This window comes from Dermacentor silvarum, chromosome 5 (assembly GCF_013339745.2).
Source record: "Dermacentor silvarum isolate Dsil-2018 chromosome 5, BIME_Dsil_1.4, whole genome shotgun sequence".
NCBI lineage: Eukaryota > Metazoa > Arthropoda > Arachnida > Ixodida > Ixodidae > Dermacentor > Dermacentor silvarum.
In genome coordinates this window covers 134,817,961-134,890,049 of record NC_051158.1, presented here as the reverse complement: position 1 = coordinate 134,890,049, position 72,089 = coordinate 134,817,961, and the positions used below count along the sequence as shown (strand labels likewise).

Genomic DNA, 72,089 nt, shown 5'->3' with positions numbered 1-72,089 from the left:
TGCGTAAAATCTATACGTAATAAGATTATGGCAATGACTAATGATGTGTACTATAGACATGAACAATACATTGCGAAAGAATGATATGACTTCCAAAATATTGTAGATGCAAGAATTAGCCAGAAGCACAAGTGCCTAAACAGAGCCCTTGAGACACAAGGGCCTGGAGGCATGTGCTATAAAAAACAATCACAGCAACATCCTCTGGAGAGAGGATGCGCTACGAACTTGTTGGGCTAATAACATGTAGCACGACATCATTCAGGAATGCGAGGACTGCTTTGGTGTTAAAGAGCGGTTCTTTACCGAGGAACATAGCGGGATGTAGAGGGACATAATAGCGATATGCTAGAGGAAAGTGTTTCTTTCTTTCTCTTTCGGCTTCCCGACACTCCAGGAGGACGTGGAGGACGGTGAGCCTCTCGCCACATCTACCACAGGTTGGAGGGTCGTTACCACTCAATAGAAAATTGTGGGTGCCGTACGTGTGTCTTATTCTTAGACGACAGAATAGGATATCAGTTCGCCGGGTTTTTGTTACGGAAGGCCAGTAACCTAATTGTGGCTTAATCAAGTGAAGCTTATTACTTGTTTCTGCATCCCACAAGCGTTGCCAGTGGCTTCGCAGTTTCCTTCGCAAGAAAGGTTTTAAATCTGTTGCAGGAACAGCAGCTGTAGGGTTGATAGCGGGTGATGTGACTGATGTGGCCATTTGGTCGGCAAGAACATTGCCCTCGATGCCTCTATGCCCTGGCACCCAGCATATAATGACATGCTGGTTAGTTGCGTATGCTCTACAAAGAACAGAATAGAGCTCAATGAGAACAGGGTTTTTCTGTTTACAGGGTGACTTCAAGGCTTTTACAACGCTTTGGGAGTCTGTAAATATAATAGTTTTTTGAAGTTTAGATTCCTTTATATGCTTTACAGCTGACCATATTGCGTAGGCCTCAGCCGTAAAGATGCTTGTTTCGGGGTGGAGTACGCCAGATTCCGAGAAGGACGGACCGACGGCTGCATAAGATACTCCGACATGCGATTTAGAAGTGTCTGTGTAGAATTCTGTGCACGAGTACTTGGATTGTAATTCTAGGAAATGCATTCGGATTTCGACCTCTGAAGCGTGCTTTGTAACTTCTACAAATGATATATCACATGCTACTACCTGCCACTCCCAAGGTGGTAACAGCTTGGCTGAGGGCATTAGGCGATGTTCGAAGAGTGGGATATCCATTTCTTCACTAAGCTCCCTGATACGCAGTGAGAAAGGTTGTCTTACAGAGGGACGATTACGAAAAAGTGTAGCGCACGTCATATCGTTAACGGTATTAAAACACGGATGCTGATGATTAGAGTGGACTTTAAGGAAATATGTGAGGCTGGTGTATGTTCTCTACAGATGGAGTGACCACTCATTTGATTCGACGTATAAACTTTCAATGGGGCTTGTTCTGAAAGCGCCAGTGGCCAGGCGGATACCTAGATGGTGGACGGGGTCCAGCATCTTCAGCGCACTAGGGGCAGCAGAGTGATATACCACGCTACCATAATCCAGTCGTGATGAAATTAGACTCTTGTAGAGATTCATTAAACACTTCCTGTCGCTACCCCAGGATGCGTGAGATAAAATTTTCAGTAAGTTCATTGTTTTTAGACATTTCATCTTGAGATATTTTATATGCGGAATGAAAGTAAGTTTAGAATCAAGTATGATGCCTAGGAACTTGTGCTCTTTGTTCACAGGTATTTGTTGTCCATACATTTTGATTGTGGGATCTGGAACAAGCCCTTTCTTCCTGGTGAAAAGAACACAAGAGCTTTTGTGGGGGTTCACTTTGAATCCGTTTTCATCTGCCCACTTGGACACCTTGTTCAAGCCCTGCTGTACCTGTCTCTCGCACACTGCGAGGTTACATGACTTGAAGCCTATTTGTATGTCGTCTACGTAGACGGAATAAAAAACAGCCGGTGGTAATGAGGCTCGGAGTGTGTTCATCTTAACGATGAAGAGTGTGCAGCTGAGCACTCCTCCTTGGGGTACACCAGTTTCTTGTATAAATGGACGTGACAGTGCATTGCCGATTCTGACACGGAAGGTACGCTTAGACAAATAGCTTTCTATTATGCTTAGCATATTGCCATGGATGCCCATTCGCGACAAGTCTCTCAGGATTCCGTAACGCCATGTTGTGTCGTACGCCTTCTCCATATCGAGGAATACCGATAAGAAAAACTGTTTATGTACAAATGCGTCTCGAATATTTCCTTCAATGCGCACAAGGTGATCAGTTGTGGATCGCCCTTCTCTAAAGCCACACTGATAGGGATCAAGCATTTTGTTCAGTTCAAGGAAATGTATGAGTCGTCGATTAACCATTTTTTCAAATAGCTTACATACACAACTTGTGAGAGCTATGGGACGGTAACTTGCCGCCGAGGTAGGGTCTTTACCTTGCTTCAATACAGGGACCACAATCGCTTCTTTCCATGCGGACGGAAGATGTCCGGCAGCCCAAATAGTGTTGAAAAGTGCGAGTAGTGTCAGTTGTGTATCAGGGTGTACGTTCTTAATCATGTCATACATGACTCTGTCGGGTCCCGGTGCAGAGCTCTTACATGCGATCAAGGCAGCTCTCAACTCGGCAATACTGAAAGGAAGGTTATGCGGTTCATTCTGTCGACATTTGCGAACGAATGGCTTACATTCTTCTCTCTGTTTAAATTTAAGAAAGGGTTGCGAATAGTGGATTGAGCTTGACACATGCTCAAAGTGCTCCCCAAGACAGTCTGCCTGGTCCTGCAAGGTATTGCCTTGGTCATTCACCAGAGGCAACGGATGGATTTGTTGCCCCTTTAGCTTCCTTACGCCGTTCCACACTTTTGCCTCCTGTGTGTATGAATTTATACCCGATAGAAACCTCACCCAGCATTCTCTCTTTGCCTGACGTCGTGTCCGCCTTCCCTGCGATTTAATGAGTTTAAATTGAATAAGATTTTCTGCATTTGGCGATCTACGCAATATGCCCCATGCCTTATTCTGTCTCTTTCGCGCCTCTCTGCAGTCTTTGTTCCACCAGGGAACACGTCTTTTAAGTGAACCACCGTTAGTTTGTGGGATAAACTTTTCAGCAGCATTAATAATAAAAGCGGTAAAATATGCAACGGCATCGTCGACACTAAAATTGTTTATAAAATCTCGTGGTAAAAAAGTTGATTCTTTAAAATGCTCCCAGTCAGCCGATGCTAATTTCCATCGAGGAATATTGGGAGGGTTATCGTGCTGCGTTATTAAGTTTAAAATTGCAGGGAAGTGGTCACTTCCAAAAGGATTGTTAATGACATTCCATTCAAGGTCAGGCATAAGAGATGCAGATCCAATTGCTAGATCTATTGATGAGTACGAATCGTGTTGGGCGTTATAGTAGGTCGGCTTATTCTTATTAAAAAGGCAGGAACCAGAGGTCAGAAGGAAATTTTCAATGAGTTGACCTCTCGCGTCGCATCGCGAGTCTCTCCACAACGTGTTGTGAGCATTAAAATCTCCCACGAGAATGTAAGGTTCGGGAAGCTGGTCAATGAGGTTATGAAATTCAGTTTTTCCGAGAATATAATTTGGGGGTATGTATATAGAACATACTGTGACCAATTTATTGAAAAGAATTGCCTGAATTGACACTGCCTCAAGGGCCGTCTGAAGGGATACATGTTGACAAGCTACGGACTTGTCTACAACTATTGCTACACCACCGGACGACGCAAGAGCGTCGTCTCGGTCTTTCCTGAAAATGGCGTATTGCCGGAGAAAGTTGGATTGTGTAGATTTAAGGTGTGTCTCTTGAACACACAGCACCTTAGGATTAAACCTGTGTAGGATTTCTTTAACGTCATCGAGGTTGTGTAGGAGTCCTCTGACGTTCCAATGTATTATTTGTGTATTCATGTTGAAAGTGTTTTTTGTGCTGTGTGTTTAAGAGACTAACTTAACTTACAGAGCCCTTGTCGGGCCCTGTGATGCGGGCTTTTTCTTTTTTGGAGCGATCGCGAGATTCTCGCGGCTCCTTAGGCGCAATTGGCGCCGTCTGGCTGGTTGTTGTGTCCATAGCCTCTTGCGAGGCGCTGGACACGCGCTCTTGCGAGCGGTTGGTTTGACGAGAAGGCCTCGCCTCGAGGGACGAGGCCCTGGAGGCCACCAGCGCGGAGGTCGATGGCCCCTTCTTGTGAGTTGGCGGAGCAGTGCGAGCTGCAGCCGCCGAGGGGGCGGACGGCGTCACTGCCGGCTCACTGTGTGTGGGCCGGACAGCCGCCGGAAGCCGTTGCGACGCTGCCCCCTGACGCGCCACTTCGGCAAAAGTGTTCTTTGATGATGATGATTATTGTGGTTTATTGGCGCAAGGGCCAGATGTGGCCAAAGAGCGCCAAGACGATGGTAATGACTTGTTTCTGGTATATGAATAGTCAATTACATGAACATTCGATGTGGCATGGCTGTAAAGGGGCCTAAAAACAGTCGCTGTAAAGAGCGTAAAATCTATACGTAATAAGATTATGGCAATGACTAATGATGTGTACTATAGACATGAATATACATTGCAAAAGAATGATATGACTTACAAACATATTACAGATGCAGGAATTGGCCAGAAGCACAAGTACCTAAACAGAGCCCTTGAGATACAAGAGCTTGTAGGCATGTGCTATAAAAAAAACAATCACAGCAACATCCTCTTGAGAGAGGATGTGCTACGAACTTACTTGGCTAATAACATGTAGCACAACATCTTTCAAGTATGCGAGGACTGCTTTGGTGTTAAAGAGCGGTTCTTTACCAAGAAACATGGCGGGATGCAGAGGAACACAAGAGCGATATGCTAGAGGAAAGTGTTTCTTTCTTTCTCTTTCGGCTTCCCGACACTCCAGGAGGACGTGGAGGACGGTGAGCCTGTCGCCACATCTACCACAGGTTGGAGGATCATCACCATTCAATAGAAAATTGTGGGTGCCGTAGGTGTGTCCTATTCTGAGACGACAGAATAGGACATCAGTTCGTCGTGTTTTTGTTACGGGGGGCCAGTAACCTAACTGTGGCTTAATCAAATGAAGCTTATTACTTGTTTCGGCGTCCCACAAGCGTTGCCAGTGGCTTCGCAGTTTCTTTCGCAAGAAAGGTTTCAAATCTGTTGCAGGAACAGCAGCTGTAGGGTTAATAGCGGGTGTTGTGACTGATGTGGCCATTTGGTCGGCAAGAACATTGCCCTCGATGCCTCGATGCCCAGGCACCCAGCATATAATGACATGTTGGTTAGTTGCGTATGCTCTACAAAGAACAGAATAGAGCTCAATGAAAATAGGGTTTTTCTGTTTACAGGGTGACTTCAAGGCTTTTACGACGCTTTGAGAGTCTGTAAATATAATAGTTTTTTGAAGTTTTGATTTCTTTATATGCTTTACAGCTGACAATATTGCGTAGGCCTCAGCCGTAAAGATACTTGTTTCTTGGTGAAGCACGCCGGATTCCGAGAAGGACGGGCCGACGGCTGCATAGGATACTCCGGCATGTGATTTAGAAGCGTCTGTGTAAAATTCTGTGCACGGGTACTTGGACTGTAATTCTAGGAAATGCATTCGGATTTCAACCTCTGAAGCGTGCTTTGTAACCTCTACAAAGGACATATCACATGCTACCACCTGCCACTCCCAAGGTGGTAACAGCTTGGCTGAAGGCATTAAGCGATGTTCGTGGAGTGGGATATCCATTTCTTCGCTAAGCTCCCTGACACGCAGTGAGAAAGGCTGTCTTATAGACGGACGATTACCAAAAAGTGTAGCACACGTCATATCGTTAACGGTATTAAAACATGGATGCTGATGATTAGAATGGACTTTAAGGAAATATGTGAGGCTGGTGTATGTTCTCTGCAGATGGAGTGACCACTCATTTGATTCGACGTATAAACTTTCAATGGGACTTGTTCTGAAAGCGCCAGTGGCCAGGCGGATACCTTGATGGTGGACGGGATCTAGCATCTTCAGCGCACTAGGGGCGGCAGAGTGATATACCGCGCTACCGTAGTCCAGTCGTGATGAAATGAGACTCTTGTAAAGATTCATTAAACACTTCCTGTCACTACCCCAGGATGTGTGAGATAAAACTTTTAGTAAGTTCATTGTTTTTAGACATTTCACCTTGAGATATTTTATATGTGGAATGAAAGTAAGTTTACAATCAAGTATGATGCCTAGGAACTTGTGCTCTTTGTTGACAGGTATTCGTTGTCCATACATTTCGGTAGTGGGATCTGCAACAAGCCCTTTCTTCCTGGTGAAAAGAACACAAGAGCTTTTGTCGGGGTTCACCTTAAATCCGTTTTCGTCTGCCCACTTGGACACTTTGTTCAAGCCCTGTTGTACTTGTCTCTCACAGACTGTGAGGTTGCAGGATTTGAAACCTATTTGTATGTCGTCTACGTAGACAGAATAAAAAATAGCTGGCGGTAGTGAGACGCGAAGCGTGTTCATCTTCACGATAAACAGTGTGCAGCTGAGCACACCTCCTTGGGGTACACCAGTTTCCTGTATAAATGGACGCGACAGTGCATTGCCTATTTTAACCCGGAATGTGCGGTTGTGTAGGTAGCTTTCAATAATAATTAACATATTACCGCGGATGCCCATTGCCGACAGATCGCGTAGGATTCCGTAACGCCAGGTCGTATCGTACGCCTTTTCCATATCGAGAAACACGGATAGGAAGTATTGTTTATGTATGAAGGCATCACGAATGTTTGCTTCGATGCGCACGAGATGGTCCGTTGTAGACCGTCCTTCTCTGAAGCCGCACTGATATGGATCAAGTATTTTGTTTGACTCAAGGAAGTGTAAAAGGCGACGATTGATCATTTTTTCAAAGAGTTTGCAGATACAACTTGTGAGGGCTATTGGGCGGTAACTTGTTACTAATTTGGGGTCTTTACCTTGTTTCAGAATCGGAACGACAAGGGATTCTTTCCATGCAGTAGGTAGGTACCCGGCAGCCCATATAGCATTGAAAAGTGCGAGTAACGTTATTTGGGTATCACTGTGAATGTGTTTGATCATGTCGTACATGATCCTGTCGGGTCCAGGTGCAGAGCTCCGACATGCAGCCAAGGAGGCTCTCAATTCGGCGATGTTAAAAGGCATGTTATAGGGTTCGTTCTGTCTGCATTTGCGGTCAATAGCCTTGCGTTCTGCGATTTGTTTGTGCTTACGGAATGCCTCGGAATAATTATTTGAACTAGACACGCGCTCAAAGTGTTCGCCAAGAGCGTCAGCTTGGTCTTCCAAGCTGTTCGCTTCGTCGTTCACTAGCGGCAACGGATGGATTTCTTTTCCCTTTAGCCTCATTAGCCTGTCCCATACTTTTGCCTCTTGAGTATACGAGTTGATACCTGAGAGAAACCTTTCCCAGCTTGCCCTCTTAGCCTGTCTTCGCGTCCTTCTTCCCTGGGATTTAACATGTTTAAATTCTATGAGGTTTTCAGCTGTAGGACATTCACGTAGTTTGCCCCAAGCTTGATTTTGTCTCCTTCGTGCCTGTCTACAATCGTTATTCCACCAGGGGACCCGTCTTTTAAATGAAGTGCCACATGTTTGAGGGATGAACTTCTCAGCGGCGTCAATGATAAAAGCAGTAAAATATGATATGGCATGATCTATAGTAAAATTATTTATAAAATCTCGTAATAAGTACGTGGATTCCCTAAAGCATTCCCAGTCAGCTGAGGCCAGTTTCCAGCGAGGGACATGGGGAAGAGAGTCATGTTCAGTTACTAAGTTTAGGGTTACTGGGAAATGATCACTTCCGAATGGGTTTTTAATTACATGCCATTCTAAGTCAGGGAAAAGTGAGGCAGAGCCAATTGACAGGTCTATTGATGAATATGAACTATGATGGATATTGTAATATGTTGGTTCCTTCTTATTGAAGAGGCACGCACCGGAGTTAACAAGGAAGTTTTCAATGAGTCGACCTCTCGCGTCGCATCGCGAATCTCCCCAAAGGGTATGATGAGCATTAAAATCACCAGTGATAATGTATGGTTCTGGGAGCTGCTCGATGAGGCTGTAAAATTCCGTTTTTGTGAGGTGATGGTTGGGTGTTATGTAAATGGAGCACATCGTTATAAGCTTGTTGAATAAAATTGCTCGCACAGATACAGCCTCGAGAGGCGTGTGAAGGGCAAACTGTTGGCAAGCAACAGACTTATTTACAACTATGGCTACACCTCCGGACAAGGCAGAAGCGTTGTCACGATCTTTACGGAAAATGGCATATTGCTTGAGAAAGTTGGACTGCGTAGGTTTTAAGTGTGTTTCTTGGACACACAGCACCTTCGGATTAAATTTATGTATGAGTTCTGTGATGTCGTCGAGGTTACGAAGTAGTCCTCTGACGTTCCACTGTAGTATCTGTGTGGCCATGTTGCAAACGAAGTTTGTGCTGTGTGTCTCGTGTAAAAACACTAACTTAACTTACAGAGCCCTTGTCGGGCCCTGTGATGCGGGCTTTTTCTTTTTTGGAGCGGTCGAGAGATTCTCGCCGCTCCTTTGGCGCTGGCTGCGCCGTCTGGCTGGAAAATGTGTCCATCGGCTCTTGCGGAGCGCTGGACACCCGCTCTTGAGAGCGGTTTGTTCGCAGTGAAGGCCTCGTCTCGAGAGACAAGACCTTGGAGGCCACCAGCCCAGAGGTGGATGGCCCCTTCTGCTGGGGTGGCGGAGCAGTGCTAGCTGCAGTCGCCGAGGGGGCAGATGGCTTCACCGCCGGCTCACTACGCATGGGCCGGACAGCAGCCGGAAGCCGCTGCGACGCTGCCCCCTGACGCGTCACATCGGCAAAGCTGGTTTTAGACAGGTAGGTAACCCGCCTTCGTGCCTCTTTGAAAGTTATGTTTTCTTTTACCTTAATTGTCACTATTTCCTTTTCTTTTTTCCAAGATGGGCACGACCGCGAGTATGCGGCGTGCTCCCCATCACAGTTAACACAATGTAGAGAACCTTCACAAGACACGGAGGAGTGTTCGTGAGCACTGCATTTCGCACAGGTTTGGCGGCCTCGGCAGTTCTGCGAACTATGGCCGAACCGCTGGCATTTGAAACATCGAAGGGGATTTGGCACGTATGGCCTAACACGAAGCTTGATGTACCCGGCCTCGATGGACTCGGGCAGGACACTTGAGTTGAAAGTAAGTATTAGGTGTTTGGTCAGGAGTTCTTTGCCATCTCGCCTCATTTTAATCCGTTTAACATTGACGACATTCTGATCACTGAAACCCTCAAGGAGTTCAGCCTCACTCAGCTGCAACAGGTCATCATCTGAGACAACGCCACGGGTGGTATTCATAGTACGGTGTGGGGTTACTGTTAATTGGGCATCTCCAAATGACACTAGATTGGGCAGTTTCTCGTATTGTTTGAGATCACGGAGTTCCAAGAGGAGATCCCCGCTTGCCATCCTGGATGCTTTGTAGCCTGTTCCAAAAATATCAGTCAAAGACTTTGAGACAAGGAAAGGTGAAATTGTACGTACTGATGTGTCTGACTTTTCAGAGTGAATTACATGAAATCGGGGGAAATTCGGTGTTTGGCGTCCAAAAAACTGGAACACATCTTCGGTGCGCCCTCTTTTCAGACGGCGATCAGGGAGTGGCGGGAATTGTTCAGCCATAGGTATAGAATTTTTCGGCAGCGACGCCAGCCACCCACCATGGAGCCCAACGAGGGGACGCTGCAGGACCTGGAAAAGACAGGTCCTACAAAACGCCAGCTGTACGCCACTACTATAACCAAATATGTACAGCCAAGGTTGGTTGCACCACACAAGGTTAACCCTCGCTGCCTGGAAAGTCGGAAGTAAATAGAAGAGAGGAGAAGACAGGAAAGATTGAAAGTGAGAGAGAAAGACGAAGATTGAAGAGAAGGATAGGAAAAGGCAACTACCGATTTCCCCCGCGTGGGCCAGTCCGGGGGTGCCGTCTACGTGAAGCCGAGGCCAAAGGGGTGTGTTGCCTCCGCCGGGGGGCCGTAAAGGTCCAAACACCCGGAATTGGCTCAACCCCCAGGATCCCCTTTTCCCCGGACACGGCTAAGCCGCGCACGGTTAGACGCGGGAGGGGCCAACCCTCGTGTGCTCGGGTCCGTGGTGTCGCAACACACCAAACGCCTGCTGACGCAGACGCCCCTGCGGGCAATAATAGTTATGAAGAGGCAGAATACATGTTACAAAAATACTATAAATACAATAAATACAAAGAAGCAGTCCAGTGTTTCCAATTATACAATAATTGCTATAAAGAGGTAAAATACAAGATGTTACAATGCATTCGTTAATGAAGTCACAAATTTTTCATGACCTGAGATTGTTACTACCAATTTGGGAAGGCAATTCCAATCATTTGATGTGCGTGGTATGTATGACTGTAGGAATGATTCTGTTTTACACAATGGAATACCAACTTTATGAGCATGATCCAGACGGTGCGAAACGTAATAGGGAGGAAGTATTAGTAAATCGCGTAGGTAAGGATGATGATACAATTTGTGAAAAAGGCTTAAGGGAAGCATCGCACGCCGAGAAGCAAGCGTAGGTACTTTAAGGTTAGCTTTCATTACCGTGATGCTCGAGATTCGATTGTAATTAGAGAGTATAAAACGGACCGAATTATTTTGCACCATTTCTAGCGAATGTACCAAATTATTATGATGCGGATCCCAAACCGAAGCGGCATATTCTAACTTAGGACGAATGCGTGTTTTATATAGCATTAGTTTGAGAGACGAAGGCGATTTTGCAAAGTTACGACGAATATATCCGAGCATGCGATTAGTGTTGCAGACAACATGAGAGATGTGAGTATCCCATGTTAGATTGCTACTGATGTGAACTCCAAGGCACTTATATGAAGATACGCTGTCGAGTAGTACATTATTTAGGTGATAAATACGTAAACTAGTAATCTTTCTAGACACTCGCCTGAATTTACATTTTTTGATGTTTAGTTCCATAAGCCAGGTGTTACACCACTCAAAGACGGCATTAATGTCAGCTTGAAGAAGAGCGGCGTCATTTGGACCTGTTATTTCTCGGCAAATTACACAGTCATCGGCAAACAAATGAACGGATGAGGAAATGCAAGATGGTAAATCGTTAATATAAATGAGGAAAAGAAGAGGGCCGAGGACAGCCCTGCGGTACACCAGAATGGACTGTGCATTCTTCAGAATTCGCGCCGTTAGCTGAAACAAACTGAGAACGGTTAGCAAGAAAACTTTCAATCCAGATTAAAATGCAGGGATCGAGGTTAAGCAGTCATAATTTATAAATGAGCAGCTTGTGACACACTTTGTCAAAGGCTTTCAAAAAGTCAAGAAAAATGCAGTCAGCCAAGGACCTATTGTCAAGAATGGCGTTTAGTTTGTGTACAAAAAGTGTTAATTGAGTTTCACACTAGTATGATTTCCAAAATCCATGCTGCGATGGTGCGAAAAATGAATGTGATTCCAAGAACGTAGCTTGGTGAGAAGCCAAGATATGCTCTAGTATCTTGCAAGGTATACTTGTGAGCGAAATTGGTCTGTAATTTAGAGGGGACTGGTTATTGCCTGATTTATGGATTGTAATTACCTTCACGACCTTCCACTCAGATGGAAGAATACCATCATGCAATGATTGCTGGAGAATTTTTGTTCATGTGATTGATGTGTAGCAAACTGTGCTTTGTAGGAACTTCACATTAATCTGATCACAACCCGGCGCAGAGGACGGTTTTAGGGACCTAATGATGCTTGCGACACCATCATAGCTGATAATGAGAGGGAACAATATATCATGGTCATATGGTCGTAGGTGTGGTGGGGTGGAATTGCTGGGTAACGAAAAATGTTTTGCGAAGACTTCATTTAGTACTCCGGGACACTGGTTGGCCGGTATAGCGTCACCATTAAGGTCACTGAGCGCTATTACATTATCCTCTTTAAGATTAACCATGCGCCAAAATTGTTTAGGGTTAGTTTTAAGCATACAAGGTAATGTGCTGCTTAGGAAGTTATCTTTGGCGTCTTTTACGGCCTGCGCGTACTCATCGGCGCTGTTTGTAGGCTGACCAACGAGCATTGGTGATGATGTGTGGTGTTTTATGGCGCAAGGGCCAGTTATGGCCAAAGAGCGCCATGTCAGTGTTTGTGAGTGTGCAGTGGAGCGATGAATTCTGAGAAGTAGATGAAGCGTGGCTGTAAAGGGGCCTAAAAATAATCGCTGTAAAGCGCGTAAAATATACATGTACTAAAATCATGGCAATGACATGAGGTGTACTAAGAAATGAAGAATGCATTGAGAGGGAATGACACAATATTTAAAATATTTAAGATGCAGTAATTGGCAAGAAGCACTACTACCTAAGCAGAGCCCTTGAACCAGAAGGGCCTGGAGGCATGTGCTATAAAAAACTATCACAGCGGCATCCTCTGGAGAGAGGATGCACTACGAACTAGTTGGGCTGATAACATGCAGGACCACATCGTTTAAAAAATCGACGACTGCTTTGGCATTAAAAATCGGTTCTTTGCCAAGAAACATAATGGGGTGAAACGGGACATGATATCCGTGTACAAACATTTGATGCAGCGCCCGAAAGATGGCATTTTTGTTCGTGAGGCCAGCGTTCGGATATTTTCGACTGCAGGCCTCTTTAACAGAAGTGTCACGGGCGCTGCATCAAATAGAACTAAAGCGGAAGCCAAGCCACCCTTGCATGCTACGAAATATGAAGTTCTAAAAGGTATGCTCTAACCCACTTAAAATGCTATAATGGGTGTGTAATGCTTAATGAAATCTTTTGGCATATAGTTCAACTGTTGCAACATTGTGCATATTATGTGTGGTGAATTAAAGGTCTAGATAATTTCTCATTATGCACCCAACTTTCTATACTAATACTTGGTAATCAAAATTAAACTGATGAATTAAGAAAAAGTGCTTGTTTTCCGATTTCATGGTACTGTTTATTTTCAGCATTTTTCAGGCACTACCTGGAGAGCCGATGCAGCAGCCCCGCAGAAATTGCCACAAGGCATAGTTGCCTTGGCAAAATAGTCGCCTGCAAAATAGCCGACATCATGAAGGGGCAGAGGAAGCATATGTAGTTTTGTTTTGAGAATATATTTGTGTACATGTGCCTGAATCATCATCTGTGCTTATCATTCTAGGGGTGTTGCCACATTGTGGGCCCTCTTCTGTGAAGATAAACACCCACGGTACACTTATACAAGACTAATTACAATAGTCAGATACATGACCAATAGGTCGCAATGATCCAATAGGCAAATACAAAACCAATACATTACCAATAGGCAAATACAGAACCAATAAGCAAATATAGTTCCAATAGGAAAATACAGTACCAATAGTGTCAATAACCCAATAAGCTATTAGTTTTCTATTGGGAATTTTTGCTAGGGAGGTGCTTAGTGTCAATTTCTTAGTGTCAACATTTTATGTTGATCACATTTTGTTCTTTCCATTCTTCAAGAAGTTCAGTCTCGGTCAACTCCATGAGATCATCATCGGAAATCACACCGCGGATGGTGTTCATGGTGCGGTGTGGGGTCACTGAAACTGGTATGTCCCCGAGAGACACTAGATTACAGTAAAGTTTTTCATATTGCTTTTTGTCATGTAGTTCCAAGAGAAGGTCGCCACTCACAAGTCTAGTTGCCTTACAGCCTCAGCCAATTGTCTGAGTTAGACTTTTGTAAACAAGGAAGGGTGAGATCATTCTCGTTGTCTTTCCTGGTTTCTCACAGTGTATTACCTGATAGCGGGGGAAGTTCTCAGTGTTGCGACGAAAAAATTTAAATATTTCTTCGGTGCGCCATCGTTTCTGAGGGCGATCAGAGAGCTTGGGAAAGGAGCTATCCATGGAAAATTTTCAGTTTTCAGTAGTAACGCCAGCCGCCCACCATGGAGCCCAACAAGGGGACGCCACAGGTCTTATAAAAACAAGTCCTGCGGACGCCAGCTATACGTCACCACTATAACCGAATATGAAATAACCTAGGTTGGCTACTCACACAGGGTTAACCCTCGCTGCCAAGAAGGTCGGAAGTAATATAGAAGAGAGTAGACGACAGGAAAGATGAAAAGGCGAGAGAGAAAGACGAAGATTGGAGAGAGAGACAGGAAAAGGCAACTACCGATTTCTCCCGGGTGGGTCAGTCCGGGGGTGCCGTCTACGTGAAGCCGAGGCCAAAGGGGTGTGTTGCCTCCGCCGAGGGGCCGTAAAGGTCCAAACACCCGGCATTGGCTCAACCCCCAGGATCCCCTTTTCCCCGGACACAGCTAAGCCGCGCACGGTTAGACGTGGGAGGTTCCAAACCTCGTGTGCTTGGGTACGTGGTGGCGCAACTCACCAAACACCTGCTGACGCAGACGGCCCTGCGGGGTTCAGATACTTAAGATGAGGAACAAACGTCAGCTTGGAATCTAAAATGATTTCTAGGAACTTATGCTCGCTGCTCACAGAGAGCGCATCTCCTATGATTTCAATACTTGGGACTGGCGTTACGCCTCTCTTGTTGTTTGTAAAGAGTATGCAAGTGTTCTGGGAGTTCACTTTAAATCCATTTTCATTTGCCCATTTGGACAACTTGTTTATTCCCAGCTGCCCTTGTCGTCCGCAGACGGCAATATTGCATGACTTAAAGGCTATCTGCACATCGTCGACATAAACAGAAGAATAAAACATCGTGCGTGGGATGACTGCGTGGAGGCAATTAATTTTTACAATAAATAGTGTGCAACTAAGCATGCCCCCTGAGGCACACCGGTCTCTTAATTGGGTGAATGACCGAGACAAAGCGCTACCCACTCTTACGCGCAATGTGCGATTAGATAGGTAACTTTCGATAGACGATGATGATGATGTATGGTGTTTAATGGCGCAAGGGCCAAGTATAGCCAAAGAGCGCCATGCCAGTGTTTGTGAGTTTGCAGTGGAGTGATGAATTCTGAGAAATAGATGAGGCGTGGCTGTAAAGGGGCCTAAAATAATCGCTGTAAAGTGCAGTAAAATATACATGTACTAAAATCATGGCAATGACTAATGAGGTGTACTATGCAATGAAGAATGCATTGAGAAAGAATGACACGATATTTAAGATGCAGTAATTGGCAAGAAGCACAACTGCCTAGACAGAGCCCTTGAACCACAAGGCCCAGGAGGCATGTGCTATAAAAAAAAAACTATCACAGCGGCATCCTCTAGAGAGAGGATGCGTATGAACTTGTTGGACAAATAACATGTAGCACAACATCGCTCAAAAAGCCAAGGATTGCATTGGCATTAAAACGTGGTTCTTCACCAATAAACATCATGGGATGAAGAGGGATATGATAGCGGTATGCTACAGGAAAATGTTTTCTTCTCTCCGGTTCGGCTTCCCGACACTCCAGCAGGACGTGGAGGACGGTCAGCCTCTCACCACATCTACCACAGGTTGGTGGTTCATCACCAGTAAGCAAAAAATTGTGGGTGCCGTACGTGTGTCCTATTCTGAGATGGCAGAATATGACGTCAATTCGTCGTGTTTTCGTAGCTGAGGGCCGGAAACCTAACTGTGGTTTAATCATGTAGTTTATTACTTGTTTCAGCATCCCACAAGCGTTGCCAGTGGCTTCGCAGTTTCTTTCGCAAGAAAGGTTTCAAGTCTGTTGCAGGAACAGCTACTGTATGATTACTAGTGTGTGATGTCGCTGATGTGGCCACTTGGTCTGCTTGCACATTACCCTCAATGCCTCTATGGCCCGGCACCCAGCATATTATTACATGCTGGTTTGCTACATACGCTCTGCATAGGGCGGAATAGAGCTCAATGAGTACAGGATTTTTGTGCTTGCAGAGTGACATCAGGGCTTTCACAACGCTTAGAGAGTCTGTAAATATAACTGTTTTTTGAAGTTTTGTTTTCATTATATGATTCACAGCCGACAATAGTGCATAGGCCTCAGCCGTAAAGATACTTGTTTGCGGGTGGAGTACACCGGATTCCAAGAAAGATGGGCCGACGGCTGCATAAGAAACCCCGGCATGTGATCTAGAAGCGTCTGTGTAAAACTCTGTACACGAGTACTGGGATTGAAGCTCTAGGAAATGCATTTTAATCTGTGCCTCTGGAGCGTACTTCGTGACCTCTACGAACGATGTGTCACACTCTATGATCTGCCACTGCCACGGCGGTAACATTTTAGCAGGAGACATAGGTCGATGTTCAAGCAATGGAACACCCATTTGCTCACTAAGATTCCTTACACGTAATGAGAACGGTTTTCTCGCTGCAGGTCGGTTATGGAAGTGTGTAGCAGCGGTCATATCTTTTATGGTGGAATAAGAAGGATGTTCATTGTTGGCTTGTACTGTCAGAAAATACGTGAAACTGCTATATGAACGCTGCAGATGGAGTGACCACTGGTTCGACTCTACATAGAGGCTCTGGATCGGGCTTGTTCGGAAAGCACCGGTTGCGAGGCGGATACCTAAATGGTGAATGGGGTCTAGTATTTTTAATGCACTTGGCGTTGCAGAGTTATAAATTATAGCTCCGTAATCAAGGCGTGAGCGGACAAGACTGTTGTACAAGTTTAGGAGGCATTTTCGATCACTACCCCATGTTGTGGGCGAGAGAATTTTTAAAAGGTTCATAGTCTTCAGACACTTTGTCTTCAGATATTTAAGATGGGGGATGAAGGTAAGCTTAGAGTCCAGAATTATGCCCAGGAATTTATGTTCACTGCTCATGGATAGTTCCTCTCGATTGATCGCGAGATTTGTCACCGGTGTCACGCCTCTTTTGTTTGAGAAGAGTATGCATGTACTTTTCTGTGCGTTTATTTTGAACCCATTTACATCCGCCCATTTAGACAATTTATGTAATCCAAGCTGCACCTGTCGTTCACAGATAGCGATGTTACATGATTTGAAACATATCTGTACGTCATCGACATACACAGAATAAAACATGCTGTGTGGAATGACTGTATGCAGGGAGTTCATTTTTACAATGAAAAGTGTGCAACTAAGTACACCCCCATGCGGCACGCCAGCCTCCTGGGTGAATGTTCTAGATAAAGCATTGCCCACTCTTACGCGAAACGTGCGGTTAGACAAGTAGCTTTCGACTGTGTTAAACATATTACCGCGGACCCCCATCGCAGAGCGATCTCGCAGAATCCCGAAGCGCCATGTCGTGTCGTACGCTTTCTCTAAATCTATAAATACAGAAAGTAAAAACTGTTTATGAATAAACGCATCTCTGATGTTTGCCTCGATGCGAACAAGGTGGTCTATTGTCGACCTACCTTCTCGGAATCCACACTGGAAGGGGTCTAGTATTTTGTTATTTTCTAGGAAACTAATTAAACCCCGGTTTATCATTTTTTCATACAGCTTGCACAGGCAGCTTGTTAGAGCTATTGGCCTGTAGCTGCTGCCTAAGGACGGGTCTTTGCCTTGTTTAAGTACCGGGATGACTATGGCTTCTTTCCATGAGGACGGAATACAGCCAGCCGTCCACATGATATTAAAAAGAAGCAGGAGTGTTGCCAGTGTTTCGGGGTGTAAGTACCTAATCATTTCGTACATGATACGATCGCCACCTGGCGCCGAGTTGTTACAACAAGCGAGAGATGCTTTAAGTTCGGCTAAGCTAAATGGTTGATTGTAAGCCTCACTCGAAGAACCTTTGCGGTTAAGAGGCTGCCGCTCTTCACGTTCTTTGAACTTCAGGAAAGTGTCTGTATAATGCGATTCACTTGAATACATATTGAAAGTGTTCACCTAGACAATCCGCCTGGTCTTCCAGGCTATCACCTTGGCTACTTACTAAGGGTAGAGGATGTGACTCCCGGCCTATTAGTTTATTTACCCTGTTCCAGACTTTTGTTTCGTCGGTGTATGAATTTATACTGGAAAGGTACCTTTCCCAACTCTCTCTCTTTGCACGTCGACGCGTTCTTCAGCCCTGTGACTTTGCTTGTTTAAAATTTATCAGGTTTTCAGCTGTTGGGGAGTTGCGAAACAATCTCCAGGCTTTGTTTTGCTTTTTACGCGCTTTCTGGCATTCATCATTCCACCAAGGCAGGCGACGTTTATTAGCTAGTCCATTAGTTTGTTGTATGCACCTTTCAGCAGCATCAATGATAAAACCTGTTATATACGCCACAGCATCGTCTATGTTAAAAGAGGCAATGTCATCACGGCTTAAATATGTTATTTGTCGGAAAAGTTCCCAGTTAGCCGAGTCAACCTTCCATCGGGGAACGTCTGGCGAGCATCTATCATGTTCTGTTAAGCCTAGCATAATTGGGAAGTGGTCGCTCCCAAAGGGGTTCTTGAGAAGAGACCACTCCAGGTATGGCATTAGTGTACTCGATGCTATACTTAAGTCAATGGATGAATATGTGTTATGTGTAATGCTGTAATACGTAGGCTCTTTCTTGTTAAGTAATGATGCGCCTGAAGAAAACAGAAAATTTTCAATCAGGCAACCTCTCGCATCGCAACGTGAGTCTCCCCACAAAGTGTTATGTGCGTTGAAATCTCCGACAACTATGTATGGCTCCGGAAGTTCATTTATGTAGTTTTGGAATTCGGCTTTATGTAGTTGATAATTGGGAGGGATGTATATAGAGCTGACAGTGACCAGCTTGTCAAACAACACCCCTCGGACAGCAACTGCCTCTAGGGGCGTACGAAGTTTTAGTTCCCGGCAGGCAACACCTCTGTCGACTACAATAGCCACACCACCGGAAGACAGGACTGTGTCATCGCGGTCCTTACGAAAAATGGCGTATTGTCGGAGAAAATCTGTTTGCGTGTGTTTGAGGTGTTTCTTGGACACACAGCACCTATGGATTATACTTATGTAGGAGTTCTTTGATGTCATCGAGATTGTGGAGGAGTCCTCGGACATTCCACTGTAATATTTGTGTATCCATGTTGAATGTGGGTTTTGTGCTCTGTGTTAAGAAAGAGGAATTACTTCACAGAGCCCTTTCCGGGCGCCGTGATGCGGTGTTTTTCTTGTTTGGAGCGATCGCGAGACTCTCGCGGCTCCTTAGACGCAAGTGGCGCCGTCTGGCTGGTTGTTGTGTCCATAGCCTCTTGTGAGGCGCTGGACACACGCTCTTGCGAGCGGTTGGTTTGACGAAAAGGATTCGCCTCGAGAGACGAGGCCCTCGAGGCCACCAGCCCGGAGGTCGATGGCCCCTTCTTGTGAGTTGGCGGAGCAGCGCTAGCTGCAGCCGCCGGGGGGGCGGATGGCGTCACTGCCGGCTCACTGTGTGCGGGCCGGACAGCCGCCGGAAGCCGTTGCGACGCTGCCCCCTGACGCGCCACTCGGCAAATGTGTTCTTTGGCAGGTAGGATACCCGCCTGCGTGCCTCCTTGAACGTTAGATTTTCCTATACTTTAATTGTTACAATTTCTTTTTCTTTTTTCCAGGATGGGCACGACCGCGAGTATGCGGCGTGCTCCCCATAACAGTTCACACAATGTAGCGAGTTTTCACAAGACTCAGATGAGTGTTCATGAGCACTGCATTTCGCGCATGTTTGCCGGCCTCGGCAGTTCTGAGAACTGCTGCCGAATCGCTGGCATTTAAAGCATCTGAGAGGATTTGGAACGTATGGCCTGACACGAAGTTTGATGTATCCGGCCTCGATGGACTCGGGCAGGACACTTGAGCCGAAAGTGAGCACCAGGTGCTTAGTCTTGATTTCTTTCCCGTCGCGCCTCATCTTAATTCTTTTAACGTTTATTACATTCTGCTCACTGAAGCCCTCCAAGAGTTCAGCCTCGGTTAGCTCCATTAAATCATCATCTGAAACAACGCCGCACGTGGTGTTGTTCATAGTACGGTGTGGTGTCAGCGTTATTGGGATGTCCCCAAATGACACTAATTTCGGCAGTTTTTCGTATTGTATCTGATCGCGGAGCTCTAGAAGCAGATCACCGCTTGCCATTTTTGATGCTTTGTAACCTCGGCCAAGAACTTCAGTCAGAGACTTCGAGACAAGGAAGGGTGAGATCATTTTCACTGTCTTTTCAGGCTTATCAGAATGGATGACGTGAAATCGTGGAAAGTTTTGTGCTCTGTTGCCAAAAAATTGAAATACATCTTCGGTGCACCCTCGTTTTTGAGGGCGATCAGGGAGTTTAGGGAAGGCACTGTCCATGAGTATAGCTGGGATTTTCGGCAGCGATGCCAACCACCCACCAAGGAGCCCAACGCGGGGACGTGACAGGAGTTCCTGTAATCGGAATCCTGCCAACGCCAGTTGTACATCACTGCTATAACCAAATACAGCATAACCAAGACTGGCTGGCCACACAAGGTTAACCCTTGCCGCCCAGAAATTTGGAAGTGAAGAGAAGATAATAGGAGACAGGAAAGAAGAGACAGTGAAAGAGAAAGAAAAAGTGTTGAGAGGGGGACAGGAAAAGGCGACTGCCGATTTCCTCCAGGTGGGTCAGTCTGGAGGTGCCGTCTGTGTGAAGCAGAGGCCGAAGAGGTGTGTTGCCTCCACCGGGGGGGGCCTTAGAGGTCCGAACACCCGGCATCGGCTCAACCCCCAGGATCCCCCTTTCACTAGACACGGCTAAGCCGCGCACGGAACATGCGAGAGGGTCCAATCCCTCATGTGCTCGGGTATGTGGTGTCGCAACACACCAAACGCCTGCTGACGCAGACGCCCCTGCGGGCTTCGATAGACGAGTTGCATAAATGCCAGCAACACTGTAAAAAGCTCTGGAGTGTTCAAGCAACACTGTGCGGCGCCGCCATTTTGCATGAAAACACTACAAAAAACGCAGTGCACTGCGAATGCAATAGGGATAAAGTGTTATCTTGACGTCTTGATTTTGTATTCTGTGTTTGTGCAATCATTCCCAATGATGTCGCACCATTCATTGACGGCAATTTTCCCCATCACTGGATGGAAGAACGACCTTGCCGTATTACCTCTGCTGTCAGATCGGAGCGTACATGAATTTTATGTAGGACGATCGGGAACGAAACGAAGCTACGAATGAAGCTACAACTTTCAAGTGGAATCGTACGTCAACGTGTGTGCACTGAAGACCAACGTCACCCAAAGCAGGTAAGTATTTGTTCAACTGTATGGCATGTAAACGGGCAATAGTCGCAACCGTTGACCTTCTGTGATAAAAGCGCTTTGCTCTTGTGTGAATGTTAAGAAATCCTCATGACATTATTTAGGCTTAGGTTTAACAAAACAAATTATAGATGAGTTGGTGCAATAGCTGATTCTCTTGTCTGAAGTCATGGATGAAGGAGCTTAGCACTCTATTTGCAGCGCCGGGCTCATCTTCTTGAAGGCACCATGCTACAAAAGCAAAAAAAAAGAATATGCCACCGTATTCCGTGATGATAGCATTGGACACGACACGCGTCATCGATGGAAGCTGCAACTTCCCAGCAGGAAAGCTCGCCCGCAAACACATGATCACTGTTTTGAGGACTGTCATACTCCTACAGTGTTAGGGTTTCTCCGAGGCGCCGGACCAGCTCTCGTGCATGGATTTGCCTTAACAATGGAAGATTCTCCACCGAAGCGCGATCAGAGGATGCCCGTTTCAATGCGTGGACTGGCGCAAAGTGAAAGAAGGTGGGACTAGCAGGCCAAAGTTTGCCTTGCCGAAGGAGCGCTGTGTACGCCGTAGAAATCGGCAGGAGCAAGAAGAGGGGAAGCAAAAGTTTACTCAAGAACTGCTTTCATTTGACCCGGATAATGGCTTCGCGAAAGCGCTCCTGCTAACCGACGAAGGCGAGACCGTACAGTCCAGGTTCGGGCTGGTGTCCTCATTAGTGCCACAGAGCTACCAGCAGTCCCTGCTGCCACACGATTTCACCATTCTTCTTTCTGGCTTACAACCAGCAAACGAAGATCCTTGGGAAAGCATCCCGACTCTCACTTTCTTCGAAAGCGGCACAGCCTGGAATCCTCCAGCACACCTTGGGACAGTGTTATGCAGGTCAGAGGCTGGTCAATGTTTCTTGCAAGGAATTACTATGAATCTCTCAAATGTTGCGTGTTGGTGCCAAACCCTTGTATGAATTATGTTTAGTCATGGTTTCAATGCTATAGGCTGAGTCATCACATTTAATATTTTATTGCCTTGGACCCCCATTTGGTAGCACGTACATGTGCATGCACATTCATATAGTTTCCTTTCACTAGGTCGTATCTTTTTATCCGTTAGACCATTGTGTGCACTGAATGTGAGAAACATGCAATGTTTTTAATTTTCATATCTGTCTGGCATTTATTTCATGCATCAGGAGATATGTGTGACACCAGTGGCAGCTGAAGCGCTTGAAAAGGACAGCCGCCAGCAGGCAAAAAGAGCAACATAGCAGCAGGAATGCCGGCTTCGTGTCACATCCTCTAAGTTTGGTGCGGTCCTGAATAGGAAGGAGTGGACTGTAAAGGGCCTGCAGAACCTCACACCTGCCAAAGACCTTTCTAGAGTTGCTGCAGTCAAGTTAGTATTTTCTCTTCATCCTTGTAAACACATGAACAAAGTATATATGCCACAGAGTGGCATTAGCATATCCAAAATTGTACTAAACATAGTAGGGTAACATTGCACTTAGTTTATTTCCGTTACGTTTTTCCAGTTACGGCATCAAGATGGAACCACTAGCTGCTCAACGCTACGAGGATGCTCTACGCTGTCTGGGCCACGCTCCTACAGTTAGACCTTGTGGATTGCTGGGTAAATGTTAAATTTAAAATTAAATTATGGGGTTTTACGTGCCAAAACCAGTTCTGATTATGAGGCACGCCGTAGTGGGGGACTCCGGAAATTTGGACCACCTGGGGTTCTTTAACGTGCACCTAAATCTAAGTACACGGGTGTTTTCGCATTTCGCCCCCATCGAAATGCGGCCGCTGTGGCCGGGATTTGATCCCGCGACCTCGTGCTCAGCAGCCCAACACCATAGCCACTGAGCAACCACGGCGGGTCTGGGTAAATGTGAGTGGGTATATATCTCAGCTTAAGCACTTGCACTGTTCGCACACATTCTAACGAAGAATACCTTCTTTTCTGCTATCCTTCATCTTCAGTGCGTACTAATGAGTAGTGGCCCGGGGCACCATGTTGAAGTTTACTGTTACATCAGTTATTAAGGGGAGAGGTGGGTCAAAAAACGGCGATTTTCATTAAAGAAATAGGTTTTGTGTTTTTAGTTGTTTCAGCTACATTGATCTCTCCTATTTCACATATGAAGAAATCAGAGCCAGAAACGATCGGGAAAATATAATAAACTCGGTTGAAGCACTCGAGGTGGCAAGAAAAGGCACAGATATGACACATTTTCAAGCGCGCGATGCGTCAAACCGCGGTGTCGCACGCCATTGGGATCGTGCAAGGAGGTAGGCCTAAGCTTTTTCTCTCCAAGGTTAGCTTTGCGGCATCACAATCTCCCTGGGAAGTAATAATAATAATTAACAGAACTAAACAACTTTTATAATTTTCAATCGCATTTTTCTCAACTTCTTATTTTGGGCAAAACAAGGCATTTGTGTACAACATTTTATGTACTTATTGTGGTCCAATTAAGACCACATTTAATGGGTGTAATTTTTAGGATATGTAGAATGCACTTATCTAGGATTTAATGCAATCACTTTATTTTTTTAAGGATGAAAATTTGTAATGTACTCGGGCACCAGCCACTGAATATGAAGCACCAGATACGAAATTCTCTTAAAATTTGCCTGTAAAGGGAATCACAATATCTTGCTTATTAGCACTTAGTGGGGTGTTAGGTATAAGAAAAATAATTTTGCACTGCTCTATCATGCTAACTGCTAGGTCCAGCAGCTGCACAAACATGCACTGCTTCTCACTTATGCATGGCACTTAGGACATGAAACTATCGAGATATCCTAAAACTAAAAGTAGATTTCGAATGAAGAGATCAAGCCCTATAAGCGGTAGAATTTTCATTTGCCCAGCATCATTATTTTAAAAGAAATGTTTCTAAGGAGCATCTCTCCTTAAAGGGAGTTTCACAATGCTTTTCATGCATCAATGAAGGCTGGCATGGGACTATGTGGTGGATATCAAATACAAATGCAATGTGTGTCAAGTCAAAGGACAGGATCTGCTTTTTACGTAGATTATAGATTATAAAACAAAGGTTATTTTCGTACATCTCATTTGAATGACAACTTATACGTGCAATATTTTTAACCTGTAATCCATAGTTTTCATTTCTGAAGTTGCACTCTAGATCTACATTGGACGTTAGCTAGGAGTTTGTATGGCTGTGGCGATAGAAGTTGACGCCGTGGTGCTTGAACAAAGCCTGCATTGTCTCATGGGGATGCATGGTGTCTCTTCGGATAAGGCATTTTGCTGCTGAGTAGAAAGCCTAACGTTAAGAGACAGGAAGAGAGTGGTGTGGATCACAGAAAAAACTGGGATAGCCGATATTCTAATTGATGAAGAAAAGGGAAGGCCAGGCGAGGACGGCAGAAAACTAGGTGGGGTGATGAAGTTAGGAAATTTGCAGGTGCAAGTTGGAATCAGCCAGCGCAAGACAAGGTTATTGGAGGTCGCAGGAAGAGGCCTTCGTCCTGCAGTGGACATTAAAATAGGCTGTGATGGTGAGAAGGCCACGGATTTCATTCTCGGGGGCGCAGCCACATTTTTATGGGAGTGAAATGCAAGAGCCCCTCGTGTATTGTGGAGGTGCACATCAATGAACCCCATTAATTTGGTGCCATCTACTATTGTGTTCCTTTATTCCCTACATAGTTTTCCCTTATTTGCCGTGACAATTCTTTACACACTTGAACTATATATATATATATATATTTTGCCAGATTGTGGAGCTAGAAGCAGGATCGGGAATATTTGCAGAAAAAGGTGTTCTTTGCAGCATCGAACACTTTGGGAAAAGGGCAGCAGGCGTGGCACTGGCACTTTTCAATATGGTGTTCACACCACAAGCCCTTGTGTCTCTCTCAGTTAAAGGCAAAGGGCCAAGGGTGCCCATCGCCCATGTGAGCAACGGCCTCCCCTCCACGCTGGAGCACTCCAAGCTATTTTGTGCGAGTTATGTCGGTAGCATATTTCACTTTTATGTTTTAAATTTTACATGCAACTGACGGCACCTATGAGTGCAAGTTTTTTTTCAGTGCTTTCGTTAGAGAAAGAACACACACAGTGCAGTGATTGTTATTAATAGGTCATTTGATGAATGTAAACCTAGACTAAGTGTTTGGTTTATATTTGGGTGTTTTTTTAATATACAGAATTTCAAAAAATCTCAGTAAGGTCAAAATATTTGCACTTGATTTGAGCACATAGTACTTATGTGTAAAGGGCCCTGAACCACCCCTCCAGCGTAATAAGAAAACAAATACACATAACGTAAGCAGCTGTGAACATCTAAGCCAAATTTTGCTCAGCCCAAACTACAAACTGTGGACCGAAGGATTAAAACAACAGAAATAGAACCAATGCCAAATGTTGATGGCAGGTGATGTAGCAACACAGCTTCGTTTTGTCGGTACGAAGGACTTTGAGAAAGAATGAAAAAAAGTAAACATTGCACTTGTAGTATCTACGCTGCTGCTAGGTTTTTGGTGAAATTCTTTCAGTAGTATATTCCTGGGAGGCACCGGACTCATGAAAAGGCATTTTTGAGGCTTAAAAAAATGGTGGTTTAGGCCCCCGTAAAAATATCGTCTAGATCGAGCTTGCACAGGCTTTCCTCTTTATCAGACATTATTTTATGATGTTATGAATATGTGTGCTGATCATATTTTGCCTTTTACAGCATACAAAAGGGCCTTCTCAGCAAAGAAGGGTGCGAACTTAACGAAAAGTTGGTGTTGCTGTCAATTGGGACAAAGCTTAGCGAACTGAGAAGTGAGAAGGTGAAGCCCAGATGTTACTTAGTCAAATAAATATGTTGAAATAAAGGCCTGCATTTTTAGTTCAATATTCTGCATTATGTGAAAAGCTTTCTTCTATGTACTTGACTAAAAGTATGCAGACCAGGGGTGCCACGAAAAAAAAAACCTTATTTCTTTGATGCCTTGGGATATGTAACCTGAAACAGAAGAGGGCAGTTCAGACTTAAATGGTGTGGCAAACATCGCAGTGCATTCATCATACAGTTTCATGCACAAACCGATCGACAGTCTTATTTGCCGAATGATGTCTGGCTTTTTGACAGCCCCCTGGTCCACATAATTCTGATCACAGGTGTACAATGAGGTCATTTTAATGTAATGCAGCCATGGTTGCATTGTATACACCACTGAAACATGGTTTAAATTTATGTGGTTGTGACAGATATATTAATATAAAAAAATCGTGTAGCTTACACAGAAGGCGCAATACTAAAGAGAGAGCGGAGCTGATGGGCACTTAGCTAGTCTTGGCTTTTGTGCTAGGGTAAGCATTACCAAGTCATCTCCAGCACTTTCTGGAATTTATTTATTATTGATCGATTAGCTAATGATTGGCTATCAATTGCCTATCTAAGACTGACTTTACGTTTATGTAGTCCCAACCATGCTTTGCTAGCCTTATACCCCTGTGAACTAGTGTAGTTGAGCCTGGCTATGTGGCATTGCACTTGGACCCTTTCTGCACTGCCGCCAGGATCGGCCCACATTCTTTGGATTCAGCAGACACATAACAGTGGAGCTTTTTAAGCCGGGCGTAAAAATTCCAAACCTGCCCTGGTGGCGTAGTGGCTAAGGCATTGCAAATCTAGTAACGCTGGCCGTTGCACTACTAAACCGAGGGCGCGGCTGTTGCATTTCGATGGGGGCGAAATGCAAGAATGACCATGTACCGTGCATTGATTGGGCGCACATCAAAAACCTCATTGGGTTAAAATTAATTTGTGTCCCTACTACTATGTGCTTCATAATGAAATTGTGGTTTTGGCACGTAAAACCTCCGATTTTAATTAATTTAATTAGATTCCAAATATAACCATATACAGCGTATAAGGAGCCCATATATGGGCATATTAAAAATTGGGCAAATATGGCCATATGGCCCTTATATGCCATACATGGCCATATCTGCCCAATTTTTATTCTACCCATATATGGTCTTTTTCATATCAGTCCATATAGCACAAAAGCGCACAACGGTGTCTTGAGAAGGGCAACGCTTAGCCCTCTGACATTTTAGTATCGGGTTGACATTTGTGATATTTTACTTCACCTTCTAACTAAGCAGCACCGTGATCTCGCAAGACCACTTCGCAAGCGCCAGCAAAACCCGCACGCTAGCCGGAGATGCGTCAGTACGCACGCAACACCATAGCATTTTGTCGCGTTCTGCGCATGCGTGCAGCAGTCCCGTAATTTCGCTACTATGCAACGCTCTTTGTACGCTATACTAAAACTGTCTATTTGTGCAACATCAATGCAAGCACACATTAGACAGTTTTAGTATATATAGTGTATGCAAGAGCATTGCGTACATAGCGAAATTACGGGACTGCAGCACGCATGCACAGAACGCAACGTGTTGCAAGCGTACAGACACATCCCCGGCTAGCGTGCGGCTTTTGCGGGTGCATGCGGTGTGGTCTAGTGAGATTATGGTACTGCCAAGTGTTTTGAAAGATGGCGGCTGCCAGGAACGGTGAGGTGAGTGCGGAAAATGATTCTAGTTTGCGGCTGCATTTTTCCGTCTCACTGACCTTGCTGCGCAAGGTACTAACGGAAAATCATTTTCGGGATTTCGAAATGATGGTGCTAACCTCAGAATCTTATTTACTTATTCTGGATGGATTACCGTGAAATTTCTTCAAAATTAAATCTGTCCGTTACGTAAGACAATGAATGGCTCTTACTTAGAGATGCGAAGTGCGGAAAAAAAACGGGAAAATTCCAAAAAAAACCTTTTTTTTTTCGTTTTTTTCGGCGCAGTTGGAAAAATTGGCCAAAATTTCCGCGGGGAAAAACGTACAGAAATAAAACTTAGGCAACACCCAGCGTTGAACGTAAAAGTGTTTCGAAACGCAGAACGCGACACCGAAACATCGCACATGATACCAAAACACCAAACGACGGCTGACGACTCGCCATCGATATCACATAATGCCAGCTCCAGCGTCAGCGTGGCTTCATCATTTGGGTGCGGTTTCTCATGTTTTGGTGCTCGTTATTGCTCAATTTTGACTTTCCCTCGTGCACTTGTGCAACCTGTGGCGGAAGTCTGCATATGAAGCCGTGTGGAAGCAGATTTTGCAATGGTACAGCCAATTTCCAACGTGTGGATGCACTTCACGGTTGGGGAGACATCTTGATCCATGTTTCCATAGTCGAAGCCACGACGAAATAGCCACAGAAGAGACATTTCAGTGTTCTTTGTTCTAACTGCCGTAACAATTCTAAGAAGCCGCGCCTGTTCACAGAGAACTGAACGCGTTCGTGGTGATGCTTCTGGCTTGTCTTCGATTTGTTAAACCTTGCATTCGTTTGTGAAAAGGCAGAAAGCATTTCACTTGTGTTATTTACATAATGAAAGTTATGGCTTTTGACATTTGTCAAACTATTGACCGTATGCTCAAAAAATTGGTTCTTTTCCATTTTTTCCAAAATTTCGGGAAAAAATGTGAAAAAAACAGGTTTTTTTCCAATTGCTCAAAATTTCTGGAAATTTTGCATCTCTACTCATACCCCCGTAAACGCGGCCTCCCCATTACGACGACAGAAGAGAAGTAAAATTCTACGCTGGAATTATTAGCGGCAACGCAGCTAGCTATGGAAGCAGACAACAAACGCGGGAGAAGTGGCACGAGCGCCTGCCGACCACCTGTAGGCCCCTAACCTATGTATAGCGACCCATTTTCTCGGGATCTGCTAGGCTGAAAGGATTCATGTTGGTATCATTGTATTCAGCTATTTGTGTTCTCATTACTGAACTAGAATTATCTATAGTTTATTTATTTCATGCTTTTGTTTTTAATGGACCCTCCCAATTTTTAAGCCAAAATGGACAATCAACATCCTGTCAGATAAAATTGACTGCATTAATTTCCATAAATCTAGTTAAGTAAACTCTCCCTTGTGTTTTCTTGGCAGTGGGAAAAAACTATGCTTGTAGCTTTTGTAGTTCCAGAGAAAAAGGGTCCAATGTCGCAAAAATTGATGTTCTCAGATAATTGGCTTTGAAGTGATACCGGCAGCGTCCTAGGATTGGACTAAAAATAAAAAGCTAGGCAGCTTTTTGCTGTTGCCAGACGAGCAATAACCATTCCGCTAAACAACCAGAAAGCCTGCGTTCTTCTTAGATTTTTTTTTCAATGCAGGAGAGGTACAGATCACTTATATGGTAAAAGGGGGCAAGGCCGGACACCACCTAGGTTTAGGAAAACAAATAAATCGCACAAATAAATCGTGCACGCATAAATGACACAGTTAGCATTGTTCAGGAAAGACTGGGGATTCCAAATCTCTAACAAACAAAAAATCGATTTTTTTAGTTTGCCCACCCTGTTCTCTTAAAGGGTCCCTGAAACGGTTTGGACAAATTTTGTAGACGCGTAGGATACAGCTACAGTAAAACATTCGTGTCCCAATTTAATTAAGTGAAGCATCTCATATAATGAGAGCTAGGGGCGATTACAAGTTACCCTCCTCCCTAGCCATGCATTTCCTTCTCAACTCGTTCGCCGAGTGATCGAGGTTAACCATGGGGCTAAGCTCCACCTTCGCTGCCTCTACGTATGTTGTGACATGATGTCGTCTACTTCCGGTTGTTTTGGAGCTAGTATACTAGTACATTCAGAAGCATTGCCCCGGATTTCAGAGCAGTGTCGTTGTGTGGAAAAGTTTTACGCTGGCTGCAGCGCTTATTTATTTGTGCACACGTTCCTACGACTTGGTCGTAGGAACTCCGCGGGTGGTGTTCATAGTACGGTGCTGAGTTACTGTTACTTGGACGTCCCCAAAGGACACTAGATTCGGCAGCTTTTCATATTGTTTGCGATCATGGAGCTCCAAGAGGACATCACCACTTGCCATCCTCGATGCCTTATAACCTGGTCCTAGAGCCTGAGTTAAGAGATTTCGAAACAAGAAAAGGGGAGATTGTTCGTACTTGTTTTTCTGAGTGGATGACATGAAATCGTGGGAAATCTCGTCTTTGACGTCCAAAGAACTGGAACACATCTTCGGTGCGCCCTCTTTTTTGACGGCGATCAGGGAGTGGTGGAAAAGGGCTAGCCATAAGAATAGCTGGGTTTTCGGCAGCAACGCCAGCCACCCACCATGGAGCCCAACAAGGGGATGCTGTAGGGCCTGTGAACACAAGACCTGCAGACGCCAGCTGTACGTCACTACTATAACCAAATACAGAATATCCAAGGTTGGCTACCCACACAAGGTTAACCCTTGCCGCCCAGAAAATCAGAAGTAAAAGGAAGCGAGTAGGAGACAGGAAAGATGAAAAGTCAGAGAGAAAGACGAAGATAGAGGAGGAGGACAGGAAAGGGCGACTGCCGATTTCCCCCGGGTGGGTCAGTCCGAGGGTGCCGTCTATGTGAAGCAGAGGCCGAAGAGGTGTGTTCCCTCCGCCAGGGGGCCTTAAAGGTCCGAACACCCAACATCGGCTCAACCCCCAGGATCCCCCTTTCCCCAGACATGGCTAAACCGCGCACGGTTAAGCGCGGGAGGGTCCAACCCCCGTGTGCTCGGGTCCGTGGTGTCACAACACACCAAACGCCTGCTTACGCAGATGCCCCTGCGGGAAGGTCACTTGTGCCACACGTAATAATTACATGCTTTGTGGGAATTTCCTTGTCACGCCTTAACTTAATTCTTTGAACCTTTACTACGTTTTGGTCTTGCCATCCATCCAACAGCTCGCTTTCGCTGAGCTCTAGAAGGTCGTCATCAGAGATGACACCGCATACAGTGTTCATTGACCTGTGAGGGCCCACTGAGACGGGGATGTCACCAAATGCAACAAGTTTAGACAATTTGTTATACTGGGGCTTATCACGCACTTCCAGAAGAAGGTCTGCACTTCCCATCTTAGTTACTTTGTCACCCGGGCCGACTGCTTCTGTCAGGCATTTTGCTACAACAAATGGAGATATAGTACGGACTGTCTTCATTTCGTGTTGGCTATGAATGACATGGTACTTGGGAAATATTTCTTTGGGTTTCATGAAAAAGTTGAAAGTGTCATCGGTGAGCCCCCTTTTCAGGGAGCGATCAGGAAGTAGGGGAAAAGCATTTGCCATATAAGTTTGCAAAATTCGGCGGCGATGGGAGCCACCCACCACGGAGCCCAACAAGGGGATGCTACAAGGTTGGAATACCTGCAGATGCCAGCCATGCTTCGCCGCTATAATTTAATATAGAATACCCAAGGTTGAATAAGTACACCAGGTTAAGCTTTGCCGCCCAGAAATTTGGAAGAGAGAAGAAGTGACTAGAAGACAGGAAAGATGGAAAAGTGAGAAAGACAAAAGACTGAAGAGGGGGACAGGAATAGGTGACACCCGATTTCCTCCAGGTGGGTCAGTCTGGAGGTGCCGTCTATGTGAAGCAGAGGCCGAAGAGGTGTGTTGCCTCCACCGGGGGGCCTTAAAGGTCCTAACACCCGGCATCGGCTCAACCTCCAGGATCCCCCTTTCCCCAGACACGGCAAGCCGCGCACGGCTACACGCGGGAGGGTCCAACCCCCATGTGCTCGGGTCCGTGGTGTCGCAACACACCAAACGCCTGCTTATGCAGACGGTCCTGCGGGAAATGGAGGCGATTTGGAAGCGCAACAAATGGTGTGAGGACACTTTACCCAACCTATACTATTTCATTTCAAACAAGCCCTAAGTGTGTCTTTACCTGTCAGTACATAAGGGAATCGTGCTGCTCGGTCCTTGAGTGGCAAACCAACAACATACGCCAATCTCTGTGGAAAAACGTGTCGCACAGGGACTATACCGCTTGTGCTCCAGCACGGAGGACAGAACGACTGCCCACATCTTTGGAATAGGTCGCTCCACTGTGAATGTTCATCAAGAATTCTGTGCTGCCGTGGTAGATCTGCTTGAAGGAGTATGGTTACGGATGGTACATCCCAACAATACGAGTGCCCACATGCGTGAGTTCTACGCTGTCACGGGCTTCCCAGAAGCCATCGGCGCCTTGGATGGCTGCCACTTTCCTGTCTCGCCCCCGAAAAAGCATGCAATGGACTATTATAACTACAAAGGCTGGTAGGTTCCTTGGCCCCTTTTTGCACTTGGCGCACTTGTACACTCCTGGTGTGCTTGGTTTTAATGACATGTGTTGAACTCAATACTGCATCTTTATCTGCACTCTTTTTGATGGATATACTCTATTAATTGTAACACCACGTGCCCCCTGTTGTATGTGTGCATTTGTTGGCGTCAGTTTAAAATGTTCCCTTTAATGCTTTCAATATAAATTTACTTTGCGGTGGTCTTCCCAACAATACTGGTTTACTTATTTTCCTCATAACTCCAGAATTTCCTGTATTTCTACATGCTGTGTTTGTCCATGCATTATTCCCTGGTTCATCACTCCCAGTCCTAGTAGGCCTTGATCTGTGCTTATTTCTTTATGCAGCAAATTATGGTCAGCACGCTTGTCTACTGTGCTGAAGCCAGGGTGCTTCAGTACAGAGAAAGTTAAACCCTAGTTTGGCTATTGCAGTTAAATCCTAGCTTGGCTAAGTCCCATAGCATTTCGTATGCTTATGCATCTTCAACACCGAGTGCCTGCCAAAAAAAATTGCAATTACTGTATGCAACAAGGAGTCATTTCAGTGCTCTAGACAACTGTGGTGATGACTACTTGCATGTGTATTTTCATAGCAGTTGCTGTAGTGTGAGGCGCCTCCAAGACTCCCACGTCTACTTCGCCAGCCGCCCGACAGATGGCAACACCTGTCTGGCGTTCTCCCCTGCTTTCCGGCCTTTAGTTTGGAGTGGAGAGCAGAGAGAGTGTCTGTCCTGCTGCCATGTAGGACTGTTGTGTTGAGTCGCGCTGGCGCGCGCTAGCCCTTGTATTGTTGAGTATGCCTAGCCAACATTAATAAAGACGTCGACCTGCGTCGACGTTACCGCCTTCGTGTCAAGCCTCAAGCATCTCGCCCCAGCCTCGCCCTCACAGTAGAACCTGCATTCGCTTTCCAATACAGGTAAAGCATCATACTCCTGGCAGTAGTGGACCACAAATACTATTTTCAGTATAACATTAGAAGTCCCGGAAGGTGCCATGATGCCAGTGTGCAGGCCAATCTGAGCTGCATACACTAATCAAGAATGGGACCTTCGGCTCTCCCATGGCAATGATAGAGGGCACCAACGTTCCGGCCATTATTCTGTGTGACCAGGCATTCCCCATGTCATCGAACCTGCAAAAGCCATTTCCAAATGCTTAGCGTGGAAGCCATGAAGCAGTGTTCAATTACAACCTTTCAAAGACTAGGTCTGTTGGGAATGGTTTCAGGAGGATAAAGGCATGCTTTCACTTCATGATCAAGAGGATGGAGTGCAAGCAAGCTGAACAAGGCCAAACTGGCTATTTGAGCTGCTTGTGTTCTTCAAAATATCTGTGAGGCAATGAAAGACAGTGTAGAGCCCCAGTGGGAAAGTGAGGCACGTGCATTGAACATGTATGCACACAATGAAAGACAGTGTACAGCCCCAGTGGGAAAGTGAGGCACATGCATTAGACATGTATGCACAGCCATCACGCAACACCGAAGAGTGCAGTGGCAGAGGGCAAGAGGTGAGGCACTCCCTAACAACTTATTTTTGGAAGAAGGCTCAGGACGTGCCATGAATGATCACAGTAGCAACCAGACTGAAGCGAAGCAGGCATTCTTGACTGGTCACTGTGGTGTTTTTAAGTCGAACTAGTTTTTGTTGGACTAATGTGGCAGTTTTGGTGCGTTTGCGTGACATGACTTCAGAAAAATAAAGCACGGACCAAGATAGGGACCAAGGACAGAAAAGAAGCATTGAGGATGTCAACGAGAGCAGAGCTATGTCTTTATCTGAAAAGTGAACTGTAGCATAGCAGAGGACAGGACAGCAGAACAGCGACATGGTGCAAAAGTGCTCATATTGTGTGTCTGTGTTCTGTTGTCTCGTTCTCTCCGACACGGGCAAAGACAAAGTACAGTCGAACCCCACTACAACGAACGCCAGCTCAACGAAATTTCTGGTACAACGAATAATTCTTGGTTCCCCGTAAGCGGCCCATAAGCGTCAATGCATAAATATCCTCACCCAACAAACACTTTTTCTGATGAAGAAACCTGATGAAGCAATTTCAGGCTCAAAATTTAATTTGCCGTGCAGGAAACACAATTTCGAACATTATGGCACATAAAAATGCGTCTACAAAGTTATCGCGTGTTGACAGCACCAAAACTGTCGCTGATGCCTGAGCATGGGGGCCGCCATTGCTCGATAGTGACGGAGATGAGACTGGCCTACCTTGGGGTTGGCTTGAAACTTTTCAGCCACAGACAATCCGAAGCCGAAGCTCAGTCGTCTTGTCAGTCCATGCTGCATCTCGGCATTGTTGGTGTGTAGTGTTAGTTCAATTGCGCAGTTCGTGTTGTGTACGTGTAGCGATGTTTGCTTTGCTGAGATAAGGATTTCTGTTTTAGTGTGCTTTTCGACATGGTGCCGCCATGCAAGAAGCGAAAGTTTTTATCCTTGGAGGATAAAGCTCGTATCCTGGCCGAAGTCGCAAGTGGACAGAAGAAAGCCAACGTTCTGGAAAAGTTTGGGATTTCTCCCAGTTCGCTGTCCACCATTCTGAAGTTCAAAGAGGCAATAGAGCAAGCACTTGCATCAGGCACATCAGCCAAGCAGAAGAAGCCGACGCCGTCAGCGCAGGAAAAGCTCGACAAGGCTATGCACACGTGGTTTGTGGAGACGAGTGCAAAGAAGATACCTATCAGTGGAAACGCTGTGCAGCAGAAGGCCCTAAATTACGCTTGCCTGCTGGGAATTGACGACTTTTAAGGCGAGCATAGGCTGGCTCAGCAGATTCAAGGACATTGTCGGCAAGACTGCTTTCTGGCATGTCAGCATCGGCAGACACAGGCAGTGCATATCTGCCTGGATCTCAACGAACGTTTCGGCATTGTTGAAAGACTATGCCATGAGTGACATTTACAATACTGACGAGACAGGCCTGTTTTATGAGATTCTGCCGTTGAAAACCCTCTAAATGAAAGGTCGGTGTTGCCACAGTGGGAAACACAAAGAACTGAGTGACCGTGCTGCCGGGCATCAATGCGGACGGATCTGACAAGCGCCCACCGCTAGTTATCAGGAAAAGTTCAAGGCCCCGTTACTTTAAAGGCAATAAGAGCCTACCCACAGAATATGTAGCCAACAGCTGATCTTGTTTTTGATGACGTGGGCCATTTCCTCAAAATGAGCGGCATCATTTGACTGCAACATGGCCAGGCCGGCGGGCGTGCTTGTTGCTGGACAGTTTCTCCGCCCATCTCTGAATGCGGAGCTCACAAATTTGGAGCTCAATACTTTCCACCAAACTGCACTTTATAAAACAGCCACTTGACCAAGGAGTCATTAGAAGTCTGAAGTCAATTTAGGTGCACCTAAATCTAAGTCCATGTACTTTCGCATTTCGCCCCCATCGAAATGCAGCTGCCGTGGCCGGGATTTGATGCCGCGACCTCGTGCTTAGCAGCCCAACACCATAGCCACTAAGCAACTACGGCGGGTCTATAAAGTGTTTTAGACAGGAAGGTCGACATTTTGATACGGAGACTTACCTTTTGGCATGTTAGCACAGCTCACAGATGCTGCCCTACGAAATCGGTAAAACAGTTATCTTTACTGTGTTCGGTTATACTAAATTCTTACACTAAACTGCACGCACAAGCTCAACTTTTGATATTTAGTTGGAGTGTCGTGGAAGCCGCTCAAATGTATCATGAATAAACTTGCTCATTTGAAGTTTGCTGTTAAAGTGAAATCCTGTTATCTTGATCATTGTTAATTTGATAAATTGATAAACTCGTATACCACCAAGAATCTCAAGAGGAAAAACGTACAATCTGATCATTTCTTTTTCATACCTCCCGTGCATGTAGTGTAGTGCAGTGTAGCCCAATTTTCTGGGCACAGGTTCGCCCAATAAAAAGTTCGTTTCGCAATACAGTTTTTGCTACTGTCCTCTCTTCAGTCACTACAATGTGACATATGGCAGAGGTGCTTAGTTTTCGTGGAGTGGAGCAGAGGCAAAACACCGCGTTTCTAATCTGAAGGTTGCAAATTCGAATCCTCCTCCAGTCCACTACATTTTTCAGGCATGGAGTGGCGCCTGACATCGGCAGAAAAAGAAGATATAGATATATATGTATTGCCGAGAACTGGTTGGGCTATACTAGTCTAGGTGCAACCAAATTACGAACAATTACTCACAAAACAATGCATTGAACGACTGGAATCTGTAAAAGTTCAGTTGTCAGCCTAACGTGTGATGGTGCGTCACCAAATTTCACTACGGCAAAATGCCTTGGTGCAGAACTCAAGCCTGATCCTGTCGAGTTCTCCACATATGATCCTTTAAAAACCCAGTTGACGAGTCAAGGGATATGCATATCCTGCTTGACCCATGCCACATGATGAAGTTGATTAGAAATTCACTGACAACAATGTCTTACATCACTAATGTTGGTGGAAACCACATAAAATGGGCTTACATAAAGGCACTGGAGGCACTGCCTTGGCAATAAGCTAACTAAGGTGCGAGAAGCAGAAGATGAAGGTATGCCTCGCAGTTCAGGCACTCAGCTTCAGTTGCAGACCCTCTTGACATTACAGCTGAACTACAGCTGTCCAATTCATGGTGGCTTACAAGCATCTATTGGTCCAGACAGAAGTGAGATCGTCCACCTCAGGAAACTGTTCGCAAAATATTGTTTCTATTCTGGATGCATCTGCCTCTGCCCCTACATTTTGTGCAACCACTGAGATCACATCGCAAAGGTCTGCCATCCTACAACCAGAGGACCACGATTACACAGACTGAATTGACTATCCAGAGAGCCTCTCCACATTCGCCTGCTCTGTCGTGCCTTACATTGCCGGCTTTGTCGCTCGCAAAATTGCTGCTACAAACACCTGTGAGGTGTGCATAGCTCTTCATGGAGTGGATACATCTCTATTGGTGAGACAAAAAAATCGAGGTGGACTCTTTTACCCTTCCGAAGACGTTGTGTCACAGTGCGAAACAGCGGAAAACGGGCTGCGTCAGCTGCAGCCTTCCACTCAATGCCTTAAGAACATATATGCCAATACCAAACAACTAGTTCTGCAGATACTGAGCTTAATCACTGGAAAAGATGTGGTTTTCACAATTGGAACAACTTTTTGACATCGATGTGTTGGACAATCACATTTACAACTTGAGTACACAAGTATTGTAGCTGTACATCAACATCAGGCTGCACCACATGACAAAGGAACGAAACAGGGAACTCGTGAAAGATGAAGTTAGGTCTTTGCTTTCAAAGCTTGTCATTTTTAGGAATCAGTGAAACAACTCGGCCGTAACGTTCATGTTGGCTATCTTTGGCTATGCGCTGAGGAAGCTGTACAAACAAAATTTTTACTATGAAAAACGAACCGTTCTGTAGTCTTTTTAAATGCTGCCACTGTATCGACGACTATGTGAGCATGTTTTTACTTCTCTAGTGGCAATCATTTGCAGAAAAAAAACGGCCGCGGACGCACGCTACATGCTACGCGGCCGCCTTCCTGCCCACCACAAGATGGCCGCCGCCGGCTTCACTGTGCTCTATGGGTAGGTATAGGCGGCTTCCACTCTGGCAATCTTTTTATATCCTCCTAGGGCCGCAGTCAGAAGCATCGCTGCCTTCAGCAGGCAGTCGCGAGCTAGGGACGCTGGGATGCATTGCTTCTGAAGCAACAACATCAAGAGGGGTGAAAAGGAAAAAGAAAGATAACAGTCAGTTAATATTAGAGGAATTGGGCAATGTTTCAAGTGCAATCAAAAGATGCAAACCACAGGACGAACTGGAAAATTGTTTTCTCTCTCTCTGCTCAAACACATGAGGGAGGTCAGTGAGGACAGGCATCTCGACATGAAAATTAATTGATGCAAGCAGTGAAGGAATTCAAAAATTTGTGTTTTTTAATGAATGCCTTTTGTATAATAAAGCCAAGAGACAATGTAACAAAAGAAATAATTGAGGAATTTAATTGCTTTATATTGAAATGTAGAAATAAGAAAAAGAGAAATGAAAGTGGATGAAAAGATAACTTCCCATTGATGGGAGACGAACCCACAATCTTGAAATTATCCTTGCGTTGCTCTAGCAATTGAGCTGCAGCAATGGCTAACTCTCTGCAAACTTTCTTGAGTATATATGTGCATGCACTAGATCGTGCCCTGGTAGTGTTTAGCTTGCGTTACTCATGCAGCAACACTCCCAGAGCATAATCTAGTACACATAAACACCCTAGGAAATTGATGGAGGAATAGCCTCCACTGTAGCTCAATTGGTTTTGAGTTTAGCTCCCACCAGTGTCAAGTTATCTTTTTGTTCACTTCATTTCTCTTCTCAAAATGTCGACATCACAAAAAAATGAGTTATTTTCCCCAATGCTTTACCACGTGTCCTTGTCTGCTGGTTTCATATCAAAGCCCCTCATTTCTTTTTGTTCATTTTACATTCTATTGTATTTTCGTGCATAATTATTCAAGAATTTTATAAAGTTGATATCTGTGAGCCTGGTTTGTTGGCCATTGCTGCTGTCTTTTAGCAACATACCTATAAGACAGGTGTGTCTTTTATGTGTCCTTACTGATTGAACCTGTCTTGCAGCAATGAACCTTGTTGAGTTCATCACCTATGCATACCCAAGTTTGTGCATGCATCTACGGGTGCCTGTACATGCCTGTAAACAAAAATAAATATAATGGACCTTTAACCAGTCCCTATTGGAAGTTTTGGTTATACGCTGCAAGTTTAAAGCGTTGTCTCGGGGATATTCTAACACCGCGAGCATTTTTTAAATTGTTTTAGTATTAGAGGTACTAGCAGAAAGTGAAATGTCTTGCCACCATCTATCTAGCCAGGAGGCGAGGTTCACTGCCAATATAGACAACCTCTCCCATGACTAGCGTCCACAAGCCACATTCCTTGTTTGCCACCTCCCATATTGAAGCTAAGTACGCTTGCATCACAAGCCCCGCATCCTTCCTTTTTTTTCTCCTTTTTTTTGCGTGATTTACAGAGTTGGTCTTCCATTTTCTGCATTGGCTGTGTGGCCAAAGTCTTCGTACATAATCAATGACACTAAAGGCAGTGCATAAATGAGGCATTTGTACACATGACCCCATTTTTCTGGCAGCGATCAGGGCTACCTGAGAGGAGTCGCAAAAAGCATGTGAGCTTGAACAGATTGTTAAGTTCAAAGAAAATGTAAGAAATTTCTGCTGCTGTCATGCTGTGCATGTGCAGTTTAATACTTTGTAGACACAATCGTCAGCATGCGAATGCTGAAGCTGGGTGGGGGGATACTCTAAAGAATAGCATATACCAGTTTTTAATGTACCATTTTAGCTTAATGCTGTATTTTGGGTTTTTGTTTAAATTCCATTCCTACAATTTCTTTCATTCCTACAGTTTTTCTTCATTCCTACAGGGTGCTGCACACGCTCTGTATATACGGTATGGTCTACTGTTAATGAAGGGGACTCAAAATTAGTATTCCAGCACTGTTGTAGCATATGAAGGTCTGGAAAATACTTCTTTTATTAATATATTCTCTGTTGAATACAATCAAGTGCTTTTTTCTTTCTGAAGCTGAAGAATTAGTTACAGTGTGTTCCACTTCATACGCCTACACAAGTTATACTGACGGCTGTGGAAGCAGCGTTATTGTCACCACATATAGGATATGCATGCCTTCCGGCGGCTAATCAGCCCGATCTTTGCCCATGCTTTTGCGCTTTCCTCTGCTAAATTGTTCTGCTAAATTGTGGTGTTTGCGCGCCGTGTGTGCGATCCCCGCATTACTATTTTAACACTAGACAGTTCTAGGTGGGCGTTCGCTATACCGCTGCGTCAGCTGTAAAAAGGGCGAATCGCCCGTTTTATATAGCGTAGGCAATGGTACAGCATTCAATATACTAAAACTGCCCACACGTCCTTTATGCGCGCACACAAAAACGCTGATATGGAAAGCAATTGCTCTCCTGACGAAGACAAATCCCCATGTCGAAATAGTGGCTCCTTGTTCTGCCACTGTAGATCATGTAAAGCAAAAGCAAAGAGGTTACTTACAGCCGTATAGTAAAGTCCTTCTTTACGCATTTGAAAGACGGGCCGGACCCACCAACGTTGCTGCGGACAATTTCTGCGCTCCCGCCGCCTTTGCAAGAGCCACAGCAACAAAAGTTTCTGAGCACGAAGCAAAAGCTTTATTCTCGTGTTGTATCGTGTGGTACATTGCGGGTGGAGAACGCTGAAGCTGGCAAAGCAAGAGGATAAACAAAAGCTCGATAGAAACGTCGTGTGTATACAGTAGCGCACAGATATCTACTCCAGTCATGGGCAAGCAGACGCTATCGTGCGTGTGGGAAGAACAGTGGCGATTTTGATGATCAATGTAGATTTGCTTATTAACAAAGTGTAGATTACAAACGGCGTGCATTTCTCAATTTAAAAACAATGTAGTAGATCTAACATTGATAGATCTAACAGCCAAAGAACACTAAGTCTCAAACTTCGAGAGACTCCCAAGGATTATATTGACGCGTGTACTTGTTTATTTTTCTCCGGTGACCTCTTTTCACCAGCTAATAAACATAAAATGCAGGACATAGTTGCAGATCCGATACATGCAGGACACGCCTGCATGTATCGGATCTTGCCCGAGTGCTATCAATAGTTCTGTCCGTTGTCGGTTGTCATCGAACCTTGCATAATCTGATTGCATGCGCGGTGTGAATTGTGTGGTACTTTCTGAAAGGCACGCGGGAACCAATGATTACGCTGAAACCTTCAACGAGTCATGTGTAAAAGCCGACGCGCCTCACCCGCTGATCAGATTCCAACGATCGCCGAGTTTGCTCACGCTATCGTTGTGCCTTGAGTGTAGCCCAATTTTCTGGGCACAGGTTCGCCCAATAAAGAATTAGTTTTGAAATACACAGTTTTTGCTACTGTGCTCTTCACAGTCACTACAATTTAACATCTGGCAGAGGTGCTTAGTTGTGTAAGGGGCGTGGCGTGGATGAGAGCAGGGCTCCTAATCTGAAGGTCGTAAGTTCGAATTCTCCTCCAGTCCACTACATTTGTTCAGGCATGGAGTGGCACCTGAAATCGACAAAAAAAAGATATATATATATATATATAGATATATATATATATATATATGACGCGAGCAGGAGGTTGCGGACGGAGACAAACATGGTCGCCCGAACACTAGTTTTTTAATCTTCGTCGTCCTCCTTCACCACTAATGCACTGCACCGTCCTTGTGTGGTTCGTTACACACTTACCCCTCCTCCCGAGAGAGCGTGCGCAACAAGCTACATGAGCGGGAGCAAGGATATGATGATAAAATATCAGAAGGTGCAGTTATTACAATGTCCTGGCTTTAAGCTCATTCCAACTTCTAAGAAATGTGTGGCAGTCTGGTGACGTCCAGTATAGCTCGGGTGGCCGAGGCTGGCTGGTGCACTCTGGATGACATATGCATGCCCTGATGAAAGAAGGTGTTGACACATTGCAGCAGTGGGAACTCGGATGTAGTGGGTGTCGGCTGACTCGTCGCGATTGGCAGACACGCGGTGTCTTCAGCTCGAAAGTTCCGTTGACTGAGTAGTCGAGGCGAATTCTTTGTTGGTCCAATATGTCAGGAAAGTGCCTGCGTTCTTTTCGTCGTTGTGCACAGCGTCGTCGCACGAATCATTGGGGTGGAAGCAGTCCTGATAGGTGGTGCTGAAGGTGCACCCGGCAACCTTTCTTGATTGGAAAACGTGGTCTTCATTGAGTTTGCTTTGAGTTGAGTGGGCTTACTCATTGACGCCTTTCTTGTTGTCGCATCTGTGCTATCGGTGACTCTCTTTGTCGTCGTCTATTTCGAAGTTGTTGTCGGGGTCGTTGAAGGTGTTCTTGGAAGTTGCTGAAGTTGATCTTTGGGATGATGTTGCAACAGTTGTTGAGGTAGCGTATCTATCGGAATATGCCTTTGATTGCTTGAGCAGATTAACGTGGAGACGAATGTGTAGTTTGCACACTGCTCCTGTTTGTGAGACTTATCTGGTGGCGAGGGCAGTTTATTAGGTTTCTCACTAGACTCTTCTGAAGCTGCTGGGACTTCATTCAGAATGGACGCTTCAATAATTTGACAACGTGCGATGCTGCTTGGCGCATGCGAAGCTTCTGAAATGGCAGTGGCTTGTTGAGGTGTAGTATGCAGAAGAAAGCTTGAGAGTCACGAAGCAGCTTGATCTCTAGATTTAGGCGGCTCCAAATTGCCCTCGCCTTGAAAGGTACCTGCATTGGTGCTGGCGCTTGTATTCTGATTTCGTCTTGACATTAAGCAAGTTGGATTCATTTCACCAGAAGAACTGATTGTTGCTCTATTTTCTCGATTCGTGTTGCTCATAGAGAAGTTTGTGACCATGCAGTTTAGAATTCCTGTTGATTGATTGCTGGAGGATGTCGCAGTGGATGTCGCTTGGCCATGTGCTCGCAAAGAAAGGTCGTTGTCTGTCTGCGATGCTGTGACGCAATGCTCAGTTGCGTAAAGCATGAACTGCGGCGAAGAGTCGTATCCGCGCATTCGAGACGAGCAATAGGCTGCGTCAGATGGTTCAGGGACATGATTCCTGCGGCATGTCGATAGTGAAGTTGGGTGTGTGGTAGTCATCATCATTATAGGCGTGCGTTTCTGCGTCATCTTCTCGGGAGGATCACTACATGGGAAACTCCTCCACGATCTTCTCATACGAGGCCTTGTTCGCCACTGATGATGATAGTTACGTTGAGTCTGTGTATGACTGCGGCGACCCAATAGAAATGTGTCCAGCCAGTGGATAATGGAGGGATCTGTGACGTATACTTGAAATCGACTCATCATCTCTTCTTTGATTTTTCTTCCATGATTCGTTATTTTCAAATATGTGCATGAGGTAGAAGTAAAATGCCTCACCAGTGACGTAATCGTTGAAGTTTGTGACCATATCCCTTTCCAACCATGATGCAGCAGATGCGTGGAGCTCGAAGAGGTGGAACCAATCTTCCACGGGCCCATCGTCCACTGATCCGGTGTACTTGGGTATGTCTAAGGCTTGTGGTGATGCAGTCATGATGCTGGTCGGTGTCGGTGGGGGGAGCTGTGCGCTCGTAGTTCACAGTGTGGCGTGGAAGGCTTCCATGTTGATGTGCGGATAATGAGGTGGTGCTAGGTCTTCATCCTGTCGACTTGTGTGACGCGAGCAGGAGGTTGCGGACGGAGACAAACATGGTCGCCCGAACACTACTTTTTTAATCTTCGTCGTCCTCCTTCACCACTAATGCACTGCATCATCCTTGTGTGGTTCGTTACATATATATATAATGCCAAGAGCTAGTTGGGCTATACTAGTCCAGGTGCAACCAAATTACGAAGGCCCACTAAGCTTCAACAAAGTCACTCCCTCATAAGAACAGGAATTGGCCTCCCTGGTGCAGTATTCAGCCACTACCTCCCTCATGACTCCTACAACTAACCCATGGCCCTCAGTCCCCAGCAGCTGCAGAGCAGCTGACCAAGGCGGTGGTCAGACCTGAGATGCGGCAGGGGGTGCGAAGAATCTCTGAGTGCGGACAGGCCATCACTGGAAACTGAACCTGGCAACGTTCAACATGCGCACCCTCTCGAGTGAGGCCAGCTTAGCAGGACTATTTGAGGAATTCTCAGGCATTGCATGGGATGTTATTGGCCTCAGTGAGGCTAGAAGAACTGGTGAGGCTTATGCATTGCTAACGGCCACATCCTCTCCAACAGAGTCTTCCACATAAAAGAGAATTCGGGGTAGGATTTCTAGTCCATAGCGGGCAACATTGATGAATTCTACAGCATTAATGAGGGTAGCAGTCGTCATAATAAAGCTGAATAGGAGGTATAGAATGAAGCAAGCCTAAGCCCCAACCTCCAGTCACGATGATAAAGAAATAGAAGTTTATGAAGATGTTGAATTAGCAATGAGAAAGGTGCAAACTCAGTATAATGTAATCGTGGGTGACTTCAATGCAAAAGTGGGGAAAAAGCAGGCTGGTGAGCAAGCAATTGGCAACTACGGCATCGATCGATTCTAGGAACACTAGAGGAGACATGTTGGTAGAATTCGCGGAAAGGAAGAGGCTCCGAATAATGAATACCTTCTTCAGGAAGTGCAGCAACGTCAAGTGGACCTGGAAAAGCCCTATTCGAAACAAGGAGTGAAATAGATTTCATACTCTCTGCCCATCCCAGCATAGTGCAGGATGTAGAAATGTTAGGTAGGGTAAGTGCAGTGACCATAGGTTAGTGAGGTCTAGGATTTCTCTCAATTTGAAGAGAAAAAAGAATAAAATTAGTCATCAAGAAAAAGGCCAACCTAGATGCAAAAGCAGACCAATTCAGGCTGGTGCTCGCAAACAAATATAACCAGATCTTCAAGCTCATGCTTTTGCTGGCTGCGTGTACAGCACATGATACAAAATCGAAAATATGTCAGAATTTCTACCCTAAACTATAGCGTACAATATAGACTGGTGAATGGTTCTTTTTGTCTCAAAACATCTGTACGTAGTTGTGTGCCACGTGGCACAAAACATGTGTACTGGGGATGTATTGTCGATGATACTATCGCTTTCTCATGACATAGTGCTCAACCAGCCAATGGGCTAGCAGTTAAAGCCATATCGCCGGAAGCGACCGTCTCGGAATACGTCCCCTAGTTAATATTCCAAGCATCACAGAGGCCCTAACAGGCGGCGCTGGCCCCTTGCGACCGGTAAAATAACCAGCATGTTGTTATTCCTTCATCTTCAACGTGCCGGTTGGTTGTGTGAGCTGCTATGTGGTTGATGCTGTGTTTTTGGGTTTGCTGTAATGAAATGTGACGTAGTTCGCATATACGAAAGTGCGAGAAGGTTGCTTGCATCACGCTGCAAGCTCGCTGTATGTGTGGCACACCAGGCAAATGTGGACCAACGATTTTTGTGCCGTAGAGTGCGTTCTCTTTGTCTCTGGTTGTGTAAATTTTGGTGGACGGCATAAAGAAATAATACGTATTATTAGCGTGTCTCAGTTCCTTCGCTACACAACCGCATGTATGCTGGGAGTAACATCGTCGACGCAGCACCGGCAACTTAGAGAGCGCTTTTTGACTGCGTCGTACTGTTAAATAGGTTAGCAATCGTGCTTGCTAACTACACGTGTGTTGTGCACGCTTCTCGTGTGTGCATACAGTGAAATCTCGATGATACGATCACGGCTAATACGAATTTCCGGATGATACGAATTTTTCTGTGGTCCCAGCCTAGCCCCATTACTTTGCAACATGCTTGAGAACGGTTTGCGTCGGTTGATACTGCCAAGTGTACTTGTTTATCTTTCACTGGTGACCGCTCTTCACCGGCTCACAAATGTTAACCGTTATCGCTTGGCGCAGAATGCGCCTGCATGAATCGGAAGTTTCTCGAACGTTATTGATGCTTCTTTCCGTTGTCCATTTTCACCGACGCTTATGTTATCTGATTGTATGACCGACGCAAAATGTCTAGAACTTTCTGGAAGACACGCGGGCAGCAGGGAATAATCTGGAACATTCGATGACTCATGTATAAAAGACGACGCGTTTCGCCGCTGATCATATTTTCGACGATCGCCTATTGTGTTCGCTGCTATCGTTTACCTTGGAGTGCAACTTGCTTTTGTGGGCACAGGTTCGCCCAATAAAGTCCGTTTCGTCATTCACAGTTTTGCGACTGTTTTCTTCACCGTCACTACTACGTGACGCCGCCGCACCGACGACCGCGGAAGACAACAGCGCGCAGTCATGCGCTTTCTCCCTTTCTCTTTTGGTGTGGAGGCGCGGACGTGGCGCCGGACAGCGTGGAGGCGGCGACTGGGCGCGAAGAGTGGAGCGGTGGCGCTTTTGTTGCTCTTGTGCTTTTCCTCCGGCGCACAAGTCGATGGCATGCGGAAAGGCATGCCATCAGACGGAGTGGCTGCTGTGCTTCGGGCCGCGTTCTTTGTGTTTGCGCCATTTTGCCTAGTCGCAGCAAGCTATGTTTCACAAGCGGAAAGTGCTCTCCTTTAAAGAGAAATTAGACATTCTTCGAAAGGTGGATGGGGATCCCAAGAGGAAGCGGACGGAGTTGGCTAAGGAGCTAGGCCTCGCAACGTTAACACTGAGCACAATTGTTGCACAGCGAGACTCCATCATGAAAGATGTGCTTTCGTTCAACGTCAACGCGAAGCAAGCGAAGACCGCTCAGCACATGAAGCTTGAGAAGACTCTCCTGACTAGGTTTAAGGAAGTAACCGCAGCTGGTGTAAATATTGGCGGTAAAGTTTTGCGGGAGAAAGCCGACGAGTTTACACTTGCTCTGCACATCGATTCCAGGCCTCAGGTGGGTGGCTGCAGCGTTTTAAGACTAGGCACAGTCTAGTTTATAAAAGCGTTTGCGGCGAAGCAAAAAAAGCTGACGAGGCAGCTGTCAGCGACTGGCTAGCGAAGCTGCCATCACTCATCGCGGAGTATGAGCCTCATGATGTTTTTAATACTGATGAGGCAGGTCTGTTTTTAACATGCTACCCGAGAAGAGCCTCTGTTTAAAAGGCGAAGTATGCAAAGGAGGCAAAAAAAGCAAAGAGCGCATTACGGTTCTCTTATGCTGTAACGCCAACGGATCGGAGAGTCTTACGCTCAGGGCAGTTTCAAAAGCCCCGGTGCTTCAAGCGCGAGTCATTTGCCGTACGTCTATTGCACAAACAAAAAGGCGTGGATGACGGCGGCGCTGTTCGAAGAGTTTCTGTTGCGCCTTGACAGGAGAATGGCTTGCAAGAATTGGAAGATTGTTCTGTTTCTTGACTAGTGCGCCGCCCACCCGAGGCAAGTAACGCTTCAAAACGTTAAACTTGTCTTTTTACCCGCGAACACGATGACGCACCTACAACCTCTTGATGCTGAGATTATAAACAATGCAAAGCACCATTTCAAGAGCATTCTTGTGCGCCGCCTACTTGCTAAAATTGATCGGAAGGATGAAGGCAACCTGCGAATAAGCCTCTTGGACGCCATCCATTTTATAGCTATGGCATGGCATCGGGTAACTCCGCCTACTGTAGCGAACTGCTTCGGCAAGTGCGGCTTCTTCGGGAGTCCAGAAGGGTGCGGGAACGGCTTAATGTCGAGTGCACAGCTGATGACTTTTGCATGGCAGATGACAATCTCGCAACATGTGGTGCGTGCATGGTAGAAGATATTGTCAAAGAGGCCACATGCAAAACTGCTGATTCTAGCAATGATGGCGACGACATAGACGTGGGCGACGGCAAAGGACCACCACCGGCGACTAAAACGCTGCATGCGCTCAACGTTCTGAGGTGTGCTATGGCCGCGAATGAAATCAGCGACATGTGCACGCGTTTTTATGGATTTGAACAAAGTCTGCTAAGTGACCCGACGAAGAAAAAAAAGTAGAAGGACATTAGAGACTTATAGAAGAAATAAATGCTTTTTAAGTAAGTGTGCCTGAGTGAGTTCACCTCTGACTCCTTAATTTGGCTAGTTTTGTGTTTCGATGATACGAATTTCAGCTAATACGAATGTTTTTCGTGACCCCGTGAGATTCGTATCGAGATTCCACTGTATTACAGTAAAAGCTCGTTCATTCGCACCTTGTCAATTCAAATTTTCGAATAATTCGAACTAAGTGGCGCAGTCTGGCCATGCTCCATAGAGAGCCTCATGGATTTATTCAAAAGCTCATTAATTGAAACACTAATCCGGTCCGCCACAGATAATTCAAACTGCGCGCCGCCATAGCCAGCTTGCAGTCTCTGCTGTTAAGCGACAGATGGAGCGACAGATGGCGCGACATCCACTATCGTAGAGTGTTTTAGGGGTAGCACTTTAGTTTATTCACAAACGCTCTGCCGCATCGTCATGGACAGCGGGATACGCAGTGCGTTCGGTGGGAACCCCAAGGTCGGCCACTCTCTCTCCGTCGCCAGTGCAATTGCAATGTCTAAGCCTACGGGTGCGCCATTGCTCTCTTTTGTTCTATCCCTAGCGGGACGCGTCCGTCGCAGACCAACACTGCTCGCGTGCCGCTATGTCGTCGCGTGGCAAGTACCGTGCGAAAATGCTGAAGGATAAATTGGAAATTCTGCGGGAAGTGGATGCAGGGAAACAGAGCCAAGAAGCACGATATACCAAGAAGCATGCTCTTGACATACATCCGGAATAAGAAGATGATTGAGGACGCCTACGTGGCTGAAACTTTCGCCAAGGGTCGGAAAAGGCCTCGTACAGCTAAGCACCCGGACTTGGAGGCAGCGTTGCTCACATGAATCAATGAAAAATGGAGCCAGGATACCCCATTGAGTGGCTCCATCATAGTAGAGAAGGCGGCTGATTTGGCACGTCTGAACGTCTTCCGACTTTGCCGCTTCGGATGGATGGTTTCACTGCTTCAGGGACAAACACGACCTCGTTTTCTGCAGTGTGTGCGGCGAAGCCAAAGCCGTAGACGCAGAAACCTGCGCCGTGTGGTGAAATATGGTGCGCTACTAGACCACCTGAACAGGTACGCACCATCCGATATTTTCAATGCCGACGAGACCGCCTTGTTTTTAAACTTTTACCGGACAAAATGATCACATACAAGGGAAATGTATACGCAGGCGGCAAGCGCAGCAAAGAGCATGTCACGGCGTTGCTTGGGGCCAACATGACTGGAACAGAGAAGCTCCCCTTACTTATGATAGGGAAGTCACAGAAGCCTCGATGTCTTAAGAACATCCGCACGCTGCCTGCCAACTATGCTGCAAATAAGAAGGCCTGGATGATGGGCAAGCTTTTCAAGCAGTGGCTGAGGAAGCTCGACTGAAAATTTGAGCTCAGCAAAAGGCAGGTTCTCCTCCTCGTTGACAACTACTTGGCGCACAAGATGGAAATCGAATTGAGAGCCACTGAGCCGGTTTTTCTTCTGGCAAACACCACTGCGGCTCTTCAGCTTATGGATCATGACGTTATAAAAAATTTGAACAGTTGTTATAGACGCCACGTTCTCGAGAAGTTGCTCCTATGCTCCGAGAATGAGAAAACCTACACCGTGACTCTGCTCACAGCCCCTGCACATGTTTGTGCGTGCCTGGAATCAGGTAACCACAGAAACAATTGCAAATTGTTTCCGATACTGTGGTTTTCGGTGCCCTTAATGCAGGCACTAGTGAAGTTGAAGAGGAAATACGCTCTCCTGTTCATGTACAGGGGGTGCTCGGCGATGCGGAGGACTCTGGCATCTACGTGACTGTCGACAGCTGCACCGTGGTCTGCGGTGCCATGACAGATGATGAAATCATCGCCCAAGTCGTCGGCGAAGCCGAAGAACAAGTCGCGGACGATGACGACACGAATGATGAAGATGATGTTGGTGAAACACCAGTACAGTGCAGTCCACATATAACAATATTAAGAACAAAAAATCCGGTCGTTATAACCGATCATTGCTATATCTGGACTGCCGTAAAAAAAATGAATGCACTTTTGTAGACCTGAAACCAAACCTGCCACTTGTGATAAAAAATAGACGATATAGAAAGTAGGCTGTGAAAAATAAAACGTTTCTTTATACCTCTAAATAGCGTTTCAATCATTAGGCGCACTGAAATAGAAATCTGCACTTGCTCTTGGGGAAGTTTCGGTTTCACAACCACGATGTGCATCACATCCACCTGCTGCGCAAACACTGGTGGCTGTAATTAAGCGTGCATGAAATCAATAAGCGGACTCGATTGACGACAGTGCACTTTGGTTGAACATCGGGACCGGTGTCAAAGACAGACCATTGTCAATGTCGTCAGTGCCGTTGCTGTCATCGCCTCTGCCACACAACTTTTGTGACAATGATTGCCGCCATCAGAGATCTCTTTGCAGAACAAGGCAGCACTATCTGCACTAAAAAACTCCTCCATCGAAGCATCACCTGTTTCCTCGTCAGTAGCGACATGCTCCCAGAGTGTTCGGTAATGTCAGCGGCTTCCACCGTGTTAGTTTCACCCATGGGGGTTTCGTCCTAGCGCACAAAGCTCGCCTTTTCTGTTGATCAGCGTGGTTACTGCTTCTAGCCATCACAATCGTGGTGCTCCCGGTTTTCATAATCGTCGATATCATCGACTGCGCGAGCTCGTACTTCTTTGAGTCAGCGAAATTTGCAGCTTTGCGCTTTGTCGGCGCACCTCGCGCTGCTTCCGCGTTGCGTTTCCGCGCTCGCTGAGAGAGAGAAAGGGAGCCAGGCGCCGCTTGCTTATCACCATGCTTATCGCCTTTTTTTATCTCTCCTCTTTTATGGACGCTCACACAACGCCTGCGACGCGGACGGGAAGCAGCTGGCGCCATCTTGTACACGATGTGCCAACTTGCGATGCTCTCCGTGGCTTTTGCAAACGGCACGCAGGCGGGATGCACTGCACTGTAATTGTGGCAGATATGTAGTTACGTATACAAACTTTTCGCTCCGTCTCAGTTAAAACGCAAATTTCACTATTATTCTTAATAAAAATGCCGCCCAGCAGCAAAATTTCGATCATTATATCTGATATCCAGTGAATAACATATCAGTTTTTTTTCCTCATAGCCCTAATGCATAAGTTGATACTCTTAGGTCGACTCATCGTTATAACCGATATATTGTTATATGTGGTATCGGTTCTAAATGAACTGCGCTGTACTACCATCGTTGTCACAGGTGATGGACGGACTGAATCATACCCGGCTTTTCTTCAGTTTCGAAGGCGAAGAGGATGCTTTCCAGCACACTCGAGCTCCAGAAGATAAAGCGACAGCAATCGCTTTCAGAGAGGAGACGCAAAAAAACATTACGGACTTTTTTTGCAAATAAAAGTACCCAGTGATGCTCTACTTTTTCTTAAATCAGATGTAGTCTTTGCTTAATCACTTTCGTTAGTTCCAATTTCGGTTAATTCGAACTCATTAACTGTTCTCGTGAAATTCAAATTAACGAGTTTTTACTGTAGTGCCTTGCAAACGCAGGAAATAGAACTCCTACAACAACAACGAAAATTGTGCTGATGCTTGCTGCACGCTGGTTGTCAGAATTCAGATACGCAAATTTATTGCCTCAATATTGGCGTAATTGAAAATCGTAATAACCGTTTTCTTCCGATGATAAAGATTACATTCGGAAATATTCGTGTTCACCAGGTGCACCTTTGCGTGACCTCCCGCTTTTCTGCTGAAGTTGCATAAGAACGACCCATCTACCTTTTCACAGATTCTTACTGCAATGACGTATTGTATTGGAACTTGTGCCCTTCCTGTGAAAGACCTTTTGTGCAATACAAGTGCACATGCAGTGTAAACATTTTCTTTAATCCTTCCATCAACATAAAATGTTCAATTGATAGCGTTTGAGTACTGTGGTTTCCCTTATGGCCCTTGTTGTCTTGCACTCAAATGTTAAACATGAACACGCACCAACTTTCTCAGTTACTTGTCAGTCAATACTGATAAACTCAATATGTTGTTTTGAGCTCAAAATATTCTTACCATTTATGCAACTTCCGATCAGCATACCATTACTGCTCTGGCTTCTTATAAAGCATGCTAATATGTACTTCGGCTTTTGCATTTATGGTTTACGTAATGATAGCCTCATAGCAAAAGATAAAGGTTGCAGAGATACAGGCTGTATTTTGGCTATGACTAATTGCTCAGGGGGTGATGAGAGGTGGATACTAGAAGAACTCTTCTTCTGGTTGGTTGGCCCAACCTGTACCTCTCTTTGCAGTGCGCAAAGCTGAAATACTCTATGTGGGCTCATTGAAACTGCGTACGTGTTGCTTGTATAGTCCCTTTAAAAAATACTTTCAAGCGAAGGTAAGCCACATACTTTTGCACTTATGCCACTGGACGTACCTTCCCTCTCCGGTTACATTTATTGCAATGTTAGACCTATTTAGAATGTTAGACCTACATTTAGAATGTTAGACCTATTTTTGCTACCAGTACTTAAGTGACGTAAAACTGGTATTAGGGTAACCTTATTATATAAAAACAGATTTTTCTTGCTGTCATGAAGAAAGCGAATTTCAAGTGATGTCAAGCATTGCTTGATTTTTTTTAGGCTGTGCTGTATCTCTGGAGAGCACCAGAGGGTGCGACTGGCTATGAAGTGGCTTCAAGAAGACTTCAGAGTTTCATTACAAGATTCTTCTAGGCATCAAGCTGAGATGGCATTTAGTCAAAGTGCATGCAAATAAGTTTTGTGCACTTAATTAAGTTATTTTAGGCTCATATTTTCATAGTAAAATCAATTTTCATTTAAAATCCTGAATAAAATATTTTCACTGCTCTTTCACCTCCCATATAGTCCAGCAACTTATCATCTACATAATAAACGTAAACTAATCGGTTACCACAGTAAATGTGCATACTGCAGCAGAAAACAGGGATAATGTGACCCACATATTCTCAACAGTATATAGATATTTATTTAAGGGAACAAAATAAGGCAAAATTTGGAAAAAATTAGATTTTTTGTTTTTTTGGGATACTTGCAATTTCCAGTGTTCCCTGAACAATTCTGACTGTCTGTAGCACGTGCGTGATTTATTTGGCAGAAAAACGGCCTTTTCCGAAACCTAGGCTGTATCCAGCCACGCCCCCTTTTACAGCTTTATGTGATCAGTACTGCTCCTGTGTTTTAAAAATCGGAAAAAGAACTTAGCTTTTTTTTAGATTTAGCAGAATGGTTACTGTTTGTCTGGCAACAGCAATAAGCTGGTTTGTTTCTTAGCCAAATAAATCCTTACGACGCTGTCGGTATCACTCGAGACGTGCTTTCTTTTGCTACCGTCATGGTGTTTTGCTCCTGCTTACAGTGAACAAGAATATACTCTAGTGGCACGATCGGAAGGCTGCGCCGCCTCTCTCAGCGGTCGGAAACACCACGGACCGCTGCTAGGGTTTCTCGTGGCACTACTGCGCCTTTTCCTAGGCTAAGCGCGGACGGGGCATCGTGGCGGATGGTACGTGTGGGTACAGGTGCCCGAGACTCGCGAGCCGCTGCGTCAGCAGCCACGAAGTGACGACTGCACGTGTACCGGGTGTTCTCCAAAATTACTGGAGTGTCGTGCGGAGATTTAGAATTGCGTGTACATGTACATATACAGCTTCAACAATCTTGCCCCACTCAGTGTCAAAGGGCAAATGTGATCCTGCAGTTCTCCATGCCCTTTTGCCCGCCGATTCTGGCACCGAAAAGTTTTCATCTGGTAAACAGCACCTAATCGACAAATTTGCAGAGAATGGCAACGTAGCTGCTGCACAGACATGCTCACAGATAGTGCGCCAGATCATGCGTGATGTGTTACAGCTGCCAGTAATAACTGGCTGACGTTTTACATAGCAGGGTACGTAGCTCGGAAGTGCATTCTAAAGGCGGGCTGCGAAGAGTGCCTGAAACTTCTAATGCAAAAGAAGTCGGCTGAAAATTTGAACCTAGCACAGTTGACACGCATGAAGGATAATCATGGCCTGCTTTGCCCTTCTAGCCTGCTGTATAAGTTTGTTCTTGATCTAGAAAAAGCTTTCACAACGTGCTTCAGCAGTTTGCTGGAGCTACACTCTGACAGCATACTGGACATCCTAAGCCAAGTTAAGGCAAAGCAGAAAAACCAGCTTGGTTGTCCTGACCATTCTGAGGGTATTGCAGCTGAGGTCACAGTTTTTACATCACCACTCGGCTGCACTTCCTAACAGAAAGCCTGAACCAGAGTAATGCTAAAAAACGCGAAGCAGCCAAACAATTAAAGCTCAGTAGGTGTTGAGTTGCACTCATGTCTATCTGATGTGTAATTTGTGCTGCGAATCGTTGGAATACTTTTGAAAAGGTGTTAAATCAATGAAACAAAGAGATGTCCTTGTTTTCATGTTCGATGCTGAGCACTGTATTCTGTACCGTAACCTCCTACATAATAAGCCTGCACCACAACTACATTGAATTCCCGCGAAACGCATGTACCTATATTGAAAAATTAATTGCGATCGCTGGGTAACGAAGGTTCTGTGCACGGGTGCTAAATATGAAAAAAAATATATACTGGTTGCCATGGTATATACAAACAGCTAAGCCACAAAGTGACTAACCTGACTAATTTTATGTTTGCACTAACCAGAAAGCAAACGCACGTTAGTACCGCAGCTGAAACTACTGAAGGAACCGTACAATGCGTCTGAAACTACTAGGAAAGGTAGCAGTGGCGCCATCTCGCGTTGTCCATGGAAAAATAGGACGCTGGAGCCCAACCGGTCGCACCACTAGAGAATATTCTCGTTCACTATACTCCTGCTTCAGCTTGCTTCCATTAACAAGATAACTTATTGTTTACTTTGAGACTGTACTTCGAACGTTATTCAAATGACGAAGATGAAGAAGTTATTTCAAGTGCGTCGCTTTCACGGTAATCAGCAGTAGTCGCTTCCGCATGCCGCCGAGTCCCAGCGACGTACTCTGACACCGAGCACAGCATCTACCCCATGTACGTCCTCCTCCAAACTGTTGCACTCAGCAGCACGCATGGAGAAGCTCAATGGAAGTGTTAATGATCGCGGCTATACCCTAATTGACGTCGACCTCCTATCCTGTGCCATTACCGAAAGCTGTGTGTGTAAGGTGTGCAGTGGGGCCTTGGAGCTCGTTGAGAACGCAGGTTGAAGAGCTGGCGTTGCCTGCACCTACTCTCTCACTTGTGTTTTGTTCGGCACACCGATTTGAGACTTAAAAACGGACATCTTTGGGCCTCTATGAGGTCAATGTGAGGATTGTGTATGCCTTACGGTGCATTGGGAAAGGTGCAGCTTTGGTATTTTGTGTGCTATGCTCAACCTACCGAAACCACCAACAAAATTTTCGTGGTACAATGCAGAACTACTTCTCCACGTCAGTGCCGCCGCTGAAGGATAAATGACACGTGCTGCAACAGAAGCAGTGGAGCTGAATGACTGGGATAAGGATATCGCTGTTGCTCTAGACGGTAGCTGGCAAAAACGAGGGCACACCTCTAATAATGGCATTGTGTCTGCCACTAGTGTTGACTTGGGAAAGTTCTTGATGTAGAAGTCATGACAAATCATTGTTCTGTGTGTGCATCGAAAGGCACCTCTAGTCATGTGGAAAGTGAACATAAATGCAAGCGTAACTATGAAGGTTGTAGAAGTGGCATGGAGACCTGCAGGAGCTCTATCAACTTTTCAAAGAAGTGAGGAGCTGCATGGTGTTCGGTACGTAAAGTACCTAGGGGATGGCAATAGCAAAGGCTTCCTCGCAGTGCGGGCAGCAAAGCGATATGGCAATGTTGCTGAAATTTGCAAGCTAGAATGTATTGGCCATGTTCAAAAGAGAATAGACACTCGTCTGCAGAGGCTGAAAAAAGAAAACGAAGGGAACAAGCTCTCCGAAGGCAAAGTTATCTCTCGCCAGGGGCGCTGGACTGACGCTATGATCAACAAAATTCAGATGTATTATGGCTTGGCTATTCGAAGACACATTGGAAGTTTGGACGACATGCGAAGGGCCGTGTGGGCCACGACTTCCACATGGCGTCCACAGAGGCACATCCATCCCATGGCCTGTGTCCAAAGGGTGCTGACACATGGTGCAGTTTCAACAAGAGTGAGATAAATGATGAGCCATAAATCCACAAGAATTACCTCCCGGAAGCAGTCCTTGAGGCTGTGAAACCTATTTTCCAACAACTATCTAAACCTGAACTTCTTCAGAAATGCCTGCATGGGAAGACTCAGAATGCGAATGAGTCCTTCAACAATGTTGTTTGGGAGCGCGCTTCGAAGAATGTGTTGCTTGGACTTCAGACATTGCAAATAGCCACGATGAATGCTGTGTTGACTTTTAATGATGGTAGCATTGCCCGAGCTGACATTTTCAGGCTGTTTGGCATTTCACCAGGATGCTTCACGGTGCAGTGGTTGCGCGATGCTGACCGGCGACGACATTACTTTGCATACAGGGCTACACAGCTAGTCACAAAAGAGGCCTGGAAAGCAAGGCAGCAGACAAAGAAAAGAAATAACGACTGTGCAGATGACTATCTGGCTGGTGGCTACTGAACTGATACACCAGTACGTATTTCCATAGTGGAAGTTTGTAATATAACGCTTTTTTTCACTTCGAGGCAGATTATCTCAAAACATCACTTTTTCCTACGTTTGACCCTTTTTTTCTGAAACCACAAGAGATAGGAACATTATTTTTTGCCATTACCAAGAGCACGTAAGGCAGAGTCTACTGAACTAGAATAATGCAAATTAATGCAGGCAATTTTGTTTGACAACCTTCTTAGTGCCCATTTTGGCTTGAAGATTGCGGGCATCCACTAAAAACAAAAGTAAAAAATAACTAAGCTATATATATATATATATAAAAATAATTCCAGTTCAGTAAAGGGAATACAGAGAGCTGAATCCAATGGTACCACTATGAGTATTTATCGCCTAGCAGATCGCGGGAAAAATGGTCACAAACATAGGCTAAAATATATGGGAGGTATAGGCCCTACCCTGTTCCCTTAATGCATGCTAGAATTTCACAAACACACCATAACGCACCAGCATGGTGCCAAGACATGTCGCCGAGATACAGAAAGCACCAGGTAAGCACACCAAGCACACTCGGACACACCAAGGATAATACTAAACACACCAAACTGGGCTCATCGTAAACACCAGGTTGGGTACCCCAAGCGCACCAGAGCGGGCTCACAGAAAACACCAGGATGTGTACACCAAACACATCATACCATGTCTCAAAAGCCACTCTGGTGTAAACAATAGAAAACAGTGTTTATGAAAACATGACCACCGAGTGGAGAAACGTGCCGCTGCTTTAACACATCACTGCACATCACCCAAATGAGATGGCACTAATTTTCAAGGCTCTTCCGGACAAGACGGTGACCTTCAATGGAGACCCGTGCATCGGTGGCAAAAAGTGCAAGCAAAAGATAACTATGCTTCTTGCTGCCAACACTACTGGGATGGAGCGTTTACCCCTTGTAGTCACTGGGAAGGCTCAACAAACCTCGCCGTTTTAAACATATCACAAGCCTTTTGAAGGCTTAGATGTAAGCTCAGACATTTTCGAAGCTGGCTGCAGCAGTTGGACCAGGCTGCACGACTGAACTGAAAAGTATCGAAGTTTTTTTTTTTTTTTTTGCCGACTTCTACTACTTCTGCTCTTCAACCCATGCACAAGATTATTATTCACTATGTGAAATCTCAATACCGAAGACAACGGCTAGAGCGGATGCTTTTGTGCTCCGAAGTTGGGAAGCAATACAAAATGGACCTTCTGGGAACATCACTCACATGTGGAAGAATACACTTCCCCATGTTATCGCCAACTGTTCTCAGCACATCAGTTTTGTTAGGCTTGAACCCAAGGGTGCGGCAGTAGCTGAAGAGGTGCTGGCAGAGCCCAGCAACGATGACTGCCTGAGGTTTGACGCTTATGTGAAGGAAAAGGTGTTGCGTTGAGCAGCGACATGGTGAAGGCGGAGCTCGTGAAGCTTGTCGATAACGTGAGCACAGACGAGGACCATACCGTGGGGACTGCATCGCTGAAGCTGCTGGTAATGTCATTGTGCACCTACCACCCTATCCTTGCTAACTGAACCCTACAGAGCTTGTTTGGAGTGACGTCAAGGGCTTCGTGGCGAGTGCAAACAAGACGTTTAAACTCCGAGATATGGCGCCTCTGGTTTGAAAAGGCATCATGAAAGTGACAGCTTAGAAGTGGAAGAGCTATGTGAAGCATGTTCTCATGAGGAAGATGTGGTAAGGAAACTGGACCACATCATCGACGATGTTGTTGACCCATGGTCCAACTGTTGTAGTCAAGCTGGAGGACGAAACAATGAGCAGTGCTAATTCGAGTTGTGATGAGGACGATGAGATGTGAACCGCTCTAAGGGGCTCATTACATGTGTGCCGGGATAATTTCGTACTGTCGCAGCGAGAGTAGCGAAAATGAGAACGAGAAAACCCCAACTGTTGGAAAATAAACTTTTTGATTGATTGATTGATTTCGTCTCCATCAACATACAGCTGCCCCGGCCTGTATTTGACGCAGCTTCTTTGGGCCGTGGCAATACTGAAGTAAATATTTGCATATACACATGGCAGAACATTGCAAAAACAAAAAACAAAAACTGACGTGGCAAGAGCTGATATGAACAGGTGGCGATAAAAATGAAAAGTGGGACCAGTCCCTTTGTGACTGATGTCTTGCCTGTCCAAACACAAACAGTGAAAAAGACACCAAGCACCACCTGCTACAAAAATAAAAAGCTAAATATGATAGTACACCTTTTTCCACACAGATGAAGCCACCTGTCAACTTCACGGGGTGACAGGCGCGTAGGAACACAATTATGTAGTGTGCTCTATCAGGATTGGCTAAGGGCGCCCCTACCTTCCACAGTGCTGTCAACAGCTTGTGAGATGGAGTATAAGTAGTGAATGCGACTGCCAGCCTTCAGGAACGGTGACACACAGATGTTGGCATAGCGATGCATCGCCGCCTCCCGCTTATTATATGCTGTGCAAAGTGAAGAGTAGTTGATTTAAAATCACTAAGGCCAGAACTGAACTATAAAAGCAGTTACCTTCGTCCTAACTGCTTACTTTTCAGTTCAGGTCTGTTGGTAGCGGGTGCACAAACTAGACTCCTCTAGACCTAACCTTCGCTAAACAGGATTAAAATCGGCTCAAACTTCATGTGCACACCTTGAAAGAGCGAAAGTTTGTGAATTTAAACTTTAAAAGCATGTTTCGACGCATTCTGAGCTTGAAAAAAATATACATATACACGCAAAGGCACCACGGCTATTGTGTTGTCCCTTCAGCAGTCGGTCGTGCGGATATCAGTCGAACGATGATCGGCACGCTGACTTTGTCGGTGCTCTCGACACAAAAGCTTGTCGTACCACGATAACTCATGCTCATCGGTTGCATTGTTGTCGGGCTGGTATGATAAAATGGTCTCAGCGACCAACTGTGCTGAATAGTTGCCCAATGCTTGGCGTCGGCATCTTGTTGGTCTTGTACCGACCCAGTGCTCCATTGCTACTGCGCTTTAAACGAGTATGTGAAGTCAGGCATGCGCTGCAAGAGAGCCGACGCTGCCAGGAGTCAGCAATGTGATGCTTTTGAAGTATCGCCTTAGTATAATGCAGGGCTTTTTTCAATAAATTTGCTAGCTATGAATGAAAGGCGGCTGACGTGGTTGACAATGCAGTCTGGACGAAGGCCTGGCTGCTTTCCATTTTAAGCACGGAGTTGCATTCGTATGCTATGCACATTTTCTCAGCACTGCGCTGGCATAGAGCTACCAGTGCAGTTGCAATGTGGTACATGGCACGAGTAACTGCGACAATGCATGGGAATTTTTTTTTTTTTCAGGGGCCTTGCCGCAGTGACCCTTACAAAACATTTTACAACTAATACGCTGGAGCAGGTCTCATGCGCTGTCATGCCGTGAAAAAGTAGCATTCAGGGAACCTGCGAGCCAACACTGAAATGTGTGTCACAGTGAGCGTAGACCCTTGAGTCCTTGTCCTCCAGAGAGCTGACAAAAAGACCAACAGCAACTGAAGAATGCATCCAAGGGCCACCAAATGAAAGGCCCAAGAAGACGCCTGATGGTAAAGAGACCAAACAGTACAGCCTTGGTGCATTTTAAATGTACACTGCTTGTAAATCTTTACAGACCATTTACCACGCACAGAATAAGCAGTAACTCGTGTCGTGATTGACTGGACAGGAAAAGGACAGGCATGGGCAGAAGTAATGGCTGCCACTGCCAGCAAGGCTTCATGGAGCAACACAAGAAAGGGACACAAAACACTGCCAGCAAGTGCCAATGCTGCAGTCGCAGCAGACGCTGTAGGCCAAGCCGCAGCACTTGTGAGCAGTATTATGCATAAAGGTGGTTTGCCAGACAAGGAAAATTGTTTCGTACAACCATTATCATTAACACCGTCTAGGACTGAACACACTAGGTGCAGTGCCCGCAGGCAATGTTCTATACTCTACCACTGTGCAGTAGCACCCCCTGCAATTAAGACGCAGTAGATAGAGCAGAAATAGATGATGATGATGCCTGGGGACAGTCTCGTCACGAAGGGCAGCAGTGAATGTTACCTTCCCTGTACCAATGTATCTTTGTGGTAGTGGTGTAAAATAGCGAGTCACCTATGTTCTTACATAGAAAAGAAATATAAGCAGTTATGTGACTACACGACAGAGGTATCCACCCGAGCCTTGCCACCCCTTGCCCCCCTCCCTCCCTTCCCCCAGAAACGTATTAGTAATCCTCCACCCCTCCCAAGGTCGATGAAACCTAACCCCCCCCCCCCCCAAAAAAAAGGGGGTATAAAAGGAGGGAAGGGACCATGTATTGGGAGTCGAACCTGCTGGTCAGGTGATGTCCTGTGTCTTCGAGAAGTCCCTGACTGTAGGCTCTAGTGTATGGACAAGAACTGCATACAATTGGCATTGACCTGACCTCTCTTGCCCGAGCCCGCTCATGCCAACGCTCATGCCATTGCCGGTGACAGACTGCCGGTGTCAGTTACTCAGTGTCCTCGTCGATGCAGAGATTTTGAGGTAGCCCCTGGACTGTGTAGTTGTGCTCCACTCTTACAGTCTGACTTTCGGGTCTATAATTTTCTTAAGTTCGCGAGCACTTCAAACTGAGAGCGTCTTCAGGAGAGTCCTGTTGGATTGTGATGCCAGCTATATGGCTCGAGACAGCGCTGCTCCTGCAAGTTTTGCCACAGATTCCACGCCTCAAGGTGGGTACGTTATTCCCTTTAGTTGTCTGTCTTGTCGGACTGGAGTGACAAGTGATGCTGCCCACAGCAATGCTTCAGATTGCATGCCGCGGTTCTCGAGTGCCTTGGTCCTGCTCCCGCTGCTGCTGACATATGGCCTCTGGCATTGAAGTGTTTCCATCAATGACATCCTGGCTAAGGAATCCCCGGGGTTGCCACCTGCTGGCAAATGATGGATGTGATGATGAATTAGATTGGGTTGGATTTTTTTTGCCAATGTGGCCTGACAAAGCCCTGGACGTGGGAACGGGACACAATAGCAATTTCCGAAGATTTTCCTGTCAACCGTACAACTGGAAGGAATGGCCCAAATCCGGGAGTCTCCCGGGTAATCCAGGAGACTTGGCAGGTATGCTACAGCGATCCCTCTTCAGATGAACTTATAAGCAAGGCCCTACACAAAAAAATGCAAAATGTGAATGGAGTGCTTCAATGGGATGGTTTCGTAGCAAGTTCCAAGAGATGTATATGTAAGCCTACCCATTGTTTTGCTTGAGTTGTACAATGCTGTCACTCAATTCAGTGATGGAAGCAGGGCCATATTAGACATGTTGAAGCAGGCAGGCATCGAACCTGGCTACCAAATAACGAAGGTGTGCCTCACCAGCGACTGTAACCGTGTGAAGAAGGCGGAACGTCAGTGAGTTGAAGAAGCAAAACGGATCAGAAAAAAAAAAAATGTGTGCTTCAGTGCATGTACAAAAGGAGATCGTGCCGCTTTTAAGGAAAGGCCAAGCTATGTGCCTGGTGGATTTTAGACATAGTGAATGTCTTTTTAACACCAAGACATTTGCTTGTATGCGAGCTGGATCTAAGCAGAAATCAACCCTGAATGGCAATCTTTCTGTGACACACACTTGCACTTCCCCGCACAGTAGCGCAGACATCTTGGTCTCATTTGAAAGAGCCATTTTTCTACTTAAAGTTGCAGCTAGATCGGGTACCATTCGCCCATTCGTCACTTAGAAAATGCGCAGCAAAAAAAAGATACCAGTGCATCCTTCTATTCGTTACATGGCACACATGGTTTGAGGGCACCACCCGAGAGGCCTTCATCGCGCTGCCAGCATGCTTTGAGAGAGAGACCATTTTCCGATTTATGGCCCTGTTCATAATGGCTGACCTTCCTTTCCCTTGGGGCAACCTGAGCTTGGGCCTGGACACAGAGGCAAGTGGTGAGAAGAAAAGCAAAGTTAAGATGTTCACGTGGTTTGGATCCACCACCGTGGTACTGGGAGAAGTGAACCTGACCGTAGTTCTCCAACAGGTCAGTGGGGTCAACACATCATCGGAAAAGGGTGATCCCCCAGTTTTGGTGAGCTCGCCACGACAGGCGGCACGGCCACCCAGTTCCGGCCGGCCTTCTCCGAAATTCATGTCAACTTTAGGCTCAATCAAAGTTTCTTCATCCCAGCTGCGACGTTCGCAATTTTCTGGGCCCTGTCCTACGATGTCCAGACAGTACACCAAGTACTAGCCAGCATCTCCACCTGTGGCCTCTGGAACCGTGTGGAACGGTGGGTCAGTCAGGGCACAGTGTGGGTGTCAAATCACGCCGGACTGATGCTGACAGGTAGAGCGACCACTTGTCCAGAAGCAAACCCCAAGAAGACCACGCTGACTGCAGGTACTTCAACCGGCGAGAATGAAGAGGAAGTGCCCTCGATGTACAGATGCTGGGCCCCAGCTGGCAACCGCATCAGCCACATTCCTCCAACTGCTGTGTGGCACAATTGGCAGCCAGCGGCTGACTGGCAGCTTGATCCGCCAAACATCATGTCACTGTGATATGTCTACTCCGGGTTCTGAAAGTTTTCAGAGCCCATGGGATGGATGGAGATCTCAGTGGATGACCCATTTCTATGTTCCATCCAGTTTATAGCGGCTGAGAGGATGTTCTTCACCTGGCATCTGCTATAATCTCAGATAGGCATCCCGATTGAGGCATTCATGGCTGCGGCCGGGCGAGAAGAGCCTGCAAAGGGTGACTGCATCTTCTTATGTTCCTTGTTCGAAGGTGGGGCAGCCGGCCCAGGCGAGGCAGCAAAAACCGTGGATGTCATCCTAAACTCAAACTCTGTGAGGCGAACCTTTTGACAACAGCAACCAGCGAGCGCGCCCTGAACCTGACGTTGGCCCCTCAGTTCTGGCAGCCTCAGTAGGTGGAAAGAACAGGAGCTGTCGGTCTGGAGATGGTCTGTCCAATGCCCATGACAGACTTGTTCATCTATAAGTACTTAACCTCGGTCCCGAGGGAGCTGGCGTCCTTCTTGATAACGGACCAGGCACAGGCAAACCAGAACTATCTAGAGGGGCAGGACCAGGTCCGGCCGCCAGTCGGCTTCTTTGGGCGCTTGCTGTACGACGTGTCCGCTTCGTATGACTACGTCGAGTACACTGACATGGTGGGTGTGTCCGAGGAGTTGTTCTGGCAGAACAGGCTCATGCACACCCAGACCCCCCCCCAGCAGCACCTCCTCTATTTTTTCAGTGCCTGAGCGAACACTCTCAGGCCGTCATTTGCCGCCGCTCGCAGCTGCCGTGTGGCGGCGCTGTGTGAGTGGGATACAGGGAGCTGGCGCTGACCAGCCACACATAGTACGAACCTCACGAATTCGTGTTCGTGTTTGATTGCATTCGTGTTTTTCTCAGGCTTTTACAGGTACATATTCCGCATACGCATTCGGGGACGGCAGAAAACTAGGTGGGGTGATGAGAGAGAGAGAAATAAACTTTTATTTTCTGAAACGGTAATCCGAGTCAGGACCCGGTTCACCCTAGGTGAAGTTAAGAAATTTGCAGGTGCAAGTTGGAATCAGCTAGTGCAAGACATGGGTAATTGGAGATCGCAGGGAAAGGCCTTCGTCCTGCAATGGACATAAACATAGGCTGATGATAATGATGATCAATCCACATGCAGTCTGTCCGACCCCGCTGACAGCGCGAAACTTGCATTCGTATTTGAAAGTATCGTGTTGTTTGCTCAGGCTTTTACACGCACGTGTTTCACGTGCAGTCTGTCCAGCTGCTCTGACAATGCGAAACTTGCATTCGTATTTGAAAGTATTCGTGCTTTTCCTCAGGCTTTTACACGCACGTGTTCCGCACGCAGTCACTCCGGCCGCGCTGCCAATGCGAAACTTGCATTCGTATTTGAAAGTATTCGTGTTTTATCTCAGGCTTTTGCACACACGTGTTCCGCATGCAGTCTGTCCGGCCGTGCTCACGGTGTGAAACTTCCATCCGTGTATTTTTTTTTTTTTTCAGGCTTTTGCAAGCCTCAGTATGTCTTACTGTTTTGTACCATTGTGCAAATCGAATGGAAAGAAAAAGATTGTCGGGTTGTCGTTCCATGAAATACCAGCTGCCGCTGCTGTACGAGAGAGGTGGCTTGCAATAATTAAGAGGGATAATTGGTTGCCTAATACAACTTCAAACTACTCTAGAGTGTGCAGCCGCCATTTCAGAACAGAAGACTTCGTAGAAGGAAAGAAGCGGCGGCTCAAAAAGGACGCAGTACCGTCAGTCTTTACCGACTACCCATCACGTTTGCAGCCCAAGGCAACTGAACGAAGCATGGCAAGTATCACTAAACGTGACCATGCTGCGAACAAGCAGTCAACGAATGCTTGCACCAGTAGCAACGCTGTTTCGCGACCACCGCCATGTGCAACCCTCACATCAGGTCCCGAAGCGGAAGAATCGGACAAGTGCTACCGGCAAAACAACAGACAATCATGGTGTACAGTGCCAGAATGAATGCGTGCACAATGCTGACCAGGCTGCCCCATGCGAAAAAAGTGTCCAGGTGGACAGCAGTTCAGCCTCTGTTTTGCTCACTACCGAAAAGGCCAAATGGAAGAGAAAAGAAAGAGACCTGAGTAGCCAGATACTGAGACTACAGCAGACCGTTGACAAGTATAAAGAGACGCTCAAGAAACTCCAGGAGGATACTTTGACAGCAGACATGTCCTACACTAGAGAAAGAGCAGCAGAGAAAGAGGCTTCAGCTCCGTTTCTCTTGGATCAAATTACCAATTGCAAGAAAAAAAGGCCTACCTGGTCTGAAGAAACAACTCGACGTTGTGGGATACTGAGGCATTTATCACCGAAAGCCTACGAACATATTCAAGGGGAGATGCTGTTGAAGTTACCTGACCGAAAGACTCTAACCAACTATATCGGAACTACAAGTGGTGAGACCGGCTTCAGCAAACTGGTGGAAGCTTGGCTCATATCTGAAGCCGAAAACCTTGACAAACCAGTCAAAGGTCTGCTCACTCATCGTTGACGAGATGAGGGTGAAAGAGAAGCTGCAATAGAACAAGCAACGTGACTGCTTTGTTGGGCAAGTGGACATTGGGCAGGAAGAGCAAAACAGTGACCTTGTATTAGCCAATTTGCTCCTGTGCTTTGTCATCAGTGGATTGACAACGTTTCGAATTCCAGCTGCATACTATTTTACGAAAGGACTAACTGGGCCCCAACTCTACAAGTTGCTGACTTTCGTCATGCAAAAAGTGGAAGCCTGTGTGTGGGTTTAGGATTTTTCACCTTGTCACGGATAATCATAAAGTGAACGTGAATAACATGAAACTGCTTGGAAATGGCCTGCTTACCTACCGGATCGAACACCCCTGTGACTGCTGCAGGCTTCTTTTCATTAGCTTTGACCCGTGCTACGTGCTGAAGAACGTGAGGTCGCAGTTTTTATCGTGTGACCTTGGCCCGAAAGGTGCAATTTCTGCTTCACACATAAAAGATCTCTACGAACTGCAGAAAGGCCTGTCTGTAAAACCTGTTCGGTATTTTGGTAGAAAGCACGTTTATCTGAGTAACATAGAAAAGATGAACGTGGCAAGAGCAGTCCAGCTCATGTCTCCAAGTGTAACCGCTGCTTTGGCACCTCAAGGATCAGGCTGGACACACTAGTGCCCTGTCATTTTCAGCTGCAGACCCAACAATTACATTCATGCGGAACGTTTATCGGTGGATCGTGCTTCATGATATCAGCAACACGGCGCAGCACATACACCTCAATTTTTCGGATGCCCATCAATTCGACGACAGTGCTGATCCATGGCTTGCATGGTTTGAGGTCATTTTCCCTATGTACTTAGAGGCATTAAAGAAAAGATCTGGACACGCGCGTGAATTCCTCACAGCCAAAACATATGAAGCGATTCTGTTAACCATCTATTCGACAATGGCATGCGTCAGATATCTGTTGACAGAAGAGAAGTTTTCTTTTGTGCTCACTCGAAAATTCAATAGCGATCCAATTGAATCCCCCTTTGGAAGTTTGCAAATGTTATCCGGGTGCAACAACATGTTGGACGTTCGGGCTGCATTGTCTGGTCTCGAAAAGCTACTGAAGACCGGCATTGCTGCGTCCAGACCGGCATTGCTGCATTGCTGCTCCAATATTGCCCACAAAGAATGTGTTGCAATGTCGGGACATACACTAGATGATACACTTTCCTCTGCGAAACCAGCTTCTTCATCAGCTCCAACGCCTCCCCTGACATCGACTGTGCAAGCAGTTCCGCAGCTCTCGAGAGCAACATTGGTATTTCAGAGACTTAATACTGCATTTTTGCCACAACAGCTGCCATCGCTTAAGATTTCGGCTGCCGCCTATGTGGGGGGCTGAATTGCAAGGGTTGTAATGGAGCCTATGGATTGCGAGAACTGCATTACTTTGTGTACGAAGCCGGTGAGCAACCAGCCGCTCCTTCAATTGACCCGGAGCCAAAACCGAGGTGAGCTGCTCTACCCGTCGGACAAACTTCTCTTTGTCCTTCACACTTTAAGAGCTTTTGCTGACCGTGCCCTGCAGGAGGATCAGACCTTGCAGAAGCCACTGTCTACTTTAGTGGAGTACGCCGTCCCAGTGCTTTGTGCCTCAAAGTTGCTAAAGTGTAAGAGCAATGACAGCAACGAGCACAGGCTTAAGCTCATGAACCTTATAGGCTCATTTCCTGAGGCCGCTCCTCTGCAACAATGCATTCAATGTAACAGATAGGCACGACGCAGGTAAACATTTTGCTAAAAGCCCCTTTCGCGAACATACGCAAAACTGTACGAGTGGCATACTCTTGAATGACATGTGGGAGTTTGCCTCCGCAATAAATGCTTTTATTTCCACTGCTGAAATGGTCCAATCAGTGTAAGCCATAACTCGCAACGCATTTATCTAGAAAACATGAACCTCTCTATTTGCACAGTGATATCTGCATGCAGGTTTCGCAAAGCCTCAGGTTACATAATTGATAGCACTGACAGCAAGGCGCATTTTTCACGAGTATCACATTGGCTCAAGTGAAGAGACAACACTGCGACTTTAGATATGAATAACATAGTCTGTTTGCACACACCAGATAGTGTTGCAGGAACCGCGTGGCAGAACCCGCTGTTTTTGTTTCTGTGTTTGTACCATCATGATTTAACTGCTCTAAGCTCTCAAATGATGGAATCACACGGTGCAGCTGGCGCCAGCTGTGGCTTCCTTTTGGTAGCCACAAATGTAATTCTCAAAAACTTTTCGAAGGGAACGTGGGATCATGTACCACTTTGAAAGAAGTCTAACAACATGAAGTGCTATTTAGCTCATGCACTCCCGGCTTGCGTGTAGTCTGCTACACGAGTAGATGGTAGCACGCACCGGAGCTCTTTCAGCGCCCAAGCTTTCAGTATTAGCTGCTGGCAAACACTACTTTCAAAAATCGACTCTCAGACAATCGAACATAACCGTGACAGAACAATTTTCCACGTATTGAATTTAAACTGGTGCGCACTCTCATATCAGTGCAGCAGACACGCGAGCGCATCGAACCAATAATAGCCGAGAATGACACAAGCCTCTAAAATGGGCTGGTTGCCCAAAGCTACAAGTGCTTCAAGGTTCCCACTTACAAAAGGTTTGATTGTACTTGAAACAACGCGAATACAGTCGAAAACTCAGCCATTTAACAGCTGCCACTATCGCCACAGCCTGCGTTTTCATGAGCGATGGCGATCCTACTCCGGCGGCGGCGCGTGGCGGTGTAAAGCCGTACTAGGGCCGACGGATGGTTCCCTTTGTTCTCCTCTCCTTTTCCCAGGCACTGAAAAAATAGAGAAGGCGCTGCCGAGACCTGCTACCAGCTCAGCCACTACCGGGACGGAGAGGGGATCGAGTGCACCAGTGGCAGGCCACACACCAGTTATGGTCGCGTGAGCCCCAGACGACTGGAGCGGACGCACCATGCCATTAGGATACGGTACATGGCCATACCCATTCTTCTCAAGTCAATGGTCAGGGTGGGTCACGTTCAAGGCTCATTCCGTGACTGCTTTGTTCTGTTCCGGCCTCAAGGACCCCTGACTGTCCCTGCTGTTTACCGGCATGAATGGAGCGTCCGCCGGCATCTCCTTTGATCTGAGCAAGCCTCCATATCCCATTCTGGCAGGCCACGGCGCTCTGGGAGGCAAAAACCTGAAGAAATTTCTCGCCCTGGCAGGAAATGCAAAGAGGGGGGAGGAGGGGGGGGATCGACTGGTGACATACCCGATCTGTGGAAGCAAAACTACTCAGCAGTTGCCGCCTAGTGGAGAGAAGGCACCCCCCCCCCCCCGCCCTTGACGATAAATTTGCGAGATGGACCCGAAGATCAAGGGACTGGCGGGCCTCCCTTAGGCCCTCACCGAGGTCCTGGGGCGGTATTCGCCTGCTCTCCAAGGAGATCTGCCTGGTGGTTGAAACAGCATGCCACGAGGTGATTGAGTGGGGCAAGTTGGATGACCAGGAGGTCGTGGTGCTGACATCACTCATGAGAGGCTTGGGCTACCATGCAGTATTCCTCGTGTGCGTGTACGGTGGTGGGAACATTTGGAAACAAGCATCCGGACTGCCTCGAGGCTTTGTTTCGTGCTAACACTACTTTGTTGCCAGGGAAGTGGATGCGACCACTGACAGTGCGTGAGATTTGTGAACGAGTGGTGACAAAGTGCCCCCCTCCAAAGAGTCCAAGAAAGCAGAGTCCAACGGATTACCAGATTGACCTCCTGCTCGCTGACCCCAAAGATGATGAGTATGTGCTAGAGCTTTTCCCCCCAAGGACTAAGGAAGACATCGGCATATGGAACTTGTGCATGGGCGACATGCTGCTCTTCATGGGGCGGAAGGGCATACTAGAATGTGCTGCCCACATACTGAGACTGCGTAAAGCGTTCGACAACATCCTGACGAGCAATTGCCTCTTGGCCGATATCTGCATGCTTTGATGCATGTAAAAAATGATGTGCTTTCTCGCACGCGATTTTTGCCCGTGTCTGCGAGAACACGCATCGCAATGTCTAAACCGGAGCAAACATTCTGTATGAGAAAGTTTAGCTTGAGAAAAGCGCGACAGACCCTAAATGAAAACTGAGAAAAACTGTGTGGCACTGCAAAATGCCAAAGATGTCGCGTCCCCTGTGCGCAATGACGAAGTCACCAATACTACCAAAGTAGGCCTAACGAGTGTGTCATGCGCATCAAGCCACAATATATCGACAGTCCTCAGACGTGGAAGAGGGAAAAAAAGAAAGCTGAAGAAAAACTGTTGGAGTTGTCATCAGCTCCAGCAAGGGAGAGGAACGTGACTTTGTGGGTAATGGCAAGGACAGTGCGGCTCGCCAGCTTAATGGGACTACATGCACAATTGTAAATTTAGATGCAGTGAACACTTTATTGTCGCTTGCCAGTGCAATAGTTGCAATGAACTTCAAATACGCAAAGACGAGCGGGAGTAAAGTTAGAGTTGATGTGCGCGAACTGTAGAAAGACTTTGTCAGCATGGAGCTTGCCACCCATTTGGAATGATCAAAGGATGAACTCCTTCACTGTGAATGCTCTGCCTGTGTGTGCATACCATGCAGGCAACAGGGAATAGAAATACGGCTCTTAAGGACTTATTTTTGTTGATGGCCATCAACCATCATGGTCTCCATGCGAAGACATGGCAACGCTACGTAAAGACAAAGTTGACGCCCGCGGTTGCATGTGGCACGTAATCTGATGATCGACTGCGGTTGGTCAGTTCGTGAACTTTATACTGAGCTGCACGTGAGCCACCACGGGTACATTGCGGTGTGCTATGATGGGTCATGAATGACCCGCGGTCATTCATTTCACATTGGTGTCGGCATCGCAATAAAGCTGTTTAGCAGACTTGTGATAGACTTCGAAGGATGGCCACCAGTGTCAAAATAACAGTAACAAGTAGGCTGGGGTGATGGAGGCTGCCCTGATCCTCTTCAGATCTTTACAGCGGTACAATCTACAATATATCACAGTGCTTTGTGATGGGGACAACCACAGTTATCTTGCATTGCAAAGGTACAAAGTACATGGGTATATCCCAATTGAAAAAGAAGACTGCATGAACCATGTGCAAAAATGCATGGGGACAGCTCTATGCAACTGCGTTGCAAAACACAGACGCCCAGGCTTTTAGAGGCTGGTTGGAAAGGGCCGTTTGACAGGAGACCTGATCAACAATCTCAGCTCCTACTATGGATGGGGTCCCAAAACCCACAAAGAAGACGTGGATGCCATGCAGAGGGCAGTGATGGTCACTTATCATGTTACATCTAATGACAATGTGGCTAACCACACTCTCAGCCCTAACGATTATAAGTACTTTTTCAGTTTCCAAACTCCTCGCATCGCCTACAGGGAGCAAGTGGCCCGCTGCCGTCCCTCCACCACAGCGCTGCGATCAATCTTTGCACCTAGTGTACAACAGTCGTCTACTAGAGCATGGCACGGTTGTGATGACCTAGCGTGGTTTTCAGTGTTTACATGATGATTTCACATTAAGAAAGAGTCTTGTTCCGCAACTTCTTGTTCTTTTAGATACGAAGAATATAGCTTTGAGTCTAGCTGCATGAGCTACATCTTTCCGGAGCCTCAGTAAAAGCGGTAGGTTGTGTAAGTGTGGTGCTTGGCTTGTACATGGCACTTGCCAATTGAGGAGCTGTTTTGCTGCACAGGTTTTTGTTCTTTCAGATATTAGACGTCGTAGAACTTAACTGCTTTCTAGCAGTTGGGCCTGGTGCGGAAAATTACTCTCAGGGAATACTGGTCTAAAGATACCATGTTGGAAACTCCCGTTTTTCTGGTCAGTCTTTTCCGCCAACTGCTTTTGCCTATTGATGCGAGTGCTGCACTTCAGTTCGATCACAGATGGAAAAGTCTGCCTAAGGGCAATCAGACCGGTGATGGAAACAATACAAGATTTGCCGCACTTTTTGCCCTTTTCAAAATTTGTGCATAGACGAGTCTCTGATGCCTTGGAGAGGACGCCTTGCTTTTCGACAGTATATTCCTTCTAAGAGGCATTGGTTTGGTGTAAAGCTGTTTGTGCTTTGCAACGTCAACCCAGGCTACTACAGCTGTGAACATATTTTGAAAGAGCTGGTACTTACAGGGTCTGTTGTGGTGGAGCTGCTTGGAGACTTTCTCGGCAGGGGACATTCCCTGTTCATTGATATATGGTATACCAACCCAGCACTGTTCCAGTTTCTCCACAGCAGGCAGACAAGTGCTTGTGGTATGGTGCGAATAAATAGGAGGGGCTTCCGAAGTTCTCGAAGAAGCTTCAACAAGGTGAAATTGATAACTTTCACATGAACACCACGATGCTGGCCCTGAAGTGACGTGATAGAAGTGATGTGCACATGCTGTCGACAATGCATGGAGCGGAGCTTGCCAAAACAGAGAAGATGAACTGGAGGACAGGGGAAAAGAAGCCAAACTG

At 46.1% G+C, this 72,089-nt stretch overlaps 2 long non-coding RNA genes and 1 pseudogene across 2 annotated transcripts; all 3 read left to right on the top strand.

The window, feature by feature from the left end:
* The first annotated feature begins 8,221 nt into the window (after nt 1-8,221).
* LOC125946021 (uncharacterized) lies at nt 8,222-31,820 on the top strand. Its single transcript, XR_007467323.1, has 4 exons — nt 8,222-8,890; nt 9,081-9,232; nt 19,790-20,568; nt 31,642-31,820. It is a non-coding gene; the product is annotated as an uncharacterized LOC125946021 (long non-coding RNA).
* LOC125946018 (uncharacterized) lies at nt 12,610-13,214 on the top strand. Its single transcript, XR_007467319.1, has 2 exons — nt 12,610-12,812; nt 13,046-13,214. It is a non-coding gene; the product is annotated as an uncharacterized LOC125946018 (long non-coding RNA).
* Nucleotides 31,821-63,497: 31,677 nt separating the features above from the next.
* On the top strand, nt 63,498-69,570 carry LOC125945776 (uncharacterized; annotated as a pseudogene).
* Nucleotides 69,571-72,089: the final 2,519 nt, after the last annotated feature.